Here is a 72,089-nt window from a genome sequence, read left to right as displayed (position 1 = left end):
GCGTTCAGCTGCTGATGCCAAGGTCACTGCATAAAATCCCGGCTTCTGTGGCAAAACATACCTGTATTGTTTTATGTTCTATGATGGGTACGTTGTGAAATTTATGAATGCAGTGCACTTGATTTTCGGATAAAATGTGCTTTCACCAAATTCTTCCACCCTGAACATACTTCTTGAAGCCCGGGTGAGAGCCCATTTGTATTAAAAGTAGGTCTCATAGGGAATATAGGCTTAGTGTGGATAAAGCTAAAGAGATCGCACAAAAATAGCAGATTTTTAGGAAACCAATAAAAAAAGACGAAATACGAGAAGAGGAATGCACGCAACGAAGACTGTACTAAGAACAGTATTTTATTAAAAGGAGCACCTCCTCATCAAGGCTAACAGAGCAGGCGCAGCACACCCAGCACATAACATCGAATAATGGCAACAGAAAAGATACATATGTCAAATCTATCGATACCGATAGATTTGATATTCGAGCTATTTAGGATATTGTTTTTCGAGCAGCCGTACGGGAGTTGTGCTGATGCAGTCATCGCCGTACATAATGATAAAGTAGGCTTAAACTATCTCTCGAGCTTCTTTACCCTTTCCTAACTCTCCTGTAAAAATAGCAGAATTCTTGTGCTTATTACTAGGCGGAGTTTTCCGTCAGTTAATTATTTAAAACTTGTTTTAAAGCTTTATATTTGTGACGGTACTTATTATGCGGCATACTGCGATACTTTATGGGCACTGTGCGGTTCGCTGACACAACAGATTAAATTCTTTACTCCACTCCCCTGTAAAGCACATGTATTATGATTGAAGTCTGAGCGCTGACGTAGATTGTTTCAAAATAGTTTCGATGCCAAATTTTAATTATCTTTTGATCCAGACGGTTGTTTTGAAATACCTTTGGTTTAATGAATTCCTAGTTCCGCATGTTCCTTCCCGTTGCTTAAGGCGAACGTGTTCCACAAGGTATGGCACCAAAACACGTGCTCATAACGTTCCTACTTACTTCAATAATTTACCTCCCCACACTTTCTGCACAAAAACCAACCATAAATTAAAGAACCTGCCAAGTAATATCAGTTTGCCAAACAGTGCTTGTGTTCTTATGTTCCGAATACATTTTGGTTTATTTCTATTGCTTGCCTTCGTGTATGCGAAATTCCCCCTGTACCACGGCAGCCTGTTAGACATGCGGATGTGTCTAGTATTGTAATCTTTTTTCCGCACACATTGCTCTGCTCCTGTGCTTCATAAAAAATTCTCGTCATTGACACTGTATATTCCTTGTACGTGTTTTAGTGTACTGTGAAGGGTTTGCTCTCTGTCAGGCACTGCCGCTCAAGCCAACAGTGGCTTTCGCAGGCCTGTATATGTATCTTGTTTTCAGCATTGTCAATAAATCTATTGTTATTATTATTATTAAATTTGAACAGTACGCACTTGAAGAGAAAGTAAAAAGACGGATGCTGACAATACTGTTCTGTTGGCATTATTGTATCAAGCGCTACCTATTGCAATGACGCAGCACTACAGGGCTCTTTTTCGTTAAAAGAGATTGCTGTAGCTTGGAATGAATGTGTCGCAGCTTTCAGAAAAGGCAGGCAGGTCTAGCTCATACAGTGAAGTTCTGCGCCGAAGGTGATAATATACGTGGCGAATAATGGGAATAAAAGATAACAAAGAGAAATATCTGATTTTGCGAAAGTATTGCGGCGCAACCTTCCATTTTCATATAGATTCAAATAAAACGATTTGAAACAATTATGAAACATATTTTATGTCCTGCAAGAAAAAAAGTAACATTAGGAACGATGAATTGGACTGATACGGTGGAAATTCGATACCATTTTTTTCCACTCACGGATCTGTTCCCACTCTGATTCTATTCCAATTTTGGTTCTATTGCAATTCTGGTTACATTATTTTTCACTCCACCAGTTGTCATTATATATCGGATTTGATTTTATTCTAATTCTCACCAATTCTGCTTTTATTCCAATTCTGGTTCAATTTCAGTTCTTTTCCATTATGAAACTCATTATATGCTTATTCCTTTCTTTTCGTGATCACTACTTTTATTCGTTTTTGCTTCTCCTGCCATCTGCCAACCGTGGCCGCAAGTGGCGAGAGGGATCTCCCCCTATACACCACCTGCCACCTGCCAAGGTTGGCAGGTGAATGCTTCACACGTAGGCACCAACACCAGAGAGTTTTCGCCTTCAAGACACTTGTAATGCTATTGCACTAAACAGAGCGCTTCTGCTGCAAAACGTGACCCTATAACACCCGAAGTACGAAATGTTTTGCTGCATAACGCAAAATTTATCCAAATTAAAAAAAAATTGCCCGATTTTTATCCTGTGACTTCCGGAAATCGTAAAGATAGTAATCGAAGGGCTCTAAGAATGAGCTATGTTTATGGAAAGTGGTATGCTATACATTGCAAACTGTTTTTTTGGCAATATTGCTTGCACAGTGATGCTCTCTATGTTTCTTTCTCAGTATGATGCATTATTCTATATAATTAGTTTTCACCGCCAACTGCAAACAGGCTTAATTTTTTTTATTTATTTAAATTTGTTAATTTGAGCTCTTTTGTCATTGATCACGTTATAAACCTGTGTATTCTTTATTTGTGGCGCTGCTGTGTTCTGTAACGGTCGCTTCGGCCTAGCCTAGTCAAGCCACTTCTTAGGAGATTTTATAGATTTTGATGCCGTTTTTTTTAATAGAAATGACAAATGAAATGGGTAATTTATCGCTAAACGCACTGCGGATGGCCATCGTGTACATTCGAACTCTTTGCATTTAATTTCAGCTCATAATTGTACTGTGCATGGAAGGTTTTGGTACTGGAATTGGAGGAACAAGTTGTCTAAGATCGATAATTGCAGATGACGCTTGTCTGAAGCTCACGAAATTTAAAAGGACACTATTGGGTGCTTGAGGTTCCCCGTAGCAGAGGAGTCAGAGTTCCAACCCCCTTTCGGCGTTTGTTCTCACCACGATCTAACGCGATCGCACATAGGTCCTGCTGGGAATAAGTGTCTACTTAACTTCGTTTATCTGCTCCTTAAATAAACACTACGAACTGCATGATGTTTTTCACGACGTGCCATTTTCCTTCGTCCAAGCGTTGCTCTTTCCAAGCCTACACTGCTTTTGTGCCTGTCTGGTATCACCCGCAGCTAACCGCTTCCATCAGTATCATATGTATGCGCTTGTAACTCGCCACAGATGAGGTGGGTGCAAGTTTTTCACGTACGCTGTGTGCTAGAAAAAGTGGGAGTATGAGCTCGGGTCTACGTTCACCTTCTTTTTGAGACTCGTTGAGGACACGAAAAGTTCTTCAATTCTGCTTCCATATTAAACTAGAGCTTCAAATAAAAACGTGTACTCTTGTAAAAAATTTAATTTGAACTGTTAAGTTTCCTTCTGCACGTCAGTAACAGCTAACTATTCTCGTTATCTCCTCAACTATATCCAATGATGGGCGCCATGCAATTCCTTCAAAGCTCTGATTTTGAATCGACAAGTTTCCCCATAGCAGCTGCTAGACATACAACCGTTCTGCGAGTGTTGGGCTTACGACACTCCCCCCCCCCCCCCCCTAATGATAATAATAATAATTTATGCGCCAAATATAAACAAAATAAATGAGAAAATTAATCTCCCTCAATTCTTAGTACCGCTCACATCACCACCCTCGCAATCCTTTCTTTTGAAGCAGTTGAGATCGTTGCTTTCGAGTACATTGCCTCTGAATTGCCGAGTTCGTAGCCTTTCAAAACCGTATCCTGTTCTGTTCGCTGTATTCACTACGTCAAGAGCAAAGTCTTTCTCGCGTGAAATCTCGCGCACCGGTGGTAAACTTCTATAACCTCTCGATGGGCGATCTTTAAAACGCCACTCCATTGCTCTATGTTATCACCTTCCAATTTAAAGAGAAAAGACTGACACACGACAAGCAACAAAATAAACGTTTCAAAAGAAACCTGTTGTCTAGAGACACATAGCGTCGCACAGAAGCCAAGTTCGCTACACTTGAGATGGTGCATTCTTTGAGTTCCTATAAGCTAGAGCGAAGCGTCGACAGTTATTGCTCCTGTGAAATTCCACCGCTGATGCAGCAGCGTTGGCCTTCCGTCTTTCGATTGTAAATAAAAACAGAGAAGAAAAGAGACCCAAAATTCGCGCCCAGATATGGTAGGAGGTAAATTCCTGTCTGAAAACAACCGTCGGCGCTTACGAGACGACGGACAAGTTACACACGCCTCCTATCGACGCACGTGGATAGCGTTGGGAAAGAAATTAAAGAAAAGTTTTCGTTTACATTCGTTGTGATCATACAATTTAGCTTTCAATACTTGCTTTCTCGTACAAAGTTCAACGCAGCAGTAAAGCAGAAAACCCGCGTAAGAATTTTGTGATCACTTAAGGACGGATACTTCTAGCTTCACGTTGTCGGCTAACGGCCTCGAAACTTGTCTTTCGATGGATGAACCGCCGGTAGCACGTGTGACAAAACTTCACCAGCAACCTAATTTATTTATTTATAACGAGTTCGGTCTCCGCGGTGCAGTATTACATGCGCGTGGTGACGTTTGTACAGCGCAACTTTTACTGTGCGAGAATGTAACGACAACCAGACAGCTTGCGTAAATGACGCTGCCTTTAAATCTCATCACTTCATTACTTACAGTATATTAATAAGGTTCACAGGCTGTCTATAGGCTACCTAGAGACTGTCTAGTACATTGTTTGTGAGGGGTACATCGTGAAGTATATGAAGAAGCTTTCACACCACTCGTCCTCGTAGTGAGTTCTTGGCGTCCCTTTCCCCCTTGGCAGGCCAGCACCAGGGGCATTACTTTCGGTTGATGCCTTCGACTCCCTCCTTCTTTCGCTCAAGCTTGCTTTCTATTGAGCACCAGAAATTTTCTATCCACACGGCGTCCCAGCCACCGCGTTTTCTCTGGGCTCTTACTGCTCAAACCCAAGGGGTCTGATCACAACCCATTCAGAAATAAGTGCAAAGCATTGAGTTGTAACTTGCAATTAAGAAGTCAAGCACACTACATGCCCGCGTTGTTGGAGGCACGCTCTCTTGGGGTGGGTTAATGGGAACGGTGCGAAGCAAAATCAGTAATTTCAATCATTCTACAAGTTGTGTAGCGTTGTGCATTAAATTCTTTTCCATCGTGAAAAATTTATTTTTCTGCGCTTCGTCGGAACATCCCGGTGTAGGATATTTTGTTTCATCTGCACCCTGTAATCGGACACTGCGCTTTGTAACGTACTTGGCAGTTGTTCTTCTCTCACATTACAAAACAATTCTGTCTCTGAACTTCCTCCTCCGTTCCCTGCCTCGGCATGCGTTTCTCATCTGTCAAGCTTAAAGTGAACGGGGCGACTGCCATCTGTTTCCCTTGACATTTCGATAACGAGAGGACAATGCAGAGGAAGAAAAGGGAATGAGGCCCGCTACTGAAACGCTATCTACGCTTTTTTGCGATATGGGTAAAGAATTTGCGCTTTTGCAGTAGAAATCAGCAGACACGCTGAAAAACAAATCTGAAGCTACCGTTGACCCTAGAGTGTCGGAAGCATTCTGCACATAGTTGTTTCTCATAACATAAACCCCATTTCAGCACTTTTGACTTCAGTCACAACGTGCTTCTTGCGCATGCAGAAAAAAAGGAAACAATGAAATCTGTGGTCACAGAGCTGATTTCATGGAGAATGACAAACACTTAGCTGCCTTATGCACCGAATGGTTTCAAGCAAAACCAAGCCCTTTACGGCGCAAGTACTTGCTGTGTTTATCAAACCATGTCCCCTTTACTGAACTCTGCTTAGCCATGCCTCATTCAGCACTTCGCCGGTAAAATGTAAAAGCACTAGCAAGTTCACATTCACGAATAAAATCGTTGTTATTCGTTCAGCATTGACGAAGGCTTTGTTGTTGAAGAAAACAAGTTGAATACATCAAGGAAGCTTGTCCATGTTTTCGCGATTAATGGTTGGCTTAATGCCAGTAAAGTGTTTGCTTGGGACATCTGATTAATGTTGCCTCTTTAAAGTTTCGACGCGTCCCACAAGCAATGGTCAGTTTCACTCAAGGTTTAGGAGTAAAGAACGTACAACTGTGATATACGGTAACCTTTGTAACGCCACATATTTAACCCCAGGAGATTTTTGAATGTTGGACAGAATGATAGGTAGAACTTGAACAGGGTTAAGTACGAAACACGATTCGATTACTACGGTCACCCTGTGGGTTAAAAAAGGAAAAAAAAATTGGCCCCCGATGTACTCAGTTAAACTCATAGCGACCTAGGTGCGCCAGCACGTTTGCATTTGTTTAGCTCTCTTTATCTTCCCTTATTATTTATAAGCCTGAAATTTAGAGTTGCACCCAGATGTTCTTGCAGTCGTACGGGAGCTTCTCTTGGCGAGTCGAGTCATCGTTCTTCTGTTGGGCGTTCTCTTAAGCCACTTTGCTAGCCTCTGTATTGCACGTTCCTCCAGGGGCCTGATCACACGCTCCTTCTTTCTCCAGTTTCTTCGCGTTTCTCGCTTTTCATAGGTTTCCGCATTCCGTTTAGCAAGCTTATGTCCTCTTCGCCACTCTGCTTCGGTTTGTCGCCTCCCTCTATCCTCTGGAATGGGTTGACTCAGGTTAGCGTCCTCTTCTCTTGAGTTGCTGGTCAGCTCGCCGTGCACGTCGTTCGGCTTCGTAATGTGTGGAAGGACCGGCTTCATCCATGATTTATGGCTTGCTCAACTGCACGTTCTTGTTGTTGCCTTCGTAAAAATGGCGCATATCAACAAAGGCCATGGCATGGCGGCAAGTGTTGTTGTTTATGATGATGACGATGATGCCCTCAGGCTTACGTTTCTCCCACGACTTCAGCCTCCCCCTCTTCTTTTTTCATCTGCATGTGCACGCAACAGATTTCTCCCGCTTCATCTTCACGCCCTCTCTGCACTCGGCTGCAGCTGGCGCGGCTGTCCTGCGAGCTCGCTCGAGTTACTTCGAGTTTCACCAGGACATAACGGCTTTTTCGGTAGTGACCCATGTAGCGCTACCGCGTTAAAAATTGTTATAACCACAATTAAATCATATCAGTCATATCACAATTATATTATGCTGGTTACAGCCACTACACAGACCTTGTAAGGCATGACGAAGTGGAACGATCGGTACGTATTCTGTATGCTTCGGGCCCCCCAGATCTACTTACATTCCAGTACACAGGCGGCTTTGCGTTTTTGATTTCTTCGAAAGCTGTACACCCAGGTCTGTAAACGTCCATAATGAAACACTAAGGTTTGGTCAGAAAAAAAAAGACATTTCGAGGGAGCGGCAGCGAAAATTCACTCGACCGAAAAGCATCGAGTGATCCGTTTTAAACGCTGTTCGAGTATGGACGTGCGTGCTCATTTTTATAAATTTTGCGTTTTGCACGGCCCCGTTCTCTTTTAGGCCAGGTAAACGCGCCAGTAACATTTAAATATGAAGTTCTTAAGCTATACCACCCAGGTTGAGACTGAATCTTTAAAGTAATCTCCGACGGGGGAGGTGGTAAACGTTCATAATGAAGCACGAAGGTTGGTCCAAAAAAAAAAACCAGGACGTTTCGAAGGAGCGGTAGGCAACGCGGGGAAATCAGTCAGCTTTATTGAATTTTGAGCCCAAATCAAATCAAATGAAATCTTTATTTCCGCATAGCAAAATGCTGAGGGCCGTTGACCAAAAAGTATTCGCATGGGCTTCACTAGGCCCACGGCCCTTGCAGCGCAAAGTCACTCGACCGTAAAGCATCCAGTGATGCGTTTTAACGCTGTTTGAGACGGGACGAGCGCGTTCATTTCCTACGTCCAGCGTTTTGCGCAGCCCTGTTGTCTTTCAGCCCAGGTAAACCCACCAATAACATTTAAATTTGATGTTCTTAAGCTATAGTAGTAGCTCTTTCGGCGCTATTATACCAGCGTCAGGCAAAGAACGGGTGAATCGAGTTAATCGAGAAAAAAATTTTTGTTCGAATCGCTAACATTTTACCTAGTAGGGTTAAACGCCTGGGTGTAATGAAAGATCTGTAACCATTCGTTACCGGTAGTAATGTAACTTGCACAAAATACTAAACCCGATAACGCTCGATGGGGTGCCCATTTCCGAGCATCTTCGAAAACCCGTACGGATGTGGAGGGTGCAGAGCGGCATCCACCAGCAGCACACGTTCTCCAGTGCTGTAAGATGCCGTGACCAAAGCTGCCCAATGAGGAACCGCTGCTCACTACTCCAGCTTTGCAACCCGGGTGCGAAACAAAAACGTGAGCCGGCAGTTGTGGTGCTTAGATGGGGATGCCTAGAATCCATTGCACTACATTCTGGAGCGCAATAGTAATGGTCGTGAATTCCACATTTCAATACATGAGCTTCTGTACGGTCCAAACACGATGTGCGGGTACATACGTGCACATAAAATGTGCACCAACTTGTGGATTTTAGTCCTAGTACCGCTATTATGGGACGTACAAAAAGAAATGGAGGCATATGTAACAGCGACGCCACAGACCCACAGTGCAAGCACAGTGCGAAGATGGTTGCTGTCACGATGCGACAACCGTTTTGTAGTAGTAAGTGGTTGTATGAAAATAATAATAAAAAGGAAGAAAAAGATTTTGCTAGCCCCGGCATCTGCCATCAATACTGAAGCACCTGAGCTGGGGCAGCGGAAATGAAGGATAGCAGGCAGAATGGAGAAACGAAATGAAAGAGGTGAGAGGACAGGAAGAGAGGATAGGGGAGAGGTAAAATACACAAATTATTTACACTATAAGAACCGTTTTATGCAAAGAGTACAATTTATGAAAACGTTGAGCACAATAGGAAATAAGTAAACGGACTTAACTTTTTGGAAAAGAACAGGACATTGTTGTTGCCCCAAGAAAGAGCGGAGAAGCGTTCACGAACACCACTAGAACTAGGGTCTCCTTTTGTGATGAGCTTAGACCCAGACGCGCACATCCTGCTTACTTAAAAATAAAAAAAATCAGCTGGTGCCACAGATGCTACGGTTATGTGGGTTGCAAGTTATTTTTTTTTCTTCGTAAACGCTGCAGGAGCGCTCGAGGCATTGCGTGGCCATTCGAAGGTTTGTATTGCGGCAGGCTCACAATGAAAGCTTCGGGGAATGTCGCGATACCCCAAAACATTATGAACAGGAACAATATTTATGAATAGACGGTCGAACCTCCTCATACGTTACTGTTACAATAAATGTTTCTTTTGCTTGAAAGCTTTGGAACGATTTCAAAAGGGATGGTGCAATCGGTCATCGTAGCAGTGAGGCCAACGTTCAAGGAGTTGAACGGAGTTTTCGGTAGCGAAGTTCGATCCGATATGCTCGTTGCCTCCCGTGTTGTTTATATAACAAGACGGGAAGTAAGAAAGTTCTGAGATAAGAAAGAGGATGAAGCGGCAAATCGTCCTGGCCGTCTCTTCTTTTCAAAACACCCCTCATACATTTCTGTACGCTTCTCCATTCTCTGAAAACACTTTCAAAGGCGTTCTTCTCACTGATCTTCTTTGGCAGCCGTGCGCGCATTTTTGTCTGGGCATGAACAGCTCTTTGAGGGTTTGGCAACCAGTGAGGGCCCATACGATTTTTCGCTGTTAGAAACTGGATGTATTCGATCATTCCCTACTCAAGGCCGTGAAATGAATCAGTCGTAAGTTTAACTACCCAGCTCTCCAAAAATTGCATATTTTTGTATTGGTTGCTCTGCCGGGGCTAGTCATGATGTAAGATGATCTTTCAAATTCATTTCGACTGTCTACTGGCAGAAACGTAGAGGCTACCGAAAAGGGTTCAGCTTAAGTTCAGGACAAAGCAGCGAGCTTTGAAAATCAAAATGATAGGTGTGACGTTAAGAGACCGGAAGCCGGCAGAGTGGGTGAGGGAACAAACGCGGGTTAATGACATCCTAGTCGAAATCAAGAGGAAGAAATAGGCTTGGGCAGGGCATGTAATGCCAATTCACGATAACTGCTGGTCCTTAACGGAGTGGATTCCAAGAGAAAGCTAGTGTAGCGGGGGGCGACAGAAGTTTATGTGGGTGGATGAGATTAAGAAGTTCGCAGGAATAGGGTGGCCGCAGCTGGCAAAGGACCGGGTTAATTGGAGAGACATGGAAGAGACCTTTTGTCCTGCAGTGGGTGTAGCCAGACTGATGATGATGATGAGGATGTCTTCTTTAAGCTCACTGCAAACAATCGACACACATACTGTAATGCACCTTTGCGCAATAGCAGCTGTTCTTTCTTCCTCCTGTTGAAAATTTGCAGCATGAACGCTCTTGGCGATGAAAATCGCCGAAATTTGTCGTTCGATGTTCTGTGCCCGCTGCCCTGTTGTTTTACTATCCTCTCCAAGTCGAACTGGCAAACCCAGTAAAATGGCACTTTTGGCGATTTGGTAACGTATGACTTGAAAAATAGCGCAACACCTCAAAAAGCACGATACAGATGAACACACACGAGCCATAATTTCTAGCAGTTTGTTGTGAACTATGGGGCGTTTATATACACGAAGAAGGCAGACATTTAGCAGACGCGGGAGCAAAATAACCTTTCACTGATTTCGGAGCACGTTTCGGAAATACTCCTCGCGAAAGAACGCGACAGATGATTTTGCGAAGCACGTGTTGCTTAGGCTGTCCATAACTTGTGCCCCGATAATTCCGCAAAAAGTTGCCAACTGTCCTTACCGATAAACATTGGTTTGCACTTAGATACCCAGTTTCGCCATTGCGTACCAAGAAAACCTCTTATTTTTATTTTAGTTGCAACAATTTCCACTACGGCGATAAGTGAGGTAGCTTCAACTTTTACCGAAGTGTTTTCTACTGCATATCAGCGGTGTGCTACACAGAATCACGTCCGTACAGTAAATTAACTTAGCTTTATGCTTTTTCTTGCACCCACGCTTTTTTGTAGGGCGCGATTGTACCAGAGGTTTTGAGATAGCAGCGCTAGCTGTGTTGTGTCGACGGTGACTGGACTTGGATAGTGCGACACCACAAGAGTATAAGAGAAAACAACACACACGTGCGCTAACTTCCAAAAGTTTATTGTGAACCGCGGCGGGGCGCTGTATGCACACGAAGTAACCATTGACATAATATTACAGTACAGATGTATTTTTTGTTGATTTCTCAGCAACATGGCACCCACTGGCGTAAAGCTTTCCTGGCTCAAAAATGCTCCAGGATTTTCAAGACTGCCAGCGATTCAATCGGCCCAATCTAAAGCCTTGCATCAATTGCTCGGTCGAAACTTCGATGAACACGAACTGTGAAACGCACGCAAAAGTTTGATTATGCAATATTTCACCAACATTGAAACAACCTATTTAAGTGGTCTATGTAACGGGCAGCCGCTAATTACCCACCCTTTCTCTTGATGTTCAGTGTACGTAAGGACGCTCCTGTCTGGAGGCACCAATGTTTTATATTCCGCGCAGTCCTACATCCTAGGCATTTGTTAGTGTAATCGCGTGAGCCAAGCATATAAAAAATAGCTCGTCAAACTATGAAGCTACTGCTCTTCTAAACCCGGTGAAAAATAAAATGGGTTCTTTTTTACCTAATGTATACGGGAGCTCCGAGGTTCTCCGGATCGCGTCGCATAAACGTATATTTATGACTATATGTGTAATGTGCTGCAATGGTGGCGTTGGCCTGACTAAGAACGAACATATCGAAGTCATCCGTGAAAATAAGGAGTGCGCCTGGAATAGTTAAATTCCGCCCCGGGGGACATAAAGGGCTATTTAAAATTCTGCCACAATTCAATCGCCTTCTTTCTCCGTCTTACGTGAAAGCAATACCATGCTGCTCGCTTTGTCCTAGGTCTGCAGGCGGTGTAATGTACAATGTAATAATGTGTAATGTACAACGTACAATGTGTAATCTATCATGTAAATAGGCATCTGGCGCGCAAGCAATTTCAAGCAAGAATTTAACCTTGAAAAGTACAAATTGTTAGAGCTTGATTGTTGCGACTACATATTGAGTTATAACCTTGTGTTCTCCCCAGAAAATCTAACCACACATTAGTGTGTATGCGTTAAGAAAGTTGGGGTAGTGAAGAGAGGTTGGGCCCTTAGTATCAGGTATGCGCTGATATTGAAGAATGGCGGTTGTCGTTCTTATGTTATTACAAACAGCTATAGATCTCTACAATGAAAACCTTGAAAAAAGTGCATTTTTATCTGTAACACGTAAAAAACAACATTGATTGGACCTTTTGTAGAGTATCAAAAACATACAGCTCACCCGATTTCACCAGCATAACTACCTTGGATTAATAATTTCACATAATCTAAGATAGGAATCAGTATTAGCAATATTGTATCATCTGCATTAAAACGTTTGTTCTTCCTCAGAAAAAAACTTCGGGATGTGCCACCGAAGACCAAACTGTTACCATATTACACATGTATACGCTCAGTTCTCGAATAGATAACACAGTTTGGTTCCCTTACACATAAGCGCTCATTAACAAAACAGGAGTGCGACGAAGGGCAGTTAGAGCCATCTTTGACAAATACAGGACAAGTGAATCGCCATTCCAACTACTCAAACCAGCTTGTATTTCTACTTTACATAACCGCGCGAAACTAACATAACTAAGATTATTGTTCCAATTAGTATATACCACACTAAACATATATACCGCGTGGGATATCTCCGTGGATGATTCCAAACATCCCGATATAAGCATCGATTAACTCTCAAAGGATATGCATCCCACACCGACTGTTCTAGATATTCATTTTTGCAATTACAATACAACAATGGAATAGTTCGGGCCCATGTATCACTGCTAACACATCATTGACGAAATTTTTAATTCTTGTCGAAGAACTGATACGCAGCAATTAAATCATGTTTGGCCAGGTATAAGACTGCCGAAATCACAGTACAAGACAAGAAGTTTATAGACACCTTACTAGCCCTTTATAAGTGCATCCTTTTTTACCCAGTATGCTGTATCGTTCATGCTTTATTATCTTTTATCTGTTTTTCTCTTCTATACTCATGAAATCAGTTTTAACCAACATTGTTTCAGACTGTATGAAATCACAAACTGGATAACAAACACAAACTCGATATGTCAGCACATGTTTCTATGAGTAACTTGATATATGAGTGAAGATAACAGAGTTATATTCTGCGAGTATGTACCTATCAAACAAGAAAGCACTAGTTTTCCGATGTTGAAGTGGCTGTGGAGTGAAGCTGGCTTCAGGAACCTATACCTGCGCTTGCCGGTGCTAATTGAATGCTTAGTGCACATTTGTCTCGTTATTCCCACTTGCCGCACCAGCTGCCAAAAAACAAACATCCGTTGCCAGTTTTAACAACAACAGCCAGCACAAAACAAAGAATCCAGAAAATTCAGGGAGACGTCGAGAAATTTCCGGAAAAAACGTATTGCTTCGAAGCTTCAATGGCTTTGAAGAATTGTGCCACGTCTACGACAATGGAAAAAATGCTGACGTAATCCTAAGTGCCATTCATCTTCACTCCTTTTCCCGATTCATCTTCCACCTCTTCGTGAGAATAGCTTGGAGTAAGCTGTCCGTTATTTTTTCCGTTGGATATTACGGGTCAGAAAGGCTCTTGTTCCCAGAAAAGAAGAAAACAGCTCTCTTTATGACGCGATCATTATTCGCCGGCACTAAACCTTGGTACAGAAATTGGCTAATTTTATTTTATATGGTGAGTATTTAGCGCGGTGGGGAGGACACCGTGGCTTTAAATTAACGGCACGAAAATACCGTGTCAAGCGCTAAAGCGACCGATACTCAAATAACACGGCGGTCGAAGGTAAAATTCATATACGGCAACGATAGCAAAAAAAAAAAAAAGAATTGTTGGCTTTTCACGCTATCGCTCGGCTAGCAATAACTTCGACAAAAAGAGAAAAGTGCTGTCCGCGTCTTTTGAATGTATATAGCTAGGACCATTTGTACTGCATTGAAAAAGAGGAGTTGGTTTTTCATTTTCACATCTGTGTGCACGGTCGCTCTAGCAAGGCGTGTTTAAAGAGCGCTACCAGCTGGTCATAAACTTGGTGGACGATTAGATTAAAACTGAAGAAAAAAGTCTCATGCGTATGCTTTGAGATCTATTTTGTTTTTAAATTCGCTGAGGCGTACTTTGAGAAGACCTTCAAATAGTGGCTTCTCTGGAATAGTGACGCTTAATGACAGCACACTGAGATTTGGTACCAAACTTAGACCTCTGTGAGTCGCAATAAAATATGATTTTTCTATTCCAGCATCGGGCACAGGCCAGAGCCATGACCACAAATGCCATCGGCAATGAACGTTAAAATTAGAAAATTATTAAATGGTAGACTTTATTTCACAGGGATTGCGCTGCATTTGGCAAAAATAAATGCAAATTATAAGTGTGAAATAACACTATTTTATGACATCGTAAAGCTAGAAGAAAAAAATAATGTTGACATTAACTGAACGTTACATCGCCCGTGACAGTTTTCAAGCCGCTAGAAGCCGTCTGCGCGTGTGTGCTCGTAAAATTTTCCTTCACTAGAAAAGGTCCCCTGACGCCAGATATATGAGCCTCCGGACCGTCTACTCAGTCAAGAACCACCACAGCTACTCAGCCACCGGAATAACTACCCTCCATTATATTGTCACGCGTGAATGAGGGAGGCCACAGATCACTAGAAACAGCGGCGTGCATCGACGAACGTCTTGACCACAGCTCCAGTTCGCTGTCACTTCCACTTCCTCTTTTTGAGGCGGCGCGTGTTTCAGGTCAGCGTTAAGCGAACTTGCGGAATGCACTGTGTCCCTGGCTCCCCGGAAAGAAAGAGCACCGTCCCGATGCGTAGCCTGTGTGTTTAAAAAAAGTTGACTAGGCGAGGAATGATGTGCGCGGGAATGTCCAGCTCTACCGCTTGAGACGGCCTGAGACGGACGACGTGTACCACCTCAGGGTTCAGGGATCGCCGAGACTTTTGAAAGCCGTCAGGAACGACCTCATAGTTGAGGTCTGCAATTGGCCAGATCACTTTGTAGGGTCCAGAATACCGGCAGAGGAGCTCTTCGCTAAGCCCGCGTCGGCGAATGGGTCGGCGAATGTGTACCGAGCATCACGGCGTCGGAGTTTATAGCGTTGGGCATCTCGGCATAGTTGGTCTAGAATCCGCACTCTGGCCAGCTGATGAGCCTCTTCAGTGGGTTGCAGGAAGGTGTGAAGATCCGCATTCGGGTCGATGTCGTCCGCATGCGGTAACATGGCGTCCAGCATCGTGGTATCGTCGCGGCCGTAAACGAGACGGGACATGTTTGTCGTTTCCTTTATGGCTGTATTCTATGCGAAGGTGACTTACAGGAGCCCTTCGTCCAAAGTTCTGTGCTGAACGTCGACATACATTGACAGCATGTGACCTACCATTTTGTTTAATCGTTCCGTTAAACCGTTCGTTTGAGGGTTGTAGGATGTCGTCTTTCGGTGGTTTGCATGACTGTGGCATAAAATCTGCTGTAGGAGGTCAGCTATGAATGCTGTACCCCTGTCGGTGATTAGGATCTCAGGGGCACCGTGACGATAAATGATCTGATGGATAAAATATTTTGCCACGTCGAGGGCTATAGCGCTTGGCAGAGCTGATGTTTCCATGTATCGTGTCATTTAGTCAGTTGCTAGGATGACCCATTTGTCCCCCGAATGAGAAAGAGAGAATTGGCCCAGGATGTCCATTTCGATCTGCTGGATACGGCCGCCATGGTGGTGCTATAGGCTTCAAGAATCCAGCTAGTTTGGTTGAGAGCACTTTGCGACGCTGACAGCTTCGGCACGTTCTGACGTAGTGTTCAACGTACGACTGAAGTCGGGGCCAGTAATACTTCTCTTTGATCCTTGCAAGCGTGCGGACTACACCCACATGTCCAAAACTCGGTTTATCGCGTGAAGCTTGAAGGAGTTCGTCACGTAGACTCGTCGGTATGACATTAAGATATTGTCGATTGTTTGCGGCGAAATTTTTCTTTACGAGGATACCATGGCGAACGCACAGTGACACTACCAAGCGCTTGAAAGATTTCGGGACAGGTGGGCGGGTACCGTTAAGAAACTACATGAGGTGCCGAAGTTCCGGGTCGGCGTATTGTTTTTCAGCGACGCTCGTTGCACTGATTTCGTTTAAGGTGATGTCGTCATCGTAGTTAGCGTCCTCCGTTGGGGAATAGACCGGAGCGTGCGAAATGCAATCGGTGTCCCAGTGCTTCCGGCCGGACTTGTACGCCACTGTGATGTCGCATTCTTGGAGGCGCAGTCTCCATCTAACAAGGCGGGCTGACGGATCTTTGAGGGTCGCGAGCCAACACAATGCATGACAGTCTATAAGGGTAGGGTCGAACTTTCGACGTCGCCCACACTATCGCTAAACACTTTCTCAGTTGCCGAGTAGTAGTTAGCTGCAGCGTGAGACAAAGAGCGGCTGGCGTAAGCGATGACTCGTTCTCGACTGCTGTGGATTTGAACCAGAACGGCACAAAGGCCTACGTTGCTTGCGTCAGTATGAAGCTCCGTATCTGCGATTTCGTCGAAGTGAGCCAGAACTGGAGGTCCTTGCAGGTGGCGTTGAAGAGTTTCAAATGCTTGTGCTTGAGGGGCGCCCCACGTGAAAGGCGTGTCTGTCCTCGTGAAACGCGTCAGGGCTCGGCGATTCGAGCGAAATCTTTCACAAAACCAGGGTAGTAGGCATATAATTCTAGAAAGCGACCGACTGCCTTTCGGTCCTGCGGTGAAGGGAAATTGGCAATAGCTTTGGTTTTGTCTGGTTCCATCCGAACTCCCTCGTAACTGACGACGTGATCAAAGAACTTTAGCTTAGTATAAGCAAAGTGGCATTTCTCATTTTTTAACGTGAGCCCAGAAGACTTTATGGCTTGCAGTACAACTTCGAGGTGCCGAAGGTGGTCCTCGAAAGTTCGGGCGAACACCAAACCGTCATGAAGGGAGACGAGGCATGTCTTCCACTTCAGGTCTGCCGGAACTCTGTCCATCAGCCGTTGGAACGTTGCGGGTGCAGGGCACAAACCAAATGGCAATGCCTTAAGATCATAGAGCCCGTCGGTAGTAATAAATGCGGTTTTTTCTCAGTCCCGTTCATCTACCTAGATTTTCCAAGATCGTGATTTGAGGACCATGGATGAAAAGTATTTTGCATAGCAGAGGCGATCGAGAGCATCGCCGATTCGAGGAAGGGGATAACCAGGTAAACATCTTTTAGTTACTTTGTTTTGGCGATGATAGTCAACACAAAAACCACAGTGTACCATCTTTTTTCTTCTCGAGGACGACAGGTGCCGGCCAGGGACTACGGGAGGGCTGAATTACGCCGTCTCGAAGCATCTCCTTAATTTGACGGTTGATTGTGGTGCGTTGAGTGGAAGACACACGGTAAGGTGACAGTCTGAGAGAATGCACGGCGTCATCTGCAATTATCCGATGCTTGACCAAGTGTGTTCTGCCGACGCGGGAAGAAGTCGAGAAGGTATCGCCGTAGCGCTGGCGGAGATTTTCTACTTGACCTCGCTGCTGCGGCGAAAGCGCGGAGTTAATGCCGTACTGGAAGTCGGGAACACCGGCGTGAACTTCTGTTGACGACACTATGGCAAGGCTGGCCGCTCATCGAATGTCGGCGATACCATAAATGTGGGCCGTAGTGGTCCCAAAGCGGAGATGTTGGTGCTCACCTCCAAAATTCGTAAGCAGCACTTCGATTTCTTCGTTTTAGAGGCAAACGATCCTTCTGGCGACAGCAAGGCAGCAGTCAAAAAGCTTAATTTGTTCGCTTTCGACGCTCTCGAGTTGTGGTAGACGTGACCGGGCCCGCCGCAGTGATAGCACAGAGGGCGATGATCGGCAGTACGCCAGACGTCGCTCTTCCGAGGGGGGACCTGAGAAGGGTGAGGAAGGAGTGGTTGGCGGCGTATGTGGACTGGTGTATCGGGGAGACTTGGAGGCGGCGGTGGACGGCGAACGGCTGCGGCTTATGTCATGATCTGGGGCGTTAGGCTTAAGAGGGTCCTGCGGCGTGAGCGCCTGTTGGACCTTTTCACGAATAATGTTCGAAACAGAAGAAAGCTGCGGCGACTGCGGTGCTGGAGAGAGCTTTTGAAGCTCTTTTCGTACTGCGGTTCGGATGGTCTCCCGAAGGACGTCGTGGCGTGGCTAGAAGCAACGACACCGCTGGTAGCCATCAGCGACAGTGGACGCTCGTACTGTCTGCATCGCATGTCGAGCATATTCTCCATCGCAGTGACTTCGGAAACAAATTCGGCGACTGTTCTTGGTGAGCTTCGAACAAACCCAGCGAAGATCTGCTCCTTGATGTTCCTCATAAGATAACGCAGCTTCTTCTCTTCAGACATGTCGGGATCAGACCAGCGGAAGAGTTCCACCATGTCCTCGGAGTAAACGAGGACGGTCTCGTTTCAGAGTTGGACTCGCGCCTGGAGGAGCAGCTCCGAACGTTCTTTACGGAGGACGGCGGTAAAAGCCTGCAAAACTGCAAAAACTGAGTATTTAAAGAACCCCACGTTGTTATTGGGACCTCTCAGTTCTCAAACCAAGTACGAGCTGCACCCTCCAGTGACAAAAAAAAACACGTGCTGCAGCTTTGAGTCGTCAGCCCACCTGTACCCAGTCTTCCGGGTCCTCGCCTGGAAAACCTTGAAAGGTGGGTGGCTTGCATGGCTGCTGCAGCACGACAGACGGCGAAGGGATGGCATCCGGCATGCTTACGGGGGTTTGTGTGGACACGGATGGTCGCGCTGGATCGGAGGTCAGTGTTCTCACGGTCGAACCAGACTCCAGAGGCCCGAACTCTGGTTGCAGTCCTTGCAGCTGCCGGCTACCTTGGTGGGTGGGCGTAACCTCCACTTTAAAGGATTCAGGTGCACTGAAGTGCCGGCTTCCTGGAGGGGCCCGGTGCATGGGGTGCGCTACACAGCACCTCGACCAAGATGTCCTGGGTGAATGAGGGAGATCACAGATCACAAGAAGCAGCGACGAGCTTCGACGAACGTTGCTGTGGTTGTTACCGTCATACAATGGCACATGCTCACATAGGGGGATTGGCCAAGAATTGGGGGGCACAAAGAGGTTTTCAGATAAAGATTTCCTGGACTAAAATAAAATGAATGCAGAGGAAGGAAGAAGTAAAAAAACGAACAGCGACATAAAACGGGAAGTGCATAACGCACGCACGAGATCGAGACTGATGTTTATAGCCGAGAGGTTAAATGAAAACGATAATTGTAAGAATAAAAATAATATTCAGAAAAGAAAAAATTACCAAGGTAGCCTATTTGATTCCATTAAAAAAACTTTGGACGGCGGTAAAAACAAACTTGTGGCTCTACCCAGTTATAATGGATCCAAACGACAATATGACTCGGCTGCTCAAACAAAGGCCAAGCCGTTGTAGTGGCTTCTCTAAAAACCGCCTTCTCATGATGGTGTAGCGGCGACAAAACAACAAAAAATGGTCTATGGTTTCGTGCTCACCACAGTATACGAAGACGGGATTAGGCGCCAAACCAGACCTTTGCAAATAAAAGTTTAAGGGTGGGATACGGCAGCGGAGCCTTGATAGAGATACCTCAACCTGCCGTGAATGGCATGATTGCCTCCTTGACGAATACTTCAGGTGCAGGTAATCATCAGATCTTAAAAGAGATCCAGTTGTCATTCTTAACAAATTCTGTCTTCGAAACCTCTCTGCTTTATGTACGCTGTAGCCGGAACGATATGTAGCACGGGGCCATTGAGGAACGCCTTTGCCACACAGTCTGCAACTCCATTGGCTGTCACACCGCTATGACCTGGCAGCCATATCATGTGAACAAGCCTCAAATGCGGAGGGAGTAAGGAATGGAAGGTGTTCAAGATTGGCGAATCCACAGCCGAAGCAAGGGGTGAACACAAAGAGAGTCTGTAATGATACCCACTGAAGAGAAAGCTGGCTCTACTTTGCGAAGAGCAAGCACCACGCCAGAAATTCCGCTTGGAAAATTGGCGTGTAGTCGGGAAGCCGCACAGAAAAAGACAAATCTAGAAGCGAGAAATATATTCCGGTCCCTGCCTTTTCATCACATTGTGAGGCGTCAGTAGCTATCGTTAAGCGAATAGGTAGGATTTGTAAATGGTCTTCTAATAATCCATTTAAAATGCGGGACGGTAAATGCCTAATGTTTTTCGGGAAAATGTCATCATAGACAATTTTTACAGACGACCCACTTGTTTTTGTGGGAAGGATGTTATAAAAAGGAATATTTGAAGAATCAAGCAAATTTTGTACCATAACTACGTGCGGGGTAGGAAATCTAGGCCAGTGGACTTCAAAAGAGGAAATCAGCTGGCTACAAAAGCAGACAAGGAGCGGTATAAATCTGATCCTTATATCCTTAGGTACGTCTGCACGGTTAAGAATTTAAATCTAGATAATAAAGGAGGAATACGGGATTCAAGATAAAGCACGTTATTGGCAACAAATTCGGAGAGGCCAAGGCACAACCGAAGTGCTTCCCGCTCCTAAAGAACAAGAGGACGAATTTTATAAGCAACTGTACCAGAAAGTAGCACAGAACCAAATTCTAAAATCGGTCGGACACACAAAGCATCAATCAGCAAATGTGCACCTCTCCACATTTTCACAGGAGATTACTTAATCTGCGCAACATGCCCACAGCACGAGCCCCTTTGCACGCGCCAGAAGAATACGACTCTCATGGTCGGTGTGAGCATTCAATATAGATTATTTTGGACGGAAACCAATTTGACAGGGACTAAGGATATTATTGTAGTCCACAAACTCCGAAACACGTAAGAGTATGACCCTTTCAATTAACTTAACCACGTTTGATGTCAGTGAAATGGGTCTAATATTATCCAGAGAATAGTGTTGTACTCGCGCTTCCTTCCAGCTGTTGAGTTCGGCGAATTTGGACAGGGGAGGATTCCCTGAGGACCACCGCAAAGGTGGGTGAGCCCTCTGGGGGAGACGTGGTTGCAGGAATGCCGGAAGCAGCGACGATAATAGCGTCCTCACGTGTTCGTTCCGGTCCTCAGACGACGAAGTACACGATCAGTGTTGCCTTCTTCAGTCACGCTGGGGTTGAACACTTGCCCGAGTGCCGCGCCTTCGACAGAGGTTCCGTGTTCCGGTCATCAGTACAAGATCTTTCAACCCATGCTGGGAGACAGCCTGCATTTCTGTGTCACGCAGGCGCCTTCCGTGTCCACATGGGCGCGGTCCGGACACGTGCGCACCCACCTGGAGGCCGCGTGGACGACAACGTGACCGGGTCCTGTTCCCTTTCCCTCGACCGAACTGCGAGAGAACATCAGGACCGCCATGCCGTAGGTGGTACCATCAATGCCATCGTGTGATTGGACATCATTCTTCGAACTGCATTCCCCAGCTATGGATCTGGGGAATACGAAGAGTATTTAAGGAGCTGCTGGTTTGGTACCAGAAGAGAGCCCCCCTCTTGAGAGATACCCTTTTCTGGGAGAGACTCCCGACTGCTAAGAAGCTTCCTTTACTCAGAGGCACTCTCAGTTGCCCTTACTTGTACATTATGTAAATAGTCTTTGTATAAATGTTTCCAGGTTTTCTTCCTCCGATCGTCCTCGTCTCTTCTCCGACCCAGTCACGCTACCTGAATCCCAACAACTGGTTGCAGCGGTGTGATGCTGCTACCTGAATCTCAACAATAGCCTCCACTATTGTTTTTCATCATCATCATCATCATCATCATCAGCCCTACTACACCCACTGCAGGGCAAAGGCCTCTCCCATGTCTCTCCAATTAACCCTATCCTTTGCCAGCTGCATCCACCCTTTGCCTGCAAACTTCTTAATCTCATCCGCCCATCTAACCTTCTGCCGCCCCCTGCTACGCTTACTTTCTCTTGGAACCCACTCCGTTACCCTTAAAGACCAGCGGTTATCTTGCCTTCGCATTACATGCCCTGCCCAAGCCCATTTCTTTCTCTTGATTTCGACTAGGATGTCATTAACCCGTGTTTGTTCCCTCACCCACTCTGCCCGCTTCCGATCTCTTAACGTTACACCTATCATTTTTCTTTCCATGGCTCGCTGCGTTGTCCTTAACTTAAGCTGAACTCTTTTCGTTAGCCTCCACGTTTCTGCCCCGTAGGTGAGTACCGGTAAGATTATGCTGTTGTACACTTTCCTCTTGAGGGAAATTGGTAAACTGCCACTCATGATCTGCGAGAATTTGCCATATGCGCTCCACCCCATTCTTATCCTTCTAGTTATCTCCCTCTCATGATCCGGATCAGCTGTCACTACCTGCCCTAAGTAGACGTATTCCGGCACCATTTCTAGGCTCTCGCTGCCAATTGTGAGCTGTTGTTCCCTTGCTAGGCTGTTGAACATTACCTTGGTTTTCTGCATGTTAATTTTTAGACCCATCGATCTGCTCTGCCTGTCTAACTCGTTGATCATGATTTGCAGTTCACCTCCTGAGTGACTCAGCAAGGCAATGTCATCAGCAAATCTCAGATTATTTAGGTATTCTCCATTTATTCTTATTCCCAACTCTTCCCAATTCAGGCCTCGAAATACCTCCTGCAAACATGCGGTGAACAGCATTGGCGAGATCGTGTCTCCTTGCCTGACGCCCTTCCTTATTGGAATTTATTGCTGACTTTATGGAGGACTATAGTAGCTGTGCAGTTGCTATATATATCTTCCAGTATTTTGACATAAGGCTCTTCTACCCCCTGATTACGCAATGCCTGTATGACTGCTGAGGTTTCCACTGAGTCGAATGCTTTCTCGTAATCAATGAAAGCTATATATAGAGGTTGGTTATATTCTGCGCATTTCTCTATCACCTGATTGATAGTGTGAATATGATCTATTGTAGAATATCCTTTACGAAAGCCTGCCTGATCATTTGGTTGATTAAAGTCTAACGTTGCCCTGACTCTATTAGCGATCACCTTAGTAAATACTTTGTAGGCAACGGATAGTAAGCTGATCGGCCTGTAATTTTTCAAGTCCTTGGCGTCTCCCTTCTTATGAATTAAGATAATGTTTGCATTCTTCCAAGCTTCTGGTACAGTCGAGGTCATAAGGCATTGCGTATACAGCGTATTGTTTTTAGGTAAAGGGATTACTTTGGCGATTTTCCACGAAGGAGGAATCCATGCATGTTTTATTGAAAAATTAATCAGCAGCAATAAGGATGTAGGGGACTCCTCAAAGAGGATCCTTAACATTTTTGATGTTACTCTATCAGGACCAGGAGTAGCAGTTGGTAACCTCAACACTATCGGGGGAAGTTCGGTAACGGTAATAGGGGGGATATGCTTTATTCTGCTCACAGGACGCCACAAACACAGAGCGCAAAGGAAATACAGACGAGAAACGCTGCTCAAATTTTTTTGGGATTTGTAGCAATTGTTTCTATTGCTTCCTGCTGGGTATAAACACATTAGGGTGAATTTTTTGAAACCGGCATCTTTTTCTGCGATCTTAAGAATCCGAAAAGTGTGCGACGATTTCCTGATATTGTTAGGAAATCGAAATACAGGGATTCATAATTTTCTTTCGCTTGTGATATTGTGCGTTTAGAAGTTGCCGCAATGAACTTATAATCCTGCCAATTTTTCGGGCACTGATTGTCTAGGAGCTTTTTCTATGAAGCTTTTCTGCGTCTGAAATCCCGCGAGCAATCTGCATTCCACCATCTAGCTGAAGTGTTCCCTCTTGATGTACGTACCAAAAATTCGTACTTCTTTCGGCATTCCTCAATAGCCAAGCATATGCCTTCTGCTGAATGCTCTTCAGCAGAATTAATCGCTAAAGCAAGAGTGGAGCGCAAAGTGCACTGAAACTAGTCATAGTTTATATATGACCTCAACTGAGAGCACGTCGGAGTTACGCGGCAATTAACATAAAAAACGATAGGTATGTGATCGCTAGATGTTCCACAATCCACAGGTGACAAATTGAGTACAGCAACACAAGGGCTGGTGAAAGTTAAATCTAACACAGATCGGATTTGTGCTTGGAGAAATATGGCCGCACCCGAATTCATACACGAAAGGTTGTTATCAGAACCCCAATCCCAAAGGCGTTTACCTCAGAAATCTTTCTTAAAGCCCCACGAGACATGATGAGAATTAAAGTCGTCGGCCAAGATAACTGACTTCTGAGAATTAAGGAGCAGGAGATCTGGCAGCCTGGTATCCTGCACACCGCAAAGAAAATCAACATTTACGAATGAAAAGGTATAGCACCCTGGAATTTCAAAGTCTAAAGCCAATAACTCACAGTCTATAGTACAGGACTGAAAAGTAATCTTAGCCCTGTGACAAAATTTAGAAGAAACTACTATGAGTAAGCCTCCTCTTCTTGACTGCCGACCTAGTCGGAATGAATAATTTGGCAAATGGAAGTGTTTTTCAGATGCAAGCCCAGTTTCTTGTAAAATAATCAATTCTGGAATATGTTTAGTCTGCTGAAGCTGAAAAAAGTGACCGACAGTTCCACAGGAGCTCTTTACACCCCTATGGTTGAAAAATCCGGGCAGCAGCAACTGCCTGCCGTAAAATAGTTTTTTTTTTTTGGCTTAAAGCCAATCGGTTGCTTCTTTGATTTCGGCTTAGGATGTTGAGAAGAAGGGTTAGACATGGGGGATTCACTGCGTCTGAGGATTCGCGTATCCGCATCCACCATCTCTGCATCATGAATACTTTGAACATTATCTGAGTTAGTGGACCGAGGAAGTGGAGAAACAGCAGTAACTTGTTCCTGGGGCTGAGACTGCTCAGGCAAGAAATGTTGGGTCATTGACGAAGGCATGGCTGACATGTCAGAAGTCATTCCAATTTGCATGGCCTGGGTAATCTGCGTTGCCATAGCATTAGATATGCACTGTGTGACATTGAACACTATCCTATCAACCATCGTCGCCATACAGGCTTCCACAGCAATCAGTATTGCCTGAGAGATAGACGAATCTAGTGTCACTCCTGAACGGGCTGACACACCTGCATAGCCGGGAGCTCTCTTTAATTTCTGATATTGCCTCGCGCCGCGAACAGCGTTTGCGGTCGGTTATGTCTAGAATTTGCAATTCATGATCCCGAGAAGGACCATCCATATAATTTTCAGCGTGAGATCTCTCACAAATGCAACACTTCTTGTTTTTATCAGAGCATAAATTTGATGGATCGTCATTACCGCATTTGCAACACCTCAAGGTGGACTGGAAGCCACGAGCACTATGGCGATATAGCCAGCAATTGCGGCACTGCAGTGGCTTAGACGGAAGGGAATCTACACGGAAGATTAGACGCCATGCTTTTATCTCGGAAGGGCAAGCAGTACCCGCGAAAGTGGCAATAACCGTTTCCGTTGGCACTAGCTCATTGTTCGCCTCCCGGCTACAGTGATACACCGCAACAACACCCGCTGCAGAGAGAAGGTCGAGGGTCTCAACTGGAGACAAGCAAGAGCCCACACCGCGAACCAAGCCTTTTGTACAGGCCAGATGAGACGGAATGAAGCTGTTTACCGAAAGAGTTCCAAAAGATGAGCAGTTTAGAAGATGCTTTACGCACGACAGGTCTGGAGAACGGCACAAAATCCCGCTACGTCCAAACTGCCTTATCTCTGTAATTGCCTCATAAAGGGAAGTGGCCGCCTGGAGAACAGCTCGAAGAGGCCCTGGATTGTTAATTTTGATAGCACCACCATCTTTTGGCACCAGTGACACAGGAATGCTGCGGACGCCGGAGCGTTGAAAAGCTTCCAGAGGCATCTTATGAGGTGATAGGGAAGCCGACCAGGGCAGCTCTCCTGGACGGGAGATTGTGTAGACATCACCACAGATTTACAAACTCACCACGCGCGTTATCCACACAAGACAAAAGGTGCAAAGGCACAGGAGTAAAAGGCAAACATGACCAGCCGCCCATTACTTAGCCAATCCCTCGTCTTCTTATGCCATGCCTCAAACGACTTCGAGGAACGTCTTGACCACAGCTACAGATTGCTGTCACTTTCACTTCCTCTTTTTGAGGTGGCGTGTGCTTTAAATCAGCGCTAAGCTAACATGCGGAATGCACTCTGTCAATATTACAGCTATATCGGAGTCCCCATGTCAAACGTAGAGACGCCAGGCGACTTACACGAGCACAGAAAAGTAAACGAAGCTAGTCTCCTTGTCCTAAATGCGTCCGCGCTTGCCCCAGCAGAAATCAATGTTAATTGTATGTTCATGGTTATCCTTACATACACAAGATATGTACGCTTTTTTCATAAATAATCCGGACATTTACGTCTGACCGTCCCCAGATAAAACCTAAGCACTATGAACCCATGTTCCCAGAGGCCATGTTTCTTTCCTGGATAATGATTTGCTCTCAAAATCTTAGTGGCAGTAAGGAATGCCCGTCTGGCAGGTACTGTAATGAAAAGCGCACTGCTGTCGTGTAATCCAAACTAATCCTGCGGTGCCGCCAAATGCCGCGGCCCTCACATCAAAAGCCGAAGAGCTTCAATGTGATCGGATACAAGAAAGACAGAGCTTCAGTTCTTCGTTCTTTGAAACTTGCGACGGATGGCCCTAAAAGGGTATTTCTGTGATATGTGATTAAGGTACACCCAATCTGCGGTCGTTCTTTTGAAAGGAGCATACGAAACACGAATTCGCTCTTGATCTTTCAGAGCGGCGAGCAAACATCGAGAAATAATATGGATAATGAGTATTTGCTCTTGGAAATGTGAGAAATGAAAGGGAAACCAATATTTGAGGAAAAACCTGCTTCTGCTCGTTGATTGAAGTTTCAAGTAGAGCGTACGCATCTGGCTTTGCTGTGTTGCTGTAGTAATTGTTATTTGGTCACATTAGTTATATCGTTTGCTGGCGAGTAACAAAATTTGCAAGCACCTCTGAAAATAGAACGCGTTATAGAGCAATGAACGAGTGTTTTTTTGTGATTGTGATTGTGATTGTTTATTGGTTTCTTTCCAATACAAGGAAAAAGCGAAGGGAAAGCTAAAGGCTATTGGCCTGACGAGGCTCTCCCTCCGCATGCAGTTTCGACAGCATTACAAAAAACACACATTTGTTGTTCCACTTTACACAATTCTAGGTCTTGCAGGATGCAGTACATATGACTATACACAAATATAAACAACAAAGAGAATAAAATATTAACAAAGGTGCAAAGCTCAGTCATCGCGGAGAACATATGTGCATATAAAAAAGAAGAAAAAAAAGAAAGGAAAAAAAAAGAAAGGCGACATCCTAAACACACAGAAAAAACAGTACTGGTTTACAGACGCTACACATGATTTTAAGAGAAGTCACTGGTAACGAATTTCTTTCTCAATAACTAATGCTTTTACCGTTTTTTCTTCATTGGTTTCTTTAGGTTAACATCATCAGGCAATTTGTTTAGAAGCACCGGAATTTGGTAATTTAAATGCTGTTTGCCATAATTCGTGCGCGTTCGAGGCTTTCTGCGCTCTTGCCTCCGAAGGGCGAGCGTATATGTTTCTACAGGGCTACTACTTACGTGAAGTTTATGTTTTTGTACATACTGCAATAACTTGAAACAATAAACTTCATCAGCTCTTAGCATAGAATATTTTACAAACAGTGGACCTGTTGCTAAGTCTTGTGGGTGTCCTGTATACCTTTCAAGCAACCGAAGTACGCGCTTCTGTAACTTGAGTATTCGCAGGTAATTTTTACTAGAGGTTGTACCCCAAACCAAAATACAGTAGGAAAGTCTGGAATAAAAGAGAGTATAGTAAAGAGAAATTTTAAGCCACAAAGGTATAAATGAACTTATTCTATATAGGCAGCCGAGCGATCTACTCAGCTCCAGAGCAAGGTTATCAATGTGGGTGTTCCAAGACAAGTTTTCTTGGAACCACACTCCCAGAAATTTTTGCTTCACCTCTTGTTTTAACTGAGTGCCCGAAAGGTAATATGAATATTATTGTTCATTGGCTTACTAATTGGAGCGAATATGATATATTTGGTTTTTGTATTCAACTGTGACCTGTTCGCATGTAACCAGTCGGAAAGTGACTCCATATATTTATTAACAATCTCCTGAAGCTCCGTAAGGGTGCGTGCAGTGAAGAAAATATTCGTGTCATCTGCGTACATTATTAATTTAGGAGAATTATGGATGGTACAAAGATCGTTAATATAGACCAGGAATAATAACGGTCCAAGAAAAGAACCTTGAGGAACACCTTGTTTAATTAATATTTTTTCAGTCGTTTCTTGGTGGACGCTTACATATTGAAGCCTATTGCTTAAGTAACTTTCTATCAGTCAAAGGACAACGCCGCGAACACCGTATCTTTTGAGTTTAATTAGTAGCATATCGTGACACACCGAGTCAAAAGCTTTCCGTAAATCGACAAACAATCCTAGCGTGTAAAACCTGTGCTCAAAGTTATGTATAATATCATGCTTAATACTGAGAAGCGCGTCCTCTGTAGATTTACCTTTTTGGAATCCGAACTGCATATCACTTATTACCCCATATTTTGCGAAAAAACTTTCTAATCTTATATTTATGACTCCTTCAAATATTTTCGATAGAACAGGCAGGACCGAGATTGGTCTATAGTTCCTTAAGTCTCCTTCAGCACCACCCTTGTGAATAGGACAGATGCGAGCTATCTTGAGCGAGTCAGGAAAGATTCCAGTCTCAAACATTTTATTTACTATGTCTGCTATGATGGGCGATAAGATTTCAGACACATGTTTGATTGGTATTGCCTTAATTTCACCAAAACCAGAAGCAACGTTTTTTCTAATCCCATTAATAAGTTTGTTGATTTCGTAAGGAGTCACTGGTGCGAGTACCATGGAGTTCACTATCGTCACGCTGTTATCAACGAGGTTTTGTTTTTCATTGTCCTGATCGTACACTGCGCTCGTGATAAATAATAATAATAATTGGTTTTTGGAGAAAGGAAATGGCGCAGTATCTGTCTCATATATCGTTGGACACCTGAACCGCGCCGTAAGGGAAGGGATAAAGGAGGGAGTGAAAGAAGAAAGGATAATAGGTTCCGTAGTGGAGGGCTCCGGAATAATTTCGACCACCTGGGAATCTTTAACGTGCACTGACATCGCACAGCACACGGGCGCCTTAGCGTTTTTCCTCCATAAAAACGCAGCCGCCGCGGTCGGGTTCGAACCCGGGAACTCCGGATCAGTAGTCGAGCGCCCTAACCACTGAGCCACCGCGGCGGGGTCGATGTCAGGGCACTTTAAAGATCCCGAGGTGGTCGAAATTATTCCGGAGCCCTCCACTACGGCGCCTCCAATTCTTCCTTTCTTCTTTCAATCCCTCTTTATCCTCGTGGCAAAATAGGCATTGAGGACAGTGGCTGCTTCATGACCGGTTAGTGTTCCTGTGGGTGTGACTATCTTTAGAACGGTGCATTGTTCTTTCTTCCCTGATAGATCTTTTATTTCATTCCATATTTTCCTGGGATCCTTTCCTATTTTGGCAAACACCTGTTCATAATATTCTATCTTGGCAATTTTAATTTCATTGCTCAGTTTGTTTCTATACTGTTTGAAAGTAATTAGAGCATCTTCTCGCGTTTTTAAAAATGTATGAAAGAAACGGTTCTTTTTTTATTTTCTTTAATAACGAGTTATTAATCCAGGGCTTCCGTATTCTTTTACGCCTTGACCTACTCAGTTTTATAGGAAACGCTTGATTATAGCATATCATAAGTTTATCAAGAAAAATATTGTACGCCTTGTTAGGGTCGTCTTGTTTTAATACGCATGCCCAGTCAGTGGCAGCAGTCAGAACGCGAAAAAGTTTCAACGACTCATCATTTATATTGCGGATGATCTTCTTTGGTTCATGAGTAAGTTTACCACGCAGAAAAGGGATAAAACAAAAAGCTGGGAGGTGGTCACTAATTCCTAGTGTTAGCAATCCGGCAGCACAATTTGGTGGGTGCACGTTCGTAATACATACATCAAGCAAAGATGCAGTATTGGGTGTGACTCGTGTTGCTTCGACGATAGTGTTTACGCATGTGTAAGACGTGACTAATTCTGTGAGTTGTCTTGAAGGGGCACCATGCGATAGCATGTCTATGTTGACGTCACCCATTATCACGAAAGACAGACCAGTACATGTAAGGTGCCGCAGTAGACCATGTAGGAACTCGAAGAAATTTGTTTTGTTGCCTGTGGGTGGCCTATTGATAACGGCTGCTACAATATTTTCCACACGTATGGTAAGGCATTCAACATCATTGCTAACGACAGAAAAATCTGGAAAAACTTCATGCGACATGGGTCGTTTGATGTACGCGGCTACGCCACCGCCCCTTCCATGCAACCTAACAGCACCTTGATAAACGTAGTCTTGAAAGAATGGAGGTTGTTCATGTACTCTTAACCACGTTTCCGTGAACAACATCAAATCAAATTGAACGGACAGTGAATTGAAAAAGTCGCGTAATTCCTCTTGTTTGTTTCTTACTGCGCACGTTTAAGTGGAACACTCGCATCTGGTTCTGAGTAGTCTCTGCCAAAGAATTGAAGGTGTTTATGGTACAGTAATGAGAAGAGTTTAAAGCTGCCATACTTTAGCTTGTTGCTATTTCTGACACGTGGTTAAACATTTTCACTCAGTTTCGCGAGACATTTTTTCCAGATCGGTCGTAGCGTTTATCCGCAAAGTTGCAGACCGTTCGTCCCTCCGAGCAAAGATTTTTCCACCGTTTGTCCATACAAACTTCCAACCTACTTCACGCTTTTTCTTTGTCGCCGCACCGAGAAGCTGCCTACCATGACGGGTAAGATGCTCATTCACAAAGACTGGCTCCGAGTCTTCAAAACCCAATTTCTTAGTGTCAATCCTGATTTTCCTGGCCTTCTGAAGGACAGCGTTGCGCTTTGTGCATCGGACAAAACGAACGATGATATTTGTCTCATCATGTCTTGAAGTCGGCACTCTGTGGCATGCATCAATGTCAGCATCGGTAAGTTCTTCATCCACAAGCGCGCCAATCTTTTTAATTATGGTCACCGGCTCGCCATCAAGTGGCACTCTCTTGATTTCGAGGTTATTTCCCCTCTGGTATTGCTCCAGCTCCTCGATGCGACGTGACAGTGGCGCATTATCAGCTTTCAGATCTTTATTTTCTTGAAGCAAATTCTGAATGTCATCTTTTAGTGTTTTTAAATACTGAATGTCATCTTTCAGTGTCTTTACATCTTGCAAGCTATCTTTGATTGAACTGAGCTCAGCCCTCAGCTCCCGCCGCAAATCCTCAATCGCTTTAGCCGTCACCCCTGGCATAATGCAGCGATGAAAAAGCAGATAAAAAGTTACAACAACTGACCCAGCAACAGACTAGGCCACATGTGCATTCGGCAGGTGCGTTCGGCAGCGGTGCACTGGTATGCTTTTTTTTAGAATAGCAAAGAGTAGTGCTTACCTGCGAAGAGCAGATATGAACGTTAGAGACGTTGCACACAGGTACACCGCTGCCGAACTGCCGTGTGGATTAAATCGGCGATCCCTTTTAAGCACAGCAGAAGATGCCTGCAGCCCTCTGTCTTCGCAAAACCAAGGCTTTCGGTTGGCAGCCGATGTCTGGGGCGCGTCAGTCTCGGCTTCGCGTTGCTCCCGGCGATGCAGTCTGTGCTGGCTGATAGCAATCTTACCCGGCTTCCGCGATGAACAAACTGCGAAGAGCAGATATGAACCTTAGAGACGTTGCACACAGGTACACCGCTGTCGAACTGTCGGGAATAGGCATCGTACCATGTACAGGTGGTCAGTAGGACCAAAAGGTGCGTTTCGTACTGGACCAGTAACAAGGCTGATTTAGCGCTGAAAAGTGCTCGGCACTTTGCGTGACAACGAAAATGACGCATTGATCACAGGAAAACGGCAGCCTCGTTTAAGCGAGCTCATCAATAACTTTATACAACATGACTTGGTGGAGTAAGCGCTACATTGTGAGCATTTTTTCGTCCTATTGGCCGAAAGATTGGTCCTTTTGAGGTTGAACAGCGCTGGCGCAGCCATTTTTTTTTTCGAGACTGATTATATATGAGTTAACCGTTAGTCTCGTACAAATCATCTCTTTGGCCGCAAATGTTCGTCCCAAGCGAGGAACGTAGGGGTGGAACCACTAATTCAAAGAGAGTAGCAGCTTTAAGAAGAATGAAAAAATTCCGCAGAATCGTACTGTAGCATCGTAGGTTAGGAATCGTGTGCTCTATGCACTAGGCCACTGCTCGTTTGCTTTCCGTTCATATGGCATTTTTTTATTTACCGTTAAGTACTTGTGTCGACAGCGAAGGTGCTAAATACACAGATTGTTTGCAAAGCAATAAGCTAGTGGCTTGCTGTACTAGCCTAACTGAAAGCACAACTACAATTAACTAACGCAGCTAAAAGGTCGGCCACGAAAGACAACACATCAACAATGGAAGCCAATCTGGTGGAAAGTCACTTTCCTCAGAGATGTCTTTCACCTGGAACATCATTCGGCTCAAATGTGTTCGGGAGGAAATGACAGGTTCGGTTTGGCCGTTAAACACGGACGTTCTCCAAAGGTTGTGAAGTTCGATTAGAAAAATTATGCCATAGGGCTCCTAATCATGGCAAGTAGCCACAAGGTATCACACAGTGTGGGAAGTTAAAAGAGGGTCTTACACTGCTTAATGAAGCAGTGTTCGATGATTTCCGTTACAACACACAAGCGGAAGTTCAGAGAGGACACAAAAATATTTTTCCTATAAAGCCACTTGTTGGCATGTAGAGCTTCGCTGTGTAGTTCACAGAAAGACGTTTTTCTGCAAGGAGAAACTGGCATTTTACGGGTTCGCGTTAACATATCATGCCCCTTGAGACCATAATTGTTCAGGGTAATAGAGTGGAGGAGCGTCGATATCAATTACTTGTATAGCCTTGCGCGAAACAGAATATAAATACTGGCTACAAAACCGAACTCTCAACATACCCAGTGTGGCATAATTTTCCTGCACGTATCCTAGTGTTAAAGGGCGGTTGGTAAAATATTAGTTTTGGAAGCAGTCACGAAGTTTCTCTCCAAGAATGATCTAATAACCAGAGGAGAAAATCTCGAAAAATGGTAATTAAGAAGGGCACACAGAAGGGCACATTATTACATTATGTTGGCGATGAGATAGCATGAGAGTCTGTTGATTTTTTTTTTTAACGTAAGTGACATCACTTCTGGCATTGTGCCGCCGCTTTCCTCCAGCCACTGCGAATAATCTTATCTGGTGACACCGCTTCCATCCAGCCAATGGACGAATTTTATGACCAACGACGTATTTTTTCCCGATGAGACTTGTAATGCTATCGCAATAGAAAACGACCAATTAGCTGCCTCCTAGACACATGCATTAAGGCCAGCCCATCTTCACAAACAGGCCTGTTAAAGGGAGCTGCGTCACATCGAGTCGAAATTGTATGACCATATGAATGTAGTAACTATTCGACGAAAACGCTGGATGTGACGTCTATATCAGTGGAGGACGTGCTGAACATAATTTTTGAGAAATTTTATAGGCCTGGGCTTGAACAAAAATTATAAGGGCATGCGAAACAAGTATTACTATACACTCTGAACAGAAAGGAGTAAAAATGAAGTAAGCTGTACTCGATAGCACTCTCTTTTTATTCCCATATAGGAATTATTCTTTTTAGAGTGTAATGCTAAGCGGCAGGAACCCGCTCCCTCCATAAGGCACACTTGACTCGAATGAGTGAAGCGGAACGCGAAGATATTCCGGGAGTACACACGGCCATTTCATTCCAGCTATTGGAGTGGTACTGAACCCCATGATCCAAACCACAGAAAGAAACTTTTCGATAAATTCATCTGGGCGTCTGAGACGTTCCCACGCTGGTCTATCATGATTACAGTTTTGTCTATGCTGGGCTGTGCAGGCACCAAAAAGCTAGATCGTCAATACATTCATGCACTTTGACTGCGTTTCCCAAACAGGAAAGTCGCGAATATTACCACAGTGAAGGACACTCCATCAAAGTATCTTCAGGTACATGGCAAAAAGCAGCGAGCTATCGGGAAGCCTCGCTTCAGGGAAGAGTGGATTGCATAGGCCGAGTCGGACAGTTGCTCGGGCAGTTGCTGTAGCTGAGGTGGATTCCTCCAAATGAAGTAGGTCTAAAAATGGCACGCTCTAGAAGAGAAAACATAAACAATTTGCGAACGAGGTCAATTGCATATTCTCAAAGTCGATCTGAAGAAAAGCAAGTTCGCCATGAGAACAGGAGCAAGATTAAAGAATTGTACGTGCTAACTGTGTATTACTCCGAAGGAGCGCGCTCCCAAACTGCACTTTGGGAAGGAGCCATTGAGAACCAACACTGGGTATTGTAGGCGATATCATCAAACTTCGGCGAAAATTTTGTAACTCACAAACAGCAATTTGTAGGCCTCCACTAGAATTTCCCCAGGCTTTCAAATACGCGGATTATATATAAATATGCAAGGGGTAAGTGTAGCCCAAGCGCTATTTATCGCACGTGTTACAAGTATTTCTTAAATTGCGAACAACGAAGCGAGCAATGGAAAGCAAAATTGTAAGTGTAACGGTAAGAGAGAAGAAGCGAGAAGATTAGGTCAGGTAATGAACGTGGTTTAATGGCATTCTAGTCGAAATCAAAGAGAAATAGGCATGTGTATGACATGTAATGCGAAAGCACGATAACCTATGGTCGTCAAAGGCAACGGATCTGGTTCTGAGAGAAGGCAAGCGCCGCAGGGAGCAGCAGAAAGTTAGGCGGGCGAATGAGATTTGGAAGTTTTTGGCGAGAAGGTGGCTGCGGCAGGCACGGGACCGGGAGATTTAGTGTGATATGGGAAAGAAAGGCTTTTGTACTCCAGCGGGCGTAGTTAGGGTGGTGACGATCGTGATGATGATGAACTAAAAAAACATTAATGTCGGACGGACGGATAGATGGATGGATGGATGGATGGATGGATGGATGGATGGATGGATGGATGGATGGATGGATGGATGGATGGATGGATGGATGGATGGATGGATGCATGGACGGACGGACGGACGGACGGACGGATGGATGGATGGATGGATGGATGGATGGATGGATGGATGGATGGATGGATGGACGGATGGATGGATGGATGGATGGATGGATGGATGGATGGACAGACGGACGGACGGAAGGATGGATGGATGGATGGATGGATGGATGGATGGATGGATGGATGGATGGATGGATGGATGGATGGATGGATGGATGGATGGATGGATGGATGGATGGATGGATGGCAGCGACCCCTTTGAAACCGTGTAGTGGCAGCTGCCACTATCCCCGGCTTTTCTTGTTTCTTTAACAGTCCAATAAATCCGCGTATAAGTTCGCCATTGCCTTTAAATAATTTTTTTAATCCTTCACTTCTAACCTTATGATACTTGGCTGCTTTTGAAATACCAATATTCCAATCGCTTTTTGCTAACTTCTACCGCACATTAATTCACACCACCACTGTTATCTCCAAACCATAGGACCTCAGGGAGAGTGACTGCGCCGCATCGACATCCGGATGAATACCACCACATTCGAGCATAATATGTTCAATTTATTCAACAAATTTTGCGCACACTGCACATGCGTCATCTTCTTGGTTAAGTAAGTTTCTTTTTGTCGCTTCACGTTCTGATACTCCCTGATCTAGCTTCAAAAATTTAGGCACTGCCTCTTGAACTATCATAGAATGATTGTTTCCTACTCTGCCTTTTAAATTTCGATATAATTCTAAACTCCGTTTCTTTTTGCATTCGATTAATCCAGTTGTACCCTCAGGGCTTACTGTGGCGCCCTTAACTGAAAAATGTTCAGAGTACTTCAACTCCCTGACGCGAAGATTTTTTACATGCACCGACTTATTCGGAAAAGGGTAAACCATAGGAGAATGTCGGAATAGCTTGAAAAAAAATGTAAAAGATGCACTCAACCGCTAGTGAATTATATAAGTAAGCATCGTTGATGAATCGACTACAGGGTAACATTGCATGCTGCATTTATTATAAATTATGCTAATCACGTCAACTTTCTGATGCGAATGACTTTTTTTTTCATCGAAACACACTGGAGGACGCGTAGAGCATGTTGAAATGTAATAAACGTTTTCAAATGAAATATGTTGTGCCCACTAAACTTACAATTGGTTACATAAGCAGAAACAGCAACTGCATCAATAGGGCATGTGCTGTTGTTTTCTTGTGCCTTCCTTGTCCTTCTGCATTTTGCGCCGTCATCAAAATCAACCTTCGCTATGAACCAACTAGCCAAAACCGAAGTACTTATTGATCAACTGGAAACTTACAGGCAGCCTCGTGGAGATGGCCGAGCGTTTTCTGTAATAAGTTGAAGAGCAAATGAAGAAATCTCGAGCTTTCTCGCGGCGAAGATGGTCGGTCTGATGGGCGCAAAAAATATGCGAAAAAAAGTGAAAATGTAGCCGTTAAATGTATTCCTGCATTAACACTGGCCTGCATTAAAACGCTCTCGTACGCTTCCACTACAAGCACTTTTAGCGATTCGTGCTGTTAATTGCTTTGTGGTGCTCCAAACCTCCAATGCAGGGTTAGGCAAAGTTTTGGGCAAAAAATTTACTGAATTGAGTGCAACGCTTACTGTGTATAATTCACCGTGGACCGAAGCCTCAATTATGTAAGTGAGAGAACAGATGTATACATTTACAAAAAAAAATTATTCACCACGTGCCAGTGAGCACGCTAGGCCACGAATTTTCGTGCTTAACGCCGAACCGATATAATTAATCTCGGCTCTGCAGGCAGCCGAGAAGTTTTCTGCAGCTTATCTGGAAGCTATGATTTCTCACTAAGTTTTAATACCCCGAGCGCTTCGCAGTTCTGTAGGTAGCTTAATGCATGAATTGGTAATACGGAATTATATATACACTGTTTGTTTGGCAGCGCTCCGCATGGTAGGCAATTGTTTATCTTAATCAGAGATTTTTAGTAACTAGTCGCTCCTGTCGTCGCGCGTTGCTTTGGTCACGGGAATCGGAGGGAGAATGTTCATACCAACACGGATTATTGCGTACGGCGCGGTTGATTTTTCGGATCGCAAATCCCTTGATCCCATTTTTTTCCAACAAAAATGAACCCGTACGGAGCACTGTCGTCGTCGAGGTTAAATTATTCGTGCGAGGGAAATCTGCAGTTCTGAAAAACCTGCCTGCTGTGTTCTTTTAAAATAAAGCGGGCATGTCTCGTCGAGTGAAAAAGAAATTCCGAAAGTTTTAAAGAAAACGTTAGACTGCCTCTCTTCGTGGCGCTCTTTTGTGAAGGAAAATATTTTGTGACAAGCTAAACGACAATAGTAAATGCAGTTTTAGCGTTGGAAACCCGTTGCTTCCTTCTTAGAGAGAAACTAAGAAGCTGCACGCCTTACGCACACTAGATAATCCACATAAAAAAATTTCGCATGATCGTTGCTTCCCGTAACTCTACTTTCAGCAACGACAGATTAAGGAAGCATACATAAGTGAATTTTTCCTGTAGTCTCTAGATAAGGACTTTTTTGCTCAACGCCTTCGGCTTACGCTTGCCCCAGACGCTTCCTTTCACTTCAGTGGCTCGAGAAACACAAAAGGCGCACGTGTGGTGTGTGATGTCAATGCACGTTAAAGATACCCAGGTGGTCGCAATCATTCCGGAGTCTCAGTCTACTACGGTACCACTCTTTATCTTTCCTTTTTCACTGCCACCGTCCTCCCTTCCCTCCCGGCTCGGTCCATCGAGAAGTGAGGCAGTTTCGTTTCCTGATAAACAATCACGACCATTGACCACGCCGCGATGCCGGGAATCGGGCACTAGCGGCTGTCGTTACAAACGACAGGTAGAGTCACAAATCTTACCATTGCAGTTAGTTTATAACGCTTCTTTTCTATGCGTCCACCAGTGTCAACGCATTTAGCTGAAAAAAAAAGTGACTGTCGATTTGCATAGTTAGGTTAAAGGCGAATGAGGTGAGTTAGCACTTCGGATTTCACTTCGGTTCTTGTGTTCGGATCCACTGTTCACGGATGGAAGTTTTTCGGATAGCCATAATGTGTAAATACCCACATATGCGGAATTGGTCAGTTTCTACATTCAGAAACCCGCAGGTACCCTTGCCACTGGCGCAGTGGTGCAGCGGTTAAGCGTTACACACACACACACACACACACACACACACACACACACACACACACACACACACACACACACACACACACACACACACACACACACACACACACACACACACACACACACACACACACACACACACACACACACGCACGCACGCACACACACGCGCGCACGCACACACACACGCGCGCGCGCACGCACACACACACGCGCGCACGCACACACACACGCGCGCGCGCACGCACACACACACACACACACACACACACACACACACACACACACACACACACACACACACACACACACACACACACACACACACACACACACACACACACACACGCACAGGTGTGCATAGCAGGCTTCAGACAAACACACAATGGCTAAAATGCAGCGAATTGCTACTATAAGTGCGTAGCGAAAAAATCTTCGGGTATTGGAAGACTCACTGAAACTGCGCGAACATGTCAACAGACACTGTCGCGTGGAAGGAGTTCTTGCTCGCTCGGAACAACTTAGTTTTCTCGGCATGCTTAAATATACGCGTCGAATTTAAGAAATAATTTATCGAAGTCTTCAACGGAATGGCGTCGAAGGAGTGAGCGATTTTATCTATGTGTCAGAAATCTAGAAGCAATCTCGAACACATTGATGGCGGCAAAAAATAAATAAATAAACCAGGTTACATTGCCTCTTCTGAAAACGGCGCAGGGCGTAACTGGGCGCTACTAAAGTCAGAAGTTTTCTTTTTTTTGCAGATTGCGAAAAGAAACGGTGCGTTGCGACTGTCTAGCGCAGAGATTCTGACTACGCGTTGTTTCTTTAGCCTAACCGTTTTGTGTGGACATCTGCGCGCTCTACGCTGAGGTATGCACACTTAAAAATACTTGTGATACGCCACTGGAAGGTCGCTGATCATGGTCGCTGGTGGTCGCAGAAACGTCTACAGGCTCTCAAGGTTAGAGTTGAACAGAACGCAGAAAAAGTGGCAAAGATGCGTTACCGTGGCATGAACTCGTCTTGAGCAGTCATCTAGCTGTATTTCTGCGGCTACAAGCCGTTGATATCTGTCTCAGAATCAACATAAATTTCCCACATACACACGCATAGGCTCCGATAGTTTGCTTGCATATTGGTCTTGTTGTGCAAATGAAAAGGCATGGAAGAGAAGGCTTGTGTTCTACTGGAACTTTATTTGGGTGCTCCTCCGCTCCATAACCAATTGAGTTTAACGTTTGGCGTTTGCAGCAAGTGCATCCGGCGATGGGTGGGCACAGTGACCTGACTGTGGACATCCTGACGTAGTCATTAACCTGACCTTGGCCATCACTGCGAGCCGATGCTCTGGCCACCAAGGGATCAGATGAAAAGCAGCACATTTGCGGTAGGCCGGCGGCAGTAGGTGGCAGTATGCCTTCAGAAGGCTGACCGCAAGGTGCCCACCCAAGGGATATTGAGTATTGAGACAGTGAAAGCTGTGCTTCGTCGCCAATTCCACATTGGAAAACAATGATGTGCTCCATCTCGAGGCCACCATCCTTCAGGATTACTAGGTGGAATCTCGAGAGTCTATTGTAAGAAATGAAAGCTAATTCTGTTCCACGTTTAGGAATCTTTTTTGGAGACGGTGTCGCTTTTTACGTGCCCTACCTCTGCGAATGTTGTTTCGCACCAATGACAATGAAGGGTTCTTGACTGCCTTACCTCAAGTGGTGCCTTTTGTTCGGAGGTAACTTAAGTAATGAGAACCGCACATAGTGTGCACGAGAAGAATTGCCTACTTCTCTGTGTCCATAGTGTGGGTCTCTCAATTGAAAACATAAGCCACGCCGAACAAACAAAAAACGCGAGAACGGCGTTCGTTTTTTTTTCGTGGTTTACACACATTTGTGAGGGACATCTTCACATAGAAATGAGAACAACGGGCCTCGGGTGGGGGGAGGCGGTCGGAAGATGAGATTCACAGTGTATTATCATTGCTCTTATGCAAATGTCAGCACCACTGAACTGTTGACGTAGAGGCCTATTCTTTGTTGATGCGCAAGAGAGAAATCGATTGCATACTGGAGACATCAAGGTTTAAAAAATAACTCGTGTTTCCTAAATGCAACGCTGCTAATTGGGCTCGTTTTTTTGGTGTCGAAACTTATGTGAATCGTAAAGTAGTATGTTCGCAAAGAGAGGCACAACCATTCGCAAGGCACCCCTCCCTAGTTCACTTTGTTTGTATTAATCAAGAAAGCCATCTTCCTGCCCTGCAAGTTCGTATAAAGTTATGTGATGGGAATCATCCAACAATATGCGCATGGTGTGGTGAGTTGAGGAAAGTTGCTTAAGGAAGACCTTGAAAGAGAGACGGGGGAAAGTCTAAGGGTTTATGTGAGTCGCCTGGCACTTGGCTACTCAACAAAGAGATGATCGTCAGAAGGCGAATAGAGCAGCGGAGAGACCCGAACAGACAGAGGGACGGCTAGCCAAGGAGATGCCAGACTGCCGAGCGTAATAGACGGCGCATAGCCGCTAGAATGGAGCCCAATGTCTGTCATTGTCTGTCAATGTCTCTCATACAGGATAACAACAAGCACAGCCAGGGAAACGTACATCTCGCTACGTTTTTTTATGGCAGTGGCTTAGCCGAGCTAAGCCACTGCCATTTTTTTCCATGTTAAAATCTTGGAACATCGGCGTTTTTCACATACAGAATTCGAATGTCGTACAAAAAGTTTTTATAGTCTTTGCAGTGGTAATCTCTTCTTCTTGCTACCTGAGAATAAACTTACGGATTCCCGCAATGTTTGCGAAAATTATAAAGCTCAAATGACAGAGAAAACAACTATTCTTGAATAAGTTTTTCTGGCACCGTGCAAGCTGTATCTCATTCAGCACTTCAGAAGCCGAGGCAGGCGGGAAAGCATTTACTCAGCAATGGATTTCACAAAATAGCTGTGATACGCACTTTCCACGACGACCCACTCGTGGCTTCATTCCGTGATCACGTGAACATCCATTGCACTGGGCTCGCACTGCCTTTGTCTTCGTCATTCCAGTGGGGCGGGTGGGGGGAAAGTTGGTGCTTGACCATACCCTCCATGTACCACCTCTCGCTGCGTACAATCTTTGCCACAATCATGTGTGACGTGTGGTCGTGATACACCGAAAGTTCTTCGAAAACCCTGATAATTCTTACTGGCTCACAAGCAGCATGCCGCAACTTACGGCAGAGTCGGTCACAGAGCGCTCCGCATACACCGCTCTGTAGACTGCAAGACACAACAGACAGATGCAGTACCGATCATGAAACATAAGATCATCTGGGTACCGCGGCACACGGTGGCGGCAGGAAACCAAGAGGCGGACAGGATAGCTCGAGGATATACTAACTGCCGAGCATCCGACGTCAACGACCTTGAGGAGTCCCTGCCAGTACCTCAGGAATACTCGGCCATACTAAATAACTATAAAGGCAGCAGGTTGCCCTATTCACCACCGCACAAATAATTAAACAAAGAAGAGGCTTTCACATGGATACAACTACCAACGGGATCGTATCCAAACCTAAACACACTAAGAAAAATCCACCCCACACTTTACGAAAACAAGTGTCCTTGGTACCATGAAAAACCTACACTATATCACATAACATGACATGTCAAAACGTCGACGTCGTTCCAATTATACCAAATCCAAGTGAAGAGAAATGGGAGGGTATGCTCTCCAGCGACTGGCGCGATGACCAGATCGGTCTGATACGGCGAGCTCAGCTGACGGCAGCATCCAGCAGAGCCCTGGAATAGGGGCAACCGGCCGTTGCGCAGATGGACTCTTTTCAACCGCATAAAAGCACTTGCGCTAGAGCGCAATAAAGTTATCATATCCTATCTTATCCTACCCTATCGAAAAGCCTCTCAGACACTACCAGTATTCAGGGAGTGAGAGCCCTGAAGATATGCGACGGGTACAACATACGTTGCGTGTCCTTGAGACTATACAAAAGAACGTACCGCCCGATAACATTCGGAAATCTTCGCAAGCACAATTCATGAACAGAAAAGGACACGGTTCACACTAGCCGACGTAATGTGGGAAGCTCTAAGAAAGGGGTATCGCCTGTCAATGATTTTGCTACTACTAAATGCCGACGCTCCAAATTAGAAACATTTTCCCGAAAACTCATTGCAAGTGAAATACATACAGGCTGTGTCCTTTTATTTTTATTTCACAAAAATTCCAAACCATCTGTCTTTACGATTGTTCAGTTTGGCTTATTTCAGACCCTTCTTGGTGGCTCCGTTGTTAAGGCGCTTGTTTACTGAGCCGGAGTACTCGGGTTCGAACCCGACCGTGGTGGCCGCGTTTCGATGGAGGCGAACGCGAAAGTTGCCCGCGAGCTGTGTGATGTCAGGGAACGTTAAAGATCCACAGGTGGTCGAAATTATTCCGGAGCCCTCCAATACGGCACCTCTTTCTTCCTTTCTTCTTTCGCTCCCACCTTCTTTCCTTCAGTTACGACGCGGTTCCAGCGTCCACCGACGTCTGTGCGAAATTACTGCGCCATTTCCTTGCCACACAAAAAAACAAGCAAAAATAACACCATGTGGCCGAAATTAATCCGGAACTCTCCACCACAGCGCCATAACCTGTGCGCAGCTTTGGAACCTTGAATTCTATACAGTCCATCTAATGTGAGGATTGAGGACGCGAACGCCGCCTTCATCTTTCATTAGCAGGCCAGGCTGATCTCGGTGCCGAAAGTCACGATCGGCACGGTCACAACGTGCAATGATCCTCTGCGCGCGCATTGGCTGCGTGTGGCCCGGGGAACGACGGGTGCGTCACGGAATCGCGACGAGTCATGTGTGTGACGGATGCGGTGCAGTGGAAACACTAGAACACCTGCTCCTTCACTGTACCGCGTTCGCCGATGCTCGTCGCGATAAGCTCGCGGCCTATAGGGCTCAGGGCATACTACCAGACTCTATCAAGACGCTATTGTGGCCGCAGGGCAGTGTGCGCACTCGTGAGCGAACTTTGGTGAGCCTCTGTGCATTCCTCGAACACACGGGCTTGACGTCCCGTCTGTTCTCCGTCAGGTAGTGACCGAACGCTCCGCGAGTGCTACCTTGAACGATTAATAACTGGACGCCCCACTCCAGTTGTAACCAACACAGTGCTGTGCGCGTGTGTGATTTAATTCCTCTAAAATGAACTAACCATGCGCACAACCTTTACACATTTCTTGTTGTGTAAATAATTTGTACATATTACTTCTCCCTTTATCCTCTCTTCCTGTCCCCTCACCTCTTTCACTTCATTTCTCCATTCTGCCTGCTATCCTTTATTTCCGCTGCCCCAGCTCAGGTGCTTCAGTATCGATGGCAGATGCCGGGGTGGTGGTGGTGGTAGTGGTTTGATTAAAAATAATAGTAAAAAGGAAGGAAAAGATTTTTGCTAGCCCCGGCATCTGCCATCGATACTGAAGCACCTGAGCTGGGGCAGCGGAAATAAAGGACAGCAGGCAGAATGGAGAAATGAAATGAAACAGGTGAGGGGACAGGAATAGAGGATAGGGGGAGAAGTAATCTGTACAAACTATTTACACAACAAGAAATGTGTCCAGGTTGTGCGCGTGATTAGTTCATTTTAGAGGAATTAAATCACACACGCGCACAGCACTGTGTTGGTTACAACTGGAGTGGGGCGTCCAGTTATTAATCGTTCAAGGTAGAACTCGCGGAGCGTTCGGTCACTGCGTGTAACTACCCGACGGAGAACAGACGGGACGTCAAGCCCGTGTGTTCGAGGAATGCACAGAGGTTTACCAATGTTCGCTCACGAGTACGCGCATTGCCCTGCGGCCACAATAGCGTCTTGGTGGAGTCTGGTAGTATGCCCTGCGCCCTATAGGCCGCGAGCATATCGCGAGGTGCATCGGCGAACGCGGAGCAGCGAAGGAGCAGGTGTTCTAGTGTTTCCACTGCACCGCATCCGTCACACACATCACTCGTCGCGATTCCGTGATGCACCCGTCGTTCCCGGGCCACAGGCAGCCAATGCGCGCGCGGAGGATCATTGCACGTTGTGACCGTGTAAGTGCGCGACAGCCGGTGACACGGTCGTTACACGCAGATGCCGGGGCAAGCAAAAATCTTTTCCTTCCTTTTTACTATTATTTTTAATAAAACCACTACCACCACCTCTGCAAATGCCTCGAATATATATATATAATTGGTTTTTGGGGAATGAAATGGCGCAGTATCTGTCTCATATATCGTTGGACACCTGAACCGCGCCGTAAGGGAAGGGATAAAGGAGGGATTGAAAGAAGAAAGGAAGAATTGGAGGCGCCGTAGTGGAGGGCTCCGGAATAATTTCGACCACCTTGGGATCTTTAACGTGCACTGACATCGACCCCGCCGCGGTGGCTCAGTGGTTAGGGCGCTCGACTACTGATCCGGAGTTCCCGGGTTCGAACCCGACCGCGGCGGCTGCGTTTTTATGGAGGAAAAACGCTAAGGCGCCCGTGTGCTGTGCGATGTCAGTGCACGTTAAAGATCCCCAGGTGGTCGAAATTATTCCGGAGCCCTCTTCTTCTTCTTCTTCTCCGGAGCCCTCCACTACGGCACCTCTTCTTCCTTTCTTCTTTCACTCCCTCCTTTATCCCTTCCCTTATGGCGCGGTTCAGGTGTCCAACGATGTATGAGAGAAGATACTGCGCCATTTCCTTTCCCCCAAAAACCAATTATTATTATTACACTGCCCCGCCGCGGTGGCTCAGTGGTTAGGGCGCTCGACTACTGATCCGGAGTTCCCGGTTCCGAACCCGACAGCGGCGGCTGCGTTTTTATGGAGGAAAAACGCTAAGGCGCCCGTGTGCTGTGCGATGTCAGTGCACGTTAAAGATCCCCAGGTGGTCGAAATTATTCCGGAGCCCTCCACTACGGCACCTCCTTCTTCCTTTCTTCTTTCACTCCCTTCCTTATCCCTTCCCTTACGTCGCGGTTCAGGTGTCCAACGATATATGAGACAGATACTGCGCCATTTCCTTTCCCCAAAATGCAATTATTATATTATTACACTGACATCGCACAGCACACGGGCGCCATAGCTGTGCGATGTCAGTGCACGTTAAAGAAGTAATCGCTAATTCATGACAGATGCGCCGCGTGAGTGCGTGGACAGCACGCGCAAGATCATCGTTGCGAGAGCCAAGTAGAATGACACACAAAGGGCGCATTAATTATGCGCTTTACGGGAAGAAATGCATGTTTCCAAAGACCTCAGTTTTCAGACGTACGCAATATGCATAGAGAACCTGCGTAGGACCTGTTTCCGCAGTACCATGCCAGGTATTTGCATACATTTTTTGAGCAAGCAGTTGTTGTCACTGGGGAAACGTGGGCAGACGCATTTGACCGGGTCCCAGCGGGCTTCGTATGCAGCCATACTTACCTGGTGCTGGGACTTCGGTGATCATCCAGGCCGAGCCCCCGGGTGGAGGCTGGCCACTGCACTGCGGTCGGCTGAAGCCCGCCACTTCCCCAAACAGGGGAGGCTGGAGCATGTAATTTTTGGTAGTGGGGTTCGGCGTACGCGCCAGCTCCTTCTATGAACAAATCCAAAGAAAGATGCATATTATAAGTCGCATAAACTCAAGCCCCTGAAGTTCCTTGTCACACATGCTACCACGACTTGAGCTCTCACGAGTTGGGCGCACGCTACCCATTGGCCACGAAGGAGCGAACAGGATGTCGTGTTTTACTCTTAAAGCGAACACTTAATCTTTACATTATTTTGTAGCGGAAACTACGCTACCCAGAGTCTCGCCGTGCGTCTGGAAGGCCAGTTGTGCGCATGCGCGAGGAGCCGAGTGGCGTCAGAGCACGCAGGTGCGTGACCGCGGAGCAGAAGCCGCTCGCCTTGCCAGTAGTGTGCACGCGCGAGGATACGAGTGACGAGAGATCTGGTGCGCCTTACTGCGCATGCGCAAGGGGACAGGTGTGCTGCAGTAGCGGAGAGCCATTGCCATGGAGAAGGCAGCCGTCGAGCAGCTTCGCAAACATGATCAGCTGAACTCGTCAGACCCTGAGGTTGTGGCCTGGGAGCTGGCGGTCGGGAAAAGGAAGAACGATCGGTGCAACGCCAAGAGAGCAGCGGAAACGCCTGAGGAGTGAGATGAGCGTCTAGACAAAAGGCGACGTCAGGACCCGGTGCGGTTGCAGCGTCGCGCTTTGGCCCAACTGGGTGAGCCCTCTATCGAGGATGTGACGGCTCGGCGCATGACCGATCACGTGACCAGACTGACTGAATGTTCCAGTGTGACCAGCATGCGTAACCAGGGGAATTGCACCGCTCGCAACGTATATCCTGGCATAGCTAAACCACTGCCAATTTTTGTATCGAGAGCTACACTGGGCTACCTGTCGAGCATTTCGCGGTGCGTGGGCGAGGCCAGTTGCGCGCATGTGCCGTTACCGTGGCAATCGGAGGAGCAAGGTGCGGCGTGCGCTTCGCCGTCGCCGCTGCCACGCGCCCGTTCCACCGTCAAAGCCGAGCATGACTTCACGCGAATTATTAGTTGTGCGTATGCGCCGATACCATGGTAACCAGAGAGACCCTACAGCTGCGCTACGTTCTTCCTCGCAGCCTCGCCGCACGCCGCTATATCACCCGAACCGCCCGTCGCATACGCAGCATTCCGTATAAAATGCGGACATGTAATGGGCGTCTGTATCACAACGTTTGACGTGCATGCACAGAAGGAGAGTCCAGCCGCTGCAAACAACGGTATAGACAATAGAAGATTAACTCTTCCGATCCTGAGGATGTCGCCTGGCAGTCGGCTACTCAAGAAGCATAGAATGAGGGTAAGAAGGCGAAGAGAGCAACGAAGACGCCCGAACAGAGGAAGGAACGGCTTGCAAAACGGAGATGCCAGACTGCCGAGCGTAATAGACGCCGCATAGCCGCCGAGATGGAGCCTATGGAAGGCGTGACTGACGGGAACCAACAGCATAGGATGTGAAGGCCCATCGTGTGACTGATCACACGGCTCGAGTTTCCGAAAAACAAGCTCAACCAGCGCAATATAGATGTCACTACGTACATTCTGGCATAGCCTAGCTAAGCCACTGCTAATTTTTTTTTTAGTGCTTTCGAGGGCGCTCCTTTTCCCAGTCGCACTCCATGGCGACAGTTGTCGCGCTCCAGTCAGGGGTGTCATTGCTGCGCGCCTCTTATTTTATCTTGCAGGCAGAGCAAGCTCTCCAGTGCACGTTACACGTCGAAACTGCCAAAATTCGTTGGGCCACAGCGCTGGGGGAATCCGCGTTTTCGAAGTTCCAGATGCCTGATATGGATTTTACTTACGGTGGGCTACACGCCAATCAATAATAAAGGAGGCTAACTGTAATTGTTAACAAGTTAGCTATTCAATATTAGTCAACCAGCCTGCTAGTTAGCGCGTCTTAGGTGTGTTATGATATATTGCACCCTTGACAAAGCAATGTCGAAAAACGCGCTCTTGTAAAAGAATAGATTTCAAAAAAGAAAATGACGCAGTAACTGTCTGACTTACCTCGGCGGTCGCCCAGACCGCGGCGCAAGGGAAGGGATAAAAGAGGGAGTGAAAGAAGGAATGAAGAAAGAGGTGCCGTAGTGGAGGGCTATGGAATAGTTTCGACCACCTGGTGAGGTCCGGGCACGTGTCTGCGCTGACGCTGTTGCCTATCCTTCGTGAAGGGCACGAGGCAAGTAGAGTGGGAAAACACCCTAGAAAACCTGGGGAGCGACCACTGCATAATCCAACTCACGATGGCAGCGGAGTCCACCAAACGAAAACTTGGGAAAGCCCGCCTCACCGACTGGGACGACTTTCGGCAAGGAAGCAGGGATCTGACCGGGCAGATCACAAACGTCCAAGAGTGGTGCCAACAGCTCAAACAGATACAGGAGACCTACACGCAAGAGGTAGACAGAACCGAGCAAATACCGGAGGTGGACAAGCGCCTGCTCAGGCTATGGGAGGCAAGGCGCGGGCTCACCAAACGATGGAGGAAACAAAAGCTAAACAGGAAGCTAAAGAAGAAGATAGCGTAAATCACGGCCAAGGCAGAAGAATATGCTACACAACTGGCAAGGTAAGGGTGGCAGCAGTTCAGCAGCTCGCTAAACGGCACCCTGAACACGGCCCAAACGTGGCGAATTCTGAAAGCGATGATGGATCCGGGAAAGACGAAGACCGAAAGCAGTAAAACGATACAAAGACTGATCCACCAGTACGAAGGAACGGAGGCCCAAATGATAGAGGACCTCAAAACCAAGTGTTACGGGAAGGAGCGCCCCGAAGAATATAGAGGAACCTATCAAGGCAAAGACAACCCCGAGATGGACAGGCCGATCACGCTGGCAGAAGTGCACGAGGCGATGGGGGCCCTCACTAAGAACACGGCAGCTGGGGGAGACAGGATACGCAATTCCCTCATACGCAACCTCAGTGAGGAAGCGGTAAACCAGCTGACAGACTACCTCAACCAACTCTGGGCCGAATGCTCGATTCCGGCCGAATGGAAACACGCGGAGGTAGTGATGATCCCCAAACCGGGCAAAAAGCTGCAGATCGAAAACCTACGACCGATCTCCCTCACCTCGTGCCTGGGAAAGCTGTACGAAAGAATAATTACGAAAAGAATCCAGCTATGGATGGAGCGAGAACAACTCTATCCACACAGCATGTTTGGATTCAGGTCAAAGCTGTCTACGCAAGACGTTCTCCTACAACTCAAGGAGGACGTTCTCGCCAACATCCCGAAGGCTGGAGAGAATGTTGTCGTGGCCCTAGACATCAAGGGGGCCTTTGACAACGTCAGCCACCCGGCAATAACGGAGGGCCTCCAGAACATAAATTTCGGAGACAGAACTCACAACTACGTGAGGGCCTTTCTCGCAGGCAGAACTGCCACCGTGGGGCTGGGAGAGGTGAGAAGCCAACCCTTTAACACCCCCCACAAAGGAACCCCACAGGGGTCGGTGATTTCGCCCGTGCTCTTCAACCTAGCCATGATCGGCCTGGCCAAAATATTGGGGGAAATCGAAGGCACACAACATGCCATGTATGCGGACGACATCACGGTGTGGACCAACCGTGGATCGCTAGGAGAAAAACAAGAGATACTACAGAGAGCCGCGACCTGCATAGAAGAATACGTGAAGGCAAGGGGTCTAGCGTGCTCGACAGACAAGTCAGAGCTACTCAGAGTAGCGAGGAAACCCACGGAGGCGAGCCTAGAGATCAAGCTCGAAGGCCAAAACATACCAGAAAGAAGCACCATAAGGATTCTGGGCATGTGGCTGCAGAGCAGCGGCAAATGCAGCCACACGATCAGCCTGCTACAGAAATCGACCGAACAAGTCGGCAGAATGATAAAGAGAGTCTACAGCAGAAGACACCGCATGAAGGAAGAAGACACCCTCAAACTAGTCAGGAGCCCGGTAGTCAGTAAGGTGGCGTACTCCCTCCCCTACCACCCGGCGATCAAGAGGGAAAAAGAACAGATCGAGGCATTAATAAAAAAGCCTACAAGACCGCACTAAACCTACCGAGAAACACCCCGAACGACAAGCTACTACAGCTGGGAGTCCACAACACCTTCGAGGAGTTGGCCGCGGCCCAGCTGAACGCACAGCTAGAAAGACTAGAACTTACAGAAACAGGCAGGCAACTCCTGAGAAGACTTGGCCACAGAGTGGAAACCACAGCAGATCCGGACGAGAACATTCCGGACGAAATCCGGCAAACCCTCAGAATCTGCCCACTGCCGCGCAACATGGACCCCAACCTACACGCGGCCAGAAGACAAGCAAGAGCAGAATACGTGGAGAGACACCTAGCCACGCAGGAAAACACGGTGTACACGGACGTAGGACTATATCCGAGGGATAGACGCAACAACATCACGAGAGTGGCGGTGGCGGTCGTAGACCACACGGGCGACACGATCAGCTGCGCATCCGCGAGAGGACGTACGGTGGCAGAAGGGGAGGAGATCGCTGTGGCGCTTGCAGCGGTCGAAGGCTACCACAGAAACAAGCCACAGATTATAATAACGGACTCCAAAACGACCTGCAGACGATATCAGCAAGGAAGGATCTGCAGGGAGGCCCTACGCATCCTCCTCGGCGCGAGAGCCTCGGGATTCAAAGCGAAGCAAAAGGTCTTCTGGGTACCGGCACACACCGGAGTCGAGGGCAACTCGAGGGCTGACAGCCAGCTTCGCGAGATCACGCACCGAACCTTGCTGACGGAGGACCTCGAGAACCCCTCGATGGTGGACCCGACGTACGCAGACATCCTAAATCACTGCAGAGGCTGCAGGTTCAAGTATCCCCCGCCCCAAAAACTCCTCACACAGCAAGAAGCGGTCAGCTAGAGGAGGCTGCAGACTGGCACCTTCTTTAACTTACACGTCTTAAGCAAAATGTTCCCCACCCAGTACAGCGACAGCTGCCCGACACTTTACCACGTCCCGACACTTTACCACATCACTTGGGAGTGTAAACACAATTACACCTTCCACAAACAGACTAACCCGAGTGCGGAGCAATGGGAGGGCCTGCTCACCAGCAGCGAGCTCACCGCCCAAAGGGAATTGGTGCAGCACGCGTGCGAGGTGGCCAGGACCAGTGGAGCCCTGGAATGAGGGACCACCCTTGCTAAGGAGCCCCCGACGGCGGCGGCGGCTGCGGCAAGCGCCAAGACGCAGCTGCAAGGAGACTCTCCGGAACTGACCAAAAGAATTCAATAAAGTTTTTCATTCATTCATTCGACCACCTGGGGATCTTTAACATGTACTGACATCGCACAGAACACGGTCGCCCTAGCGTTTTGCCTCCATAAAAACGGAGCCGCCGCGGTCGGGTTCGAGTAGTAATTGGTTTTTATTAAAATAATAATAAAAAGGAAGGAAAAGATTTTTGCTAGCCCCGACATCTGCCATTGATACTGAAGCACCTGAGCTGGGGCAGCGGAACTAAAGGCTAGCAGTTGTCTAGGCTAGCAGTTGCAGTTTGTCTATAGCCCAAACGCGGCATGCGCATTCTTTTTCAGACGTGCTATACGCCTCTTCCCGCGTGCTGAGCTTGCGGTTCAAGTAAAGGACAGGCCATGTGTCCCTGCCACCGCTTTCCTGGCAAAGAATAGCGCCTAACCCGCGGTCGCTGGCATCACATCGTATGATAAAGGGCTTCGAGAAATCTGGCGCTGCCAGTATTGCGCGCTCGCTTAGGGCCGTTTTCATACTCTGAAATGCCTTCTCTTTCTTTTGGTCCCAAGAAAGACTGGCAGGATCACTTTTTCTCAGCGCGTCGGTCTGGAGGCTGCAAAAATCAGAGTAGCCCTTTACATAATGCTGATAATAGCCTCCTAGGCCAAGAAAAGCCCAGAATTCCGATTTGTGGTTGGGCGACGGTACTCCACCACGGCAGCCACTTTAAGTTCTGCAGGTCTGCGTTTACCTCGTCCAGCCACGTGCCCAAGATAGTTCACTTCGGCGCACCCCAAGTGGCATTTTCCAGTCCTTACCATTAAACCAGCCTCAAGCAGTCGGCTCAACACAATACGCAGGTGTTCAATGTGCTCCCCCCACTTTTGTGAGAAAACAGCCATGTCGTCAAGTAGGGGAGAGCGAAATCTGCAAGTCCCCGCAGCACTTGGTGCATTAATTTTGAAAAACTCTACGGAGGATTTTTCAAGCCAAAGCTCAACATCACAGGGCAAAGCGTGCCCTCGGGGGACACGAATGCTGCGTACCTGATGGCGCGCTCAGTGAGTGGCACGTGCCAGTAACCACGAACAAAATCCAGTGTGGATATATATTCGGATTTAGCGACTGTTTCAACCGTCTCCTCGATGTTCGGAATGGGGTAGGTCTGGTCTACTGTGATTGAATTCAGACTCCGGTAGCCCACGCAAGGTCTCGGATCCTTGCCTGGAACCTCTACAACAATGATTGGTGACGTATAGTCACTTTCGCATGGCACTGTGAGGCCAAGTTCGCACATACGGCGGATCTCCGTCTCAATGATTTCCTTTTGTCTCGGAGAGACATGGTACGCTTTGCTCCTGATAGGCTGTTCGCTGGACAGCTGAATTTCGTGTTCGATGAGGGTTGTTTCTCCCGGCTCGTTTGAAAACACAGCCTCAAAGTCGCGGAGGACGTTTTTCCTGTCTCCTCGTTGACTTTCCGTCAAACGTGGCTCTCTGTCGATTGAATTTAGCAGCTCAATCGCTGCTTGCTCGTCCTCATGTGGGGCATAAGGTACGTCTGAGATCTCTTCCTCTGGCATGTTCAGCGCAATGTTAACCATGGCCTGACACTGCACATATGGCTTCATCAAATTACTGTGGATTATTTGATTGTGTTTGTTCTTAAATTTTACGCCATAATTGGTGTTCAAAAGCTTGGACACCACAATAGCTTGCTCTTCCAATTGCACCTCAAGCATGTTCCTTTTTGACGGACGCAGCAACATCACCTGGTCGCCAGATTGAAAGGTGCGCTTGCGTGCAGATTTGCCGTAGTACACTTTAGACAGTGACTGCGCTGCTCTGACATTTGCTTCCACGAGGTCTCTGGTTTTCGCAAGTCTTTCCAGTAGCTTTAGAACGTATTCTACTACACAGGGATCCTCTCCGCAACCCTCCCGTGACTCCCTCAGCAAGCGCAACGGGGTCCTCAAGTCACGCCCGTAGATTAGTTCAGCGGGGCTAAAGCCTGTTCTTTCGTGGGGGACGGATCCCATTGCGAAGAGTGCTGCTGGAATGCAGCCTTTCCAATCTCTCTTATGCTCAAAACACAGAGACCTAAGTATCCGCTTTAGCACTGAGTGCATGAGCTCGACTGGATTTGACGGAGGGGGGTGAATGGAACTGCGGATTATTTTAATCCCACACCGTTCAAAGAACGTTGTTGTCAAGCAGCTTGTGAACACGTTCCCGTTATCGCTTTGTATCTCTGAAGGGAACGCCACACGAGAGAAAATTGACAAAAGGGGCGTCTACAACACATGCGGAACTTAGCTCATTCAAGGGAATGGCCTCGGGAAATTTGTTTGCCACGCGCAGTGAGGTCAGAATGTAGAGACAACCAGAGTTGGACGCTGGCAGCGGGCCGACAGTATCTAATACAAGACGCCGAAAGGCCTCTGTAATGATGGGAACTAGTGTCATGGGCGCTTTCCATTTATCCGTCGACTTGCCGACCCGCTGGCAGGTGTCGCAAGATCTAACAAGCTGTTCCACATATTTCCAGTAGCCAGGCCAGTAATATTCAAGGGCTAATCTAGCTTTTGTTTTATTTGTGCCCAGGTGGCCCGCCCATGCATTTCCGTTGCGAGCTCTAGAAGCTGCCGCCGGTACTTCTCTGGCACTAGGAGTTGCTCATATGCGCGTCCCTTTGAGTCGCAGTATTTCCGGTACTGAAGGCCTGATTTTCCATGGAAGTTGATGTTCTTTCGGGAGGCTCGCACTCTCTCCTTATTGCTTAGAGCTCTTAACGATGGGTCGCTTTTCTGCTCTGCAATGAGTGATTTCCTATCAATCTTAGTCAACTTCTCCCAACAAGTCGAAGCAGGTGTTAATGTCGAATCCTTCGCGTTGGTTCCTGTTGCCCCATTCTCTACGGAATCGGCAGTTCCTTGGATTTCATGAGCTTCCACTTGTTCGGGAACACCTTCATGGTCATGCTCATGCTGTTTAGACGGATCAGTTTTCCTGCAAGAATCCCCGGGCTGGTCGGGAGGATGGTTCGGTGCCTGCTCATTTATCGGAGCGCAGTCGAGTTTCTTTGCGAGCTTTTGAAGCTAGGGGTCTCCAACACTCTCGCGGAGCTCATTGAGGCTGCCCTTACCGCTCATCATCAAAGGCTACTCGGTTCTGAAACGGGGAGGAAAATTTTAGAGAGATTGGGCTACGAGCCCAAGCATGAACATGCCCGCTCACGAGACATACCACGACAAATCAGGGACAAGATTAAAATCCCTCCGCTGCCCAGAAACATGCACCCCGCCTTTCACGAAGGCAGGCGCAAAGACAGGTCAGAAGCATTACATGCTAGTTATACAGGTCGACAGGACGTAGTGTATACGGACGCTGCAATATATGAGAGCAAAGCCGCACACGCGGCTGTGGCGGTTAAGGAAGACGGAACCCCGGTGGCGTGCTGCACAGTCAGTGGTGTCAAGACAGTAGAAGGTGAGGAAGTGGCGATAGCCTTAGCCGCCAGCCAAGGAGGGGTCAAGGTGGTCATTAGCGATTCAAAAAACGCTGTGAGAAATTACGAATCGGGGAGGGTGACGGAGACTGCCGTCCGTATATTAAGGAGGGAAGGAGGACCCAGAGAACTGGTTCTGCTCGTTTGGGCACCAGATCACCAAGGACTTAAAGGGAACGAGGAGGCTCATTCGGTCGCCCGAGGTCTCACTTACCGGTCGACCCCTGGGACCTCCCAAATCTCTGGAAGTACAAACAGCACAGAGGATATGCGCGCATACCAGGAAATCACACAATACTACAGACTAAATCGTCAGATTTATCCGGGAGCGGACAAAACGCTCAATAAAAAAGAGGAGGTTCTTTGGAGGAAATTACAGACAGGGGTTTTTCCCAACCCAGTACTCTACAGCTAGTGGCATCCTACAGTATTCAGGTCAAAGTTCAAATTTTGCGATCAGCCAGCAAATTTGGTTCACATGGTGTGGACGTGCCCGGCTAAATATGATAGCTCACGCACTATTGAATCCTGGGAGGCTTTGCTCCGCAGCCCAGACCCCAACGTCCAGCAAGACATCATCGGTCAAGCCCTTGCTGCTGCTGTATCCCAAGGGATCCCGGCCGACGGCTAGGGCCGACAGGGGAGATGGACTTCTCTCCTGGCGTTCATTGACTGGTGTTACAATAAACTTGTTTCTCTCTCTCTCTCTTGCGAGCTTTCGCGCTCGAGAACGTGTTAGCGCCATGCAAGCCGAGCCCGAGGTGAAAGAGAGACCTTTCTCTTTCAGCAGCTGCTCGGATTTGTTCGAAAACATGCAGGGCAAGTGTGTCGGCAAGTTTGCGCTAACTGCCGCTTCTGTGTCTATCCTGCCAAAAATCCCCTCTAGAGTCACCTTCGCTATAGGCAAGCATGCACTCTGTTCTTCGGCGACCTGCTTAATCCATGCGCATTCGCCGGTGTAGTCCGTGAAGGAAACACAGGACGGGTGAGCAACATCCATGGTAGCCGCCGAATCCCGCAGTGCTCTGAATTTTTTGCCATGTATCACAACGTCCCGAATGTATGGCTCCAGCAATTTAAGGGTTTCCTCCGACTCTCGCATGCACGCGAAGGCCATCTTTTTCTGTTTGCAGTTCAATTAGATGTGACCCTCCTTGTTGCAATTATAGCAGACAATGGGCTTTCGCGCTTCAAACGCACGAGCTCCAGGTGCCTGCTGTTTCGGCGAATCGGCAGATTTGGGTGACTCAATCTTTTTTTCGCTACCTCCTCCTTTTTGATCCCGCATCCTCTGCTCGGTGATCCCGGCGGGCTGGTGGCACCCTTCGGTCGGGAATTCTCTTTAAATAGGTTTCTCTCTTTCCTAACCTGTTATCGTACCCTGCCTTGCTTTGGAGGTTTCGGCGAACGTAATACTCGTATTCGAGCTGTGCCGCTTTGTCCAGGTCTATATCTCTTAGCCTATCTTGCAGCCATATCCTCAGGTCTTCTGCAATCGCGCTATAGTACTGCTCTAGTGCCATGCACTCCATTACCTTGTCATGACTTCCGTGCACCTCAGCGGTCTTCAGCCACTCGTTTAAGTTGACTTTAAGCCGGTACGCGAAGTCAGTATGGGACTCTCCGCCTTTCTTTGCCTGCCTGAATCGCTGCCTAAAGGCTTCAGCCGAAAGTCGGTACTTTCTAAGCAGTGCGCTCTTTACTTTCTCGTAGTCATCACACTCTTCCCGTGAGAGGCGAGCCACAACTTCGGTCGCCTCGCACGGAAGGAGAGGAAGTAACTTCTCCGACCAAGCACTCTTGTCGATGTGCACCTTCCCGCATGCGCGTTCGAAATTTACCAAAAAGAGTGCAATATCATCTCCCACGCGGTATGGTGAGATGAGATCCTGCAATCTCTGCCTCTCTTGCTCCTCTACCGAAGCTACAGGGCTACGACGCGCCATATTCCCTCCGTTTGACGCGATTTCCAGCTCCTTCATTTTTCGAGCATGTTCTCTCGCTTTTTCCTCAGCCTCACAGACCTCCCGTCTCTCTTGAGCCAACCGAAGCTATTCTTTTTCTTTCTGCTCGAACGACACCCGTCTTTCTTGAGCCAACCGAAGCTCTTCTTTTTCTTTCTGCTCTTCTTTGCTTCCAACAACCGCTCCCCAAGCCTCGTCGACCTCCGCAGCAGTCACCTCCTCCGGCCGCATAACCTCGAGAAATCCCCAGTTCCTGGCAGATTTCGAGCAGCTCCTGCACTTTTAACTTCTCCATCGTGAGTTCCGCCATGCGTTAGCAAGCCCACTGAAACAAAATCCCTAGCTTTAAGTGAACAGAACAGTTTCCCTAAATCAATTTCCCAGACAACAGGAATCCGCACCTGGCATCTACCTGTGCTAGTACGGTCTGGCGAAATGAACGGAAAACATTGCGCACTCACCCTGCCAAGTTATAGCTGGAGCCCGTCAGTCCCGTAGCTGCCGAGGTCCGTTGGAGCCGGTAACTTTCCGTGGACGTCCCACAGCTGCCATCCAGTGGTTGGGATTCAGGTAGTGTGACTTGGCCGGAGAAGAGATGAGGACGATCGAAGGAAGAAAACTTGTAAAACTTTATACAAAGACTATTTACATAATCTACAAGTAAGGGCAACTGAGGGTGCTTCTCAGTAAAGAGAGCTTAGCAGTCGGCAGCCTCCCAGCAAAGGGTATCTCTCAAGAAGGGGGCTCTCCTCTGGTACCAAATCAGCAGCTCCTTGAATACTCTTCGTATTCCCCACATCCCTAGCTGGGGAATACAGTTCGAAGAATGATGTCCAATCACACGATGGCGCTGATGGTACCACCCACGGCAGGGCGGTCCTGATGTTCTCTCGCAGCTCGGTCGAGGGAAAGGGAACAGGGCCCGGTCACGTTGTCGTCCACGCGGTCTCTAGTTGGGCGCGCACGTGTGTCCGGATCGCACCCAAGTGGACCCGGAAGGCGCCTGCGTGACACAGGAATGCAGGCTGTCTCCCAGCAGGGGTTGAAAGATCTTGTACTGATGACCGGAACGCGGAACCTCCGTCGAAGGTGCGGCACTTGGGCAATTGTTCAACCCCAGCGCGACTGAAAAGGGCATCACTGATCTTGTGCTTCGTCGTCTGAGGACCGGAACGAACACGTGGCGACGCTATTATCGTCGCTGTTTCCTGAATTCCAGCCACGTCAGCCCCAGAGGGCTCACCCACCCTCGCGGTGGTCCTGAGGGAATCCTCCCCATGTCCAAATTCGCCGAACTCAACAGCAGGAAGAAAGCGCGCGCGCGCGCGCGCGCGCACACACACACACACACACACACACACACACACACACACACACACACACACACACACACACACACACACACACACACACACACACACACACACACACACACACACACACACACACACACACACACACACACACACACACACACACACACACACACACACACACACACACACACACACACACACACACACACACACACACACACACACACACACACACACACACACACACACACACACACACACACACACACACACACACACACACACACACACACACACACACACACACACACACACACACACACACACACACACACACACACACACACACACACACACACACACACACACACACACACACACACACACACACACACACACACACACACACACACACACACACACACACACACACACACACACACACACACACACACACACACACACACACACACACACACACACACACACACACACACACACACACACACACACACACACACACACACACACACACACACACACACACACACACACACACACACACACACACACACACACACACACACACACACACACACACACACACACACACACACACACACACACACACACACACACACACACACACACACACACACACACACACACACACACACACACACACACACACACACACACACACACACACACACACACACACACACACACACACACACACACACACACACACACACACACACGTTAGAAGTTTCCTTTTTTTTGCAGATTGCGAAAAGAAACGGTGCGTTGCGACTGTCTAGCGCAGAGATTCTGACTACGCGTTGTTTCTTTAGCCTAACAGTTTTGTGTGGACATCTGCGTGCTCTACGCATCGTGCTCTACGCTGAGGTATGCACACTTAAAAACACTTCTGGTACGCCACTGGAAGGCCGCTGATCACGGCCGCTGGTGGTCGCACAAACGTCTACAGGCTCTCAAGGTTAGAGTTGAACAGAACGCAGAAAAAGTGGCAAAGATGCGTTACCGTGGCATGAACTCTTCTTGAGCAGTCATCTAGCTGTATTTCAGCGGCTACAAGCCGTTGATATCTGTCTCAGAATCAACATAAATTTCCCACATACACACGCATAGGCTCCGATAGTTTGCTTGCATATTAGTCTTGTTGTGCAAATGAAAAGGCATGGAAGAGAAGGCTTGTGTTCTACTGGAACTTTATTTGGGTGCTCCTCCGCTCCATAACCAATTGAGTTTAACGTCGGCGTTTGCAGCAAGTGCATCCGGCGATGGGAGGGCACAGTGACCTGACTGTGGACATCCTGACGTAGTCATTAACCTGACCTTGGCCATCACTGCGAGCCGATGCTCTGGCCACCAAGGGATCAGATGAAAAGCAGCACATTTGCGGTAGGCCGGCGGCAGTAGGTGGCAGTATGCCTTCAGAAGGCTGACCGCAAGGTGCCCACCCAAGGGATATTGAGACAGTGAAAGCTGTGCTTCGTCGCCAATTGCACATTGGAAAACAATGATGTGTTCCATGTCGAGGCCGCCAGCCTTCAGGATTACTAGGTGCAATCTCGAGAGTCTATTGTAAGAAATGAAAGCTAGTTCTGTTTCACGTTCAGGCATCATTTTTTGGAGACGGTGTCGCTTTTTACATGCCCTACCTCTGCGAATGTTATTTCTCACCAATGACAATGAAGGGTTCTTGACTGCTTTACCTCAAATGGTGCCTTTTGTTCGGAGGTAACTTAAGAGAACCGCATAGAGTGTGCGCGAGAAAAATTGCCTACTTCTCTGTGTCTTTAGTGTGGGTCTCTCAATTGAAAACATAAGCCACGCCGAACCAACAAAAAACGCGAGAACGGCGTTCGTTTTTTTTGGGGGGGTGGTTACGCACATTTGTGAGGGATATCTTCACATAGGAATGAGAACAACGGGGCTCGGGTGGGGGGAGGCGGTCGGAAGATGAGATTCACAGTGTATTATCATTGCTCTTATGCAAATGTCAGGACCATTGATCTGTTGACGTAGAGGCCTATTCTTTGTTGATGCGCAAGAGAGAAAGCGATTGCACACTGGAGACATCAAGGTGAAAAAATTACTCGCCTTTCCTAAATGCAAACGCTGCTAATTGGGCTCGTTTTTTTTTTTTGGTGTCGAAACTTGTGAATCGTAAAGTAGTATGTTCGCAAAGAGCGGCAAAACCATTCGCAAAGCACCAATCCCTAGTTCACTTTGTTTGTATTGGTGAGTTGAGGAAAGTTGCTTAAGGAAGTCCTTGAAAGAGAGACGGGAAAAGTCTAAGGGTTTATGTCTTTCTCCTGGCACTTGGCTACTCAACAAAGAGAGAATTATCCTCAGAAGGCGAATAGAGCAGCGGAGAGACCCGAACAGAGAGAGGGACGGCTTTCCAAGGAGATGTCAGACTGCCGAGCGTAATAGACGGCGCATAGCCGCCAGAATGGAGCCCAATGTCTGTCACTGTGTGTCAATGTCTCTCATACAAGGACAACAACAAGCTCAGCCAGGGAAACGTACGTCTCGCTACGTATATCCTGGCTTAGCCGAGCTGAGCCACTGCCATTTTTTTCCATGTTAAATTCTTGCAACATCGGCGTTTTTCTTATATAGAATTCAAATGTCGTACGAAACAGTTCTTATAGTCTTTTCCGTGCTAATCTCTTCTTCTTGCTAACTGAGAATAAACCTATGCATTCCTGCAATGTTTGCGAAAATTATAACGCTCATATGACTGAGAAAACAACTATTCTTGAATAAGTTTTTCTTGCACCGTGCAAGCTGTATCGCATTCAGCACTTCAGAAGCCGAGGCAGGCGGGAAAGCATGTACTTAGCAATGACGTTCTCAGAATAGCTGTGATACGCACTTTCCACGATGACCCACTCGTGGCTTCATTCTGTGATCACGTGAACATCCATTGCACGGGGCTCGCGCTGCCTTTGTCTTTGTCTGTTCCAGTGGGGCGGGCGGGGGGAAGGTTGAGGTTGAGGTGTTGAATGCTACAGGTGGGGATAGCCTTGCTTTATCTGCCGGCAATTGCTCCACCGCAGCGTCCCTTCGATATTAACAATACCGCATCTACCCCGCTAAGCGCACAGTCTCTTATAATAGCACACATTCTCTCCCGCAGTCACCATCTATGCACACAATCAATCCACACAGTTCACATCACAGTCCACACCAGAAGTCACCATCTATGCACATATTCAGTCACTGTAGAACATATGCCATTGTAGTGCCACACTCCATACACACATTCACTCACAGTATAAAGTAGTCCACTCCGGAAGACACCATCTACGCACACATTCAATCACAGTAGGCCATAGTCCGTTCCTGCTGTCACCATTTAAAAACAAGATCCGTGTTCTGCAGAAATGTTAAAAGAAGGCGTGCAGCCTCCCTTCTGCATGTCTGGTTTCCACTCGGGTAGACAATGTCCTGCACTGTGCTGTGACGGGTTCCTGTCTTCTTGAAGGAAGCGAACATCACCTGCCTTTCCGCGTTGTACTGTGGGCAGTACATAATATAATGTTCGATATCCCCGCACACACCACCTAAAGAGCAGAGCGGAGACGATGCTATACCGGTCTTATGCATCCATGCGGGAGTGCGAGCAGAGGCCGTGCGAATTCGATGTAGAAGGGTCGCCTGAGATCTTCTCAGTCCCTTGGTCACACATGGCTTGTGGGACGCACTCCACAGGGTACTGAAGTGATCGAGCACCGGGCACCCACTGGAAATGTAGAGTAAAGCCTCTGCTGCGCAGATTCTGCACCAACCGCAGAGAGCTTAGAGACAAGGCGTCAGTAGAGAATCCGCGCTCTAACCTCTGAAGGGCAGATTTTGAATCAGTTAGGATGACAACAGGTTGAGCCGGACAAGACCCTAACTTCCGTACAGCCGCCTCAATAGCAACACTTTCAGCCGTTGTGGAGGATACGACAGCAGTACAGCGTACGGACCACTTACAGTCCAAAGAAGGAATGTAAAAAGCCGCTGCGCTGGCTTGTTTGACCTTGTCCACAGAACCATCCGTGAAAATTTGAAGGTGGCAGGCATACTCTGTTTCCAAGTATTCCAGTACAAGCGAACGCGTTGCTGCCAAAGGAGAGCTGCGCTTTGCGCTCACATGGGGATTTGTGACCTTACAGTCGAGGGTCGGAAAAGACCACGGGGGTTTCAACCGTTTCCTTTGCCTTCGGACATTAATGCCTAAAGAACTAAGAGTATTGAGTGCCAAGTAAGCCTTCGACTCATATCTCTTGCAGAGCCGCTGGAGAAGGGATCGCCCAGCTACCGTCTCTCCTACGCGGTCAAGATGCATTAATAGTCTTTGAGAAGCGATAAGGCTAAGAGGTTTCGATAGGGACTCATGAAGTACTGCCTTATTCGCAGCCGCCCGGGGAACTCCAATGGCTCTTCTTAGGCCCTTTCTGCGGGCAACTTCGAGACGCTCGAGTTGTGATGCCGAGGGGGAAATTAAAGGTAATTGAAACATTATCCGGCTGACCACCCGCGCTTCATGAAGTTAGACCATTGAAGAAGGATGGTTTCCCAATTTCTCACGTGCAATTCTACGGATCACATTGATACGAGAAGATATAGATGAAACAATCGCGTCTACAGCTTTTCGCCACTGTAGACGGGAGTCAATAATGATGCCCAGGAAACGCGCGTGGTTGAATTGACGGATGCAAGAGTGACCGAGGTCTATCTTCAACCGCGCTTGACGTCTTCCTATACCTGGAAACAGAATAAAACCGGATTTGTCCACTGACAGAGACAACCCCACACCTTGAAGGTAAGCTTGTGCCGAAAGTATAGCCTGTCGAGCTATCAGGGCTAATCGCTTGTGTTGATAGCCAGTAATCCAAATACAGATGTCGTCAGCACAAATTGACATACGCATTTGCCTGCAACTTTTTTTCAACGAATCGGGTAGGCCTGCCATTACGGCGTTAAAGAGCGTGGGGGAAAGAACACTTCCTTGAGGCACACCTCGTGATAGAACCCTTTCGGTGCTTAACGTATTTCCTAACCGCACACGAACTGCGCGATCAATTATAAACTTGTAAATGAATCTTAACACATGGCCATGTATGCCCATGCCTTGCAAACTGTTTAGAATTGAGCTCTGAAGCACGCTGTCGTAAGCTTTCGCAACATCAAGAAAAATGGCTAAGGTGGAAAGGCCGAAAGCTCTCTGGTGTTCAATGTGACTGATCAAGTCTGAGACGCTATCTTGGGCACTAAGACCTCGGCGGAATCCTGTCATACATGATGGCAGTGCCTTGCTGTCCTCAAGCCACCATGATAAGCGTTCATTTACCAGCTTCTCCATCAACTTAGCTACACAGGAGGTCAATGACACAGGACGATACGAGGCAAGGTCTGTCATGTCTTTGCCAGGCTTCAGTACTGGAACTACATGTGCCACCTTCCATGACGGAGGAACATCGCCAGTCTCCCAAACTCGATTGATGAAGTTGAGGAGCTCCTTTCTGAGTTGCAAGGGCAGATTATTCAGCATTTGATTTGTGATGCCGTCGGGACCTGGTGAACACCAGCGCCGCAGGCCACTGAGCGCAATCTGAAGCTCACGAAGCGTGAACGGGACGTCCGTGATAGACCTGGAGGAAGAAGGTGGTGTATATATATCTATTCCAGAATCAGCGCGTACGAGTGCGTCTGCAAATTCCTCTGCCAAGCACGCAATAGGTTTTTCCTTGCGTATTGCAAGAGCTTCAAAAGGCTTCGAAGGGTGAGATTCTCCAGCAAGGCTGCCAATAACTCGCCATATTCTCGTTATCAGTGAGAACACAGTCAAACTAGCACAAAATGAGGCCCATTGCGACCTGTACAGCTTGTTCGTGTGCCGTCTAATAGCAGAATTCAGCCTATTGAAGGTCGTCTTCAGTTCCTTGTCGTCCTTCTTCAGCACGAGTTGGCGCTCCGCCCTTCTTCTCGCTGCACAAAGGTTCCTGAGTTTTAAATCTGGGGCCGGAAAATGATCAGGTAACTTGACCGCCGTAGTTGCTGCTAGCTTACTAGAAATCATTTTGTCAACAACATCACCAGAAACACGTTCTAGGTGCTTTCTGTACTTGTCCCAGTTGACCACGTTGCTAATTTTAGGACCATGCATACGAAAGTCGGCAGCAAACACAAAACTCGGATAGTGATCACTTCCCATGCGGTCAGGCGCTGTTGACCAACTCACGCGGACGTCAGGTGAATGCAGTGTCAGGTCTATAGCTGTCGCTGAGGCTGGAGGCCGGAAAAAAGTGGGGCTTCTGTCATTGGCAATACACAGGTCCAAACTGTCAATAACCTCTACAAGTTTGCGTCCACGGGAATTCGTGTTCCTGTCACCCCAAACGGCATGATGGGCATTGAAATCACCGCAGATGATTCTAGGTGCTGGGCAGCGGTCGCAGAGCTGCTGTAGAAACAAATCTAATGCTACCTTCTTCCGCGGAGACACGTATACGGATGCAATAGAAAGCGTTCGAGAGCCGAGCTGTATTCTCACAGCCGCTACCTCAATGTCATCCGTGCAAAGATCGGCAACGCTTAGAGAAACATGTGGAATTTCTCTTCTTATGAAAAGCGCAGCACTTCCTGCAGGAAATGACTTTATACTGCAGTTTTTATGGGCGACATATCCAGTCAAACATCTCCCGCTTGGCAGCTTCTGACAGGGCCAATACTGGAACACAAGTCTCTTTCAAGAATAGTTTTAGTTCAGCTAACCGACTTAAAATCCCAGCGCAGTTCCACTTCAATATAAACGGCACTTTTCGGTGCATATGAGATCCACGAGGTTTAGCCCCATCCATTTTAGTTCGCAAGGAAGTTTGCTGCGAAGGTGGAAATTAGGGACTCAAAAGAAAGCACCAGCTGTAGGAAGTTCTTCAGGTTACCAGGCGCCATCGCTGGAACATGTGAACGCAGGGCCCCAAACAAAACATGAAGAAGGTCAGACATACCTTGTTCATACCTTGGTCAGACATTCCTTGGGGGAAAAGCGGATGCTTGACCATACCCTCCATGTACCACCTCTCGCTGCGTACAATCTTTGCACAATCATGTGTGATGTGTGGTCATGATACACCGACAGTTCTTCGAAAAGCCTGACAATTCTTACTGACTCACAAGCAGTATGCCGCAACTTTCATTTTCATTTCATTTATTTACCCTCAGGGCCGTTAGGCGTTACAGAGGGGAGTAGGAATAACACACAAATACAAAAAACAAAACAGCAGGTAAAAAATTTGAATATAGCTACAGCACACACTGGTTTAATATCAATATAAGCACTAGCAAAAGGCAGCATTAGACAAAACAAACCACAAAAGAAAACAGCAGCTAATAAAATAAAACATAGATATAGACAGAGACTTATATAAAATTAGTAACAGCATTACGAAAGGCAACAGTATCAGTAATTTCAGCAATATCGTGGGGAAGGTGATTCCAGCTGACACAAGTTCTGGGTATGAATGAATCGTGAAAACATCTCGTGCGACAAGGAGGGATCCAAGCTTTGTGGCGGTGATCAATGCGTGCTGAAATATACGATGGCCTTTTTAACAACCTCTCCTTAAGGTAAGGATTATGATAAATTTTGTGAAAAGTACATAATGAAGCTATTGACCTGTGATGGGAAAGAAGCGGGACGGAAAGGTTAGCTTTCATGGCAGTTACACTACTAGTACGATGATAGTTGGAAAGTATGAAACGACAACCCCGGTTTTGAACTGATTCTAAGTCAAAAATGAGAGATTCGACCCCAGGGTTCCACACCGATGAAGCATATTCCAATTTAGAGCGGACCAAAGTTTTGTAAAGTAGTAGTTTTATTGAACTTGGTGCACATGAAAAATTTCTGCGAAGGTACCCAAGGATGCGGTTAGCGTTATTTATAATGTAGTCAACATGAGTTTTCCAAGACAGGTTAGAAGAGACATGAACACCCAGATATTTATAAGACGACACAGTTTCAAGAGTGATGCCATTAATGCAGTAGGTAGAGTGTGTAGTAGAAAGACGAGAAATGGGCAAATGCTTGCATTTAGTAATGTTTAGCTTCATATTCCACAGGTTACACCAATCCAGTACCTTGTTAATATCTGACTGAAGAACAGATGTATCATTATCGTCATTAATTTCGCAGTAAATAACACAGTGATCGGCAAAAAAGACAAACGGAAGACGATATAGTAGTTGGTAAGTCGTTTATATAGTTGAGAAAGAGGAGGGGCCCAAGAACGGACCCCTGAGGCACACCAGAGCCAACAGGCGAGGAATCTGAATTGTCGTTATTTGCTGTTACGAACTGACTTCGGTTTGAAAGAAAACAATACAACCATGCAAGTAATGTGGAATCGATGTTAAGGCTGTTTAGTTTAAGAAAAAGAAGCTCATGTGAAACCTTGTCAAATGCTTTAGAAAAATCCATAAATATAGAATCAGCATGGGATCGCGATCTAGAATGCAATGCAAGTCATTTGTGAAGCATATGAGTTGCGTTTCGCATGAAAATCATTTACGGAAGCCGTGTTGGGCATTACTGAAAAAGCAATTGGATTCTAAGAAGGTAGCAAGATGAGAGTAGATGACATGTTTCATGATTTTACATGGAATGCTGGTGAGCGACACAGGGCGAAAGTTATCAGGGCAATGTTTATTGCCCGACTTGTGCAGCGGAATCACCCTCCCAACCCTACAGTCATTGGGAATGCAGCCTGTTTCCAGAGACTGGTCAAACAGTTTGGTAAGGATCATTGAACTGTACATCTTTGTATTAACTAGAAATTTCGAATTAATGTTATCGACGCCACAGGAGGAAGAAATTTTAAGGTTTTCAATTATTCTCAAGATGCCAGTTGTGTCAAAAAGAATTGGATCAATGGGAAAAGCGTCCAAGTCCGGAAACTCCTGATTTGTAAGGCAAACATTGCCAGAAAAAGCAGCAACAAAAACACTATTAAGAACACTAGCGCATTCATTAGGTGAATATGCAACGCCGTCAGAAGATGTAAGTAGTATTGACGAAATATCTTTCTGGTTCACAGTGTTCCAAAACTGTCCAGGGTTATTAATCAGCAGAGCAGGCAAAGTACTGTTAAAGAAGGAGTCCTTAGCATTTTTCAGAGCTAATTTGTACTCAGTGGCCGCAGAAAGGTAACCGTCCCATCGTTGTTGCGAATTCGATGATTTGGCCGAGTGAAGCAAATGCTTTTTCTTATTGGATAGCCTTTTTAAAATGTCATTAAACCATGGTGATTGTGTATTACACCGAAAAAGTCTTAGTGGCACAAATGTATTAGTGAGACGTTCAACAGTGTCCCTAAACAATTCCCAGTTAGGGTGGACAGAACGCTGTGAAAATTCTGGTAAATAACTGTTTAAGAAAAGAGCCAATTCACGATTAATGGCATCATAGTCCGCCCGTTTGTAATCTCTGATAGGCTTGAAGATGCTCCGGCGATTAGGAATTTTTATTTTTACATCGAAATGAAGCAAGGAGTGATCACTAAGACCAGGTAAGTAGGAGATTGAAGGGATAAGATCCGGCGCGTTGGTTAACACAAGGTCTAATATATTGGAAGATGATGGCGTGACTCGAGTTGGTTTAGTAACTAGCTGCGAAAGGTTGAAAACCAAACAGGTTCGCAAAAAGTTATTGCATTCGGTAGAAAAGGGGCGAGGATACGGCGAAGTATTAGTCCACACGATGCTGGGGTAATTGAAGTCACCAGTAAGAAGGATTGCCGCACCCGGATAACGTACTGAGATCATGTTAAGAGCATCATGCAAATCTTCAACGAAAGTTGCACACGAAGACGGGAAACGGTAGCATATGCCCAGAATCAGTTTCCTGAAATCAACACGGAGTTCAATCCAAACCAACTCCAAGGTGTTAGAAAGACTTATGGGTGAAGACACAATATTTTCGGCGATGGCTATTAAAACACCTCCTCCACTTCTGTGACCTCTATCAGAACGATAAACATTGTAGCGCTTCTTGCAATCGAACAGTTCCTTGCTCTCTATCTTTGCAGAGAGCCACGTTTCGGTCAGCAACACAACATCGGCATCACATGAGTCGATGACAGAGTTTAGATCTTCCCGCTTTGGTATTATGCTTCTGATGTTTGTGAAAAGAATTGAAAGCGCTGTCTTATCTCCAGTCGCCCTTCCACTGCCCCTCCCGTATCTCTACGGCGAAGCGTGTGGCGAGCCAGAAGCAGGAGCAGTGCGATAAGGGGCCACTAAAGATCCCGGTGGGCCAGCTAGCTCGAAAATGCTATCGCGAATAGGGTCAAAGGCGTAGCATTTGTTGTTACAATACAGTTTGTTATACCTCAACTTAAACTTAAAGTCAGCATCCCTCGCGAACTGCACAAGCTTCTTTCTAGCGACACGTGTCTGCAAAGAATAATCTTCACTTACAGTGACCTTTTTATTTATAAGTATGGCAGACTGCACTAGGATTTGTTGTTTTGTTTTGAAAGACCGGAACTTCACAACAATCGGACGACACTTTTCATCCGAGAACGCACCAATCCTGTGTGTTCGTTCAAACATTTCATTCGTAAGAGCAGGATGAAAGCAGCCTGAAACAAGGTTCAATAATTTTTCTTCCGTTTCATCCCACGTTTCGGACAAACTGTCGGGTACGCCGAAGAACAGAAGACTGTCCCTGCGCTGCCGGTCTTCCAGCTCAGTCTGTCCAAGACGTAACTTGTTATTTTAATGACAAGCTGATCGGTTAGCTCACGCAAAATCCGCAATTCCCCATGCGCCGCATCGCTGGCGGATGATTTAGATTCGACTCGGATGATTTAGATTCGACTGCCGACAGCATAGCGTCAATATCGGCAATGTTTCAAATCATAGATTCCTGATTTAGTTTCATTTCACTTATAGAGGCTATTAAGTGTGATTGCTCTAACTCCATTTTAGCGGTCCTTGAATTAACGCCTTCTAACAGAGTCAACATGTCTTTAAGCTGTTTCTGCAGAGAAATATCAACAGCGCTGTCTTTGGACCGCGTGGCAGCGCCTGAGCCCGCCCCAGGTCCAGGGTTAACCTCACCATCCCCCGACACCAGAAGTAGTTGGCGAGAAACATCGAAGCACTGGGCGAGCAAGATCAGCAGCACTCCCGGGCGGGGGAACAGGAGTAGGCACATATTTCTCGATTTCTTAGCAAACATGGATTCCTTATTACCAACCTGCATGAAGAAACGCATTCCGTGAAGCAGCCGCATGACGACGCTGTCCCCACGCCAACTGAAAGGCGCAGGCCGCTGCAGCCCGTTTTTATCCAGATGGAAAGGTGATGTCGTGGACGATGCGCAGGACTTGTACGATGGAGCCATAGTGTAGCAGGGTTGCCAGAGTTCTCCAATTTCCACGCTGCCAACTTGAACGTCGACAGTCACAGGCGTAGCCGGAATGGCATCAGCTGGTGCCATAGGTCCCGCACTGAGTTGAAGCATTGCCGTTATCTGCATGAAGAAACGCATTCCGTGAAGCAGCCGCATGACGACGCTGTCCCCACGCCCACTCGGCAGAGTCGGTCACAGAGCATTCCGCATACACCACTCTGCAGACTGCAAGACACAACAGACAGACGCAGAACCGATCATCAGACATAAGATCATCGGGGTACCGCGGCACACGGGGGTGGCAGGAAATCAAGGGGCGGACAGGATAGCTCGAGGATATACTAACTGCCGAGCATCCAACGTCAACGACCTTGAGGAGTCCCTGCCAATACCTCAGGAATACTCGGCCATACTAAACAACTATAAAGGCAGCAGGATGCGGTATTAACCAGCGCACAAATCTTTAAACAAAGAACAGGCTGTCACATGGATACAACTTCAAACGGGGTCGTATCCAAACCGAAACACACTAAGTAAAATCCACACCACACTTTACGAAAACAAGTGTCCGTGGAGCCATGAAAAACCTACACTATATCACATAACATGGGCATGTCAAAACGTCGACGTCGTTCCAATTATACCAAACCCAAGTGGGGAGAAATGGGAGGGTATGCTCTCCAGCGACTGCCGTGATGACCAGATCGGTCTGATACGGCGAGCTCAGCTGACGGCAGCATCCAGCAAAGCCCTGGAATAGGGGCAACCGCCCGTTGCGGAGATGAACTCATCTGAACCGCATAAAAGCACTCGCGCTAGAGCTCAATAAAGTTATCCTATCCTATCCTATCCCATCCTATCCTATCGAAAAGCCTGTCAGACACTACCAGTAGTCAGGGGGCGAGAGCCCTGAAGACATCGACGGGTACAACATACGTTGCGTGTCCTTGAGACTATGAAAAAGAACGTACCGCCCGATAACATTCGCAAATCTTTGCAAACGCATTACATGAACAGAAAAGGACAGGGTTCACACTAGCCGACGTAATGTGGGCAGCGCTAAGAAAGGGGTATCGCTTGTCAATGATTTTGCTACTGCTAAATGCCGATGTTCCAAATAAGTAACATTTTCCCGAAAACACATTGCAAGTGAAATAGACACAGGCTCTGTGCTTTAATTTTTATTTCACAAAAATTAAAAACCATCTGCCGTTACGCTTGTTCAGTTTGCCTTATTTCAGACCCTTCTTGGTGGCTAAGTTGTTAAGGCGCTTGTTTACTGAGCCGGAGTACTCGGCTGGTGGTGGTGGAAACTTTATTACATACAGGGGAGTTTAGGACGCGCAGGACCTTGGGCCCCGCACGGCCCCACTGCACTCAAACTTTCATGTCCCGGAGGCTCATAACGCTGGCAGCCCGGCTCGGGTTCGAACCCGACCGTGGTGGCCGCGTTTCGATGGAGGTGAACGCAAAAGATTCCCGCGAGCTGTGCGATGTCAGGGAACGTTAAAGATCCCCAGGTGGTCGAAATTATTCCGGAGCCCTCCAATACGGCACCTCTTTCTTCCTTTCTTCTTTCGCTCCCACCTTCTTTCCTTCCGTTACAACGCGGTTCCAGTGTCCACCGACGTCTGTGCGAAATTACTGCGCCATTTCCTTGCCACACAAAAAAAAACAAGCAAAAATAACACCATGTGGCCGAAATTAATCCGGAACTCTCCACCACAGCGCCATAACCTGTGCGCAGCTTTGGAACATTAAGCTCTATACACTCCATCTCCTGTGAGAATTCAGGACGCGAACGCCGCCTTCATCTTTCATTAGCAGGCCAGGCTGATCTCGGTGCCGAAAGTCACGATCGGCACGGTCACAACGTGCAATGATCCTCTGCGCGCGCATTGGCTGCGTGTGGCCCGGGGAACGACGGGTGCGTCACGGAATCGCGACGAGTGATGTGTGTGACGGATGCAGTGCAGTGGAAACACTAGAACACCTGCTCCTTCACTGTACCGCGTTCGCCGATGCTCGTCGCGATATGCTCGCGGCCTATAGGTCGCAGGGCATAGTGCCAGACTCCATCAAGACGCTATTGTGGCCGCAGGGCAGAGAGCGCACTCGTGAGCGAACTTTGGTGATCCTCTGTGCATTCCTCGAACACACGGGCTTGACGTCCCGTCTGTTCTCCGTCAGGTAGTTGCACGCAGTGACCGAACGCTCCCCGAGTTCTACCTTGAACGATTAATAACTGGACGGCCCACTCCAGTTGTTACCAAAACAGTGCGGTACGCGTGTGGGATTTAATTCCTCTAAAATGAACTAATCACGCGCACAACCTTTACACAATTCTTGTTGTGTAAATAGTTTGTACATATTACTTCTCCCCCAATCCTCTCTTCCTGTCCCCTCACCTCTTTCACTTCATTTCTCCATTCTGCCTGCTATGCTTTATTTCCGCTGCACCAGCTCAGGTGCTTCAGTATCGATGGCACATGCCGGGGCTACAAAAATCTTTTCCTTCCTTTTTACTATATTTTTAATAAAATCACTACACCACCTCTGCAAATGCCTCGAAGTAATCGCTAATTCATGACAGATGCGCCACGTGAGTGCGTGGACAGCACGCGCAAGATCATCGTTGCGAGAGCCAAGTAGAATGAGACACGAAGGGCGCATTAATTATGCGCTTTGCTGGAAGGAATGCATTTTTCCAAAGACCTCAGTTTTCAGACGTA

General features: G+C 46.9%; 1 non-coding gene across 1 annotated transcript; it reads left to right on the top strand.

Moving 5' to 3' along the window:
* The first annotated feature begins 45,810 nt into the window (after positions 1-45,810).
* On the top strand, positions 45,811-45,972 carry LOC144126468 (U1 spliceosomal RNA). Its single transcript, XR_013313510.1, has one exon. It is a non-coding gene; the product is annotated as a U1 spliceosomal RNA (small nuclear RNA).
* The last annotated feature ends 26,117 nt before the right edge of the window (positions 45,973-72,089 follow it).

This window comes from Amblyomma americanum, chromosome 3, assembly GCF_052857255.1.
Source record: "Amblyomma americanum isolate KBUSLIRL-KWMA chromosome 3, ASM5285725v1, whole genome shotgun sequence".
Taxonomy (NCBI): Eukaryota; Metazoa; Arthropoda; class Arachnida; order Ixodida; family Ixodidae; genus Amblyomma; species Amblyomma americanum.
The sequence above is the reverse complement of the archived record's forward strand: the minus strand, read 5'-3'. Positions and strand labels throughout refer to the sequence as shown.